Source organism: Notothenia rossii, assembly GCF_949606895.1.
Source record: "Notothenia rossii genome assembly, chromosome: 6".
Lineage (NCBI taxonomy): Eukaryota > Metazoa > Chordata > Actinopteri > Perciformes > Nototheniidae > Notothenia > Notothenia rossii.
In genome coordinates, this window is record NC_136909.1 from 55,205,504 (window position 1) to 55,276,558 (window position 71,055).

The 71,055-nt window shown below is 40.0% G+C and overlaps 5 protein-coding genes across 15 annotated transcripts; 2 read left to right on the forward strand and 3 right to left on the reverse strand.

The window, feature by feature from the left end:
• Positions 1-11,403: 11,403 nt before the first annotated feature.
• On the reverse strand, positions 11,404-33,992 carry LOC307042864 (N-lysine methyltransferase KMT5A-like; the record flags this gene model as incomplete). Its single annotated transcript, XM_079687029.1, has 6 exons — positions 33,892-33,992; positions 28,707-28,863; positions 14,911-15,103; positions 13,393-13,500; positions 12,314-12,421; positions 11,404-11,436 (listed from the first exon to the last, which is right to left on the reverse strand). The coding sequence occupies exons 1-6, from the start codon at positions 33,986-33,988 to the stop codon at positions 11,404-11,406; spliced, it is 696 nt and encodes a 231-aa protein (XP_079543155.1). The 5' UTR covers positions 33,989-33,992.
• Positions 16,130-21,117, forward strand: LOC307043051 (G2/M phase-specific E3 ubiquitin-protein ligase-like). 5 transcript variants are annotated; one of them, XM_079687262.1, is made up of 10 exons: positions 16,130-17,347; positions 17,462-17,574; positions 17,965-18,157; positions 18,264-18,461; positions 18,554-18,640; positions 18,928-19,178; positions 19,525-19,653; positions 19,864-20,004; positions 20,297-20,408; positions 20,604-21,117. In XM_079687262.1, the coding sequence occupies exons 3-10, from the start codon at positions 18,100-18,102 to the stop codon at positions 20,822-20,824; spliced, it is 1,197 nt and encodes a 398-aa protein (XP_079543388.1). In that variant the 5' UTR covers positions 16,130-17,347; positions 17,462-17,574; positions 17,965-18,099; the 3' UTR covers positions 20,825-21,117. The 5 variants fall into 5 exon arrangements, with proteins under 5 accessions (XP_079543388.1, XP_079543387.1, XP_079543386.1 ...); XM_079687261.1 differs by having other exon boundaries at positions 16,130-16,947; positions 17,109-17,574; XM_079687260.1 differs by having other exon boundaries at positions 16,130-17,574.
• On the reverse strand, positions 21,251-27,334 carry LOC307043053 (uncharacterized protein). Of its 2 annotated transcripts, none has more exons than XM_079687270.1 (5): positions 26,742-27,334; positions 23,692-23,845; positions 22,978-23,226; positions 21,987-22,254; positions 21,251-21,524 (listed from the first exon to the last, which is right to left on the reverse strand). In XM_079687270.1, the coding sequence occupies exons 2-5, from the start codon at positions 23,823-23,825 to the stop codon at positions 21,327-21,329; spliced, it is 849 nt and encodes a 282-aa protein (XP_079543396.1). In that variant the 5' UTR covers positions 23,826-23,845; positions 26,742-27,334; the 3' UTR covers positions 21,251-21,326. The 2 variants fall into 2 exon arrangements, with proteins under 2 accessions (XP_079543396.1, XP_079543395.1); XM_079687269.1 differs by lacking the exon at positions 26,742-27,334 and adding an exon at positions 23,996-24,124.
• Positions 33,993-36,046: 2,054 nt separating the features above from the next.
• Positions 36,047-48,846, forward strand: LOC307043054 (uncharacterized protein). 3 transcript variants are annotated; one of them, XR_013809269.1, is made up of 6 exons: positions 36,047-36,649; positions 37,152-37,285; positions 37,436-37,582; positions 38,048-38,296; positions 39,020-39,287; positions 39,750-40,023. XR_013809269.1 is itself a non-coding variant. In XM_079687271.1 (6 exons), the coding sequence occupies exons 1-4, from the start codon at positions 38,022-38,024 to the stop codon at positions 46,167-46,169; spliced, it is 705 nt and encodes a 234-aa protein (XP_079543397.1). In that variant the 5' UTR covers positions 37,944-38,021; the 3' UTR covers positions 46,170-46,344; positions 47,451-47,558; positions 48,715-48,846. The 3 variants fall into 3 exon arrangements, 1 of the variants encoding a protein (XP_079543397.1); XM_079687271.1 differs by lacking the exons at positions 36,047-36,649; positions 37,152-37,285; positions 37,436-37,582 and adding exons at positions 46,152-46,344; positions 47,451-47,558; positions 48,715-48,846 and having other exon boundaries at positions 37,944-38,296; positions 39,750-39,893; XR_013809270.1 differs by lacking the exon at positions 36,047-36,649 and having other exon boundaries at positions 36,815-37,285.
• LOC307043052 (G2/M phase-specific E3 ubiquitin-protein ligase-like) lies at positions 40,157-45,128 on the reverse strand. Of its 4 annotated transcripts, XM_079687266.1 has the most exons (10): positions 43,913-45,128; positions 43,686-43,798; positions 43,104-43,296; positions 42,800-42,997; positions 42,620-42,706; positions 42,082-42,332; positions 41,621-41,749; positions 41,270-41,410; positions 40,866-40,977; positions 40,157-40,670 (listed from the first exon to the last, which is right to left on the reverse strand). In XM_079687266.1, the coding sequence occupies exons 3-10, from the start codon at positions 43,159-43,161 to the stop codon at positions 40,450-40,452; spliced, it is 1,197 nt and encodes a 398-aa protein (XP_079543392.1). In that variant the 5' UTR covers positions 43,162-43,296; positions 43,686-43,798; positions 43,913-45,128; the 3' UTR covers positions 40,157-40,449. The 4 variants fall into 4 exon arrangements, with proteins under 4 accessions (XP_079543392.1, XP_079543391.1, XP_079543393.1 ...); XM_079687265.1 differs by having other exon boundaries at positions 43,686-45,128; XM_079687267.1 differs by lacking the exons at positions 43,686-43,798; positions 43,913-45,128 and having other exon boundaries at positions 43,104-43,353.
• Positions 48,847-71,055: the final 22,209 nt, after the last annotated feature.

The following is a 71,055-nucleotide window of genomic DNA, read 5'->3' on the forward strand; positions in this document are numbered from 1 at the left end:
TTAGAAAGAGGTAAGATAAAGGATCTGCAGTATTTTATGAAGTATTAATCATACAAAGATCAGTTTTATACAAGTAGAAGTGTGTATTTACCTGGTAGCAGTGGCGGTTCTACGGGTTGGCACGGGGTGGCAGCTGCCACCTCAGAAAAATGCCTTGCCACCCCAGTTGCCACCCTAAATGTAGGCAATGAATTTATTAATATTTTTTTAAATGTCGATTATAAATGTTTGTGACATTTTTCCAAAGTTTGTGTAAACGTTTTACTAAATAGTTTAGAATGAACTCTCCCTCCCCCCCCCCCCCCCCCCCCCCTAAATAAAGAAAACAAATGGTTGCACCCGCCGCGGGAAATTCGTGTCACGTTCATCGTCTCGCTGCTGCGCTGTTGTTGCACCCTACTGGAAAAAGTCCACGGAGTCGGTCGGAGTGAAAGTTGGGTAAGCTATAATTTGCCTATATGGGACTTGCTCTATCGAAATCCCTGGTATACACTGTTGAAAAGAGGATATTCCTAGCTTTCTAATGATATCAGGATTGTTGTTGTAATATTAAGCAAAATATGTCACGTTATATAATGAATGTCACAGAGTCATCGTTTTGAGAAAAAGGCCTTCAAAGTTTCCTCTTCTCTGGAATCCATCAATCTGAATAATATTTTCGTTTGTATGACTGGTGTGGGGGAAGCTCGCGAGTGTATGTATGTGTGTGTGTGTGTGTGTATTTTTGCGTTTGTGTGCATTGTGTTTGTTTCCCGGGGAAAACACTCACGAGAAACACCGGCTGTTCTTATGCCTGCTGCTGTGACGTCAAGTTACTCCGTTCTCCGCTTGTAATTATGCCGTTACAAGCTTCAAAGCTGTATTTATCATCTGAATTTTCCGAAACAAGTTTAATTTTCTGAAAGCCAAGACTTATTTTGAAATCAGATGAAAACAAACTGTCCCGGACCCTGCCGTGTTATCTATGATTACTATACGCCTTTACTTCATAATTTCAACGGGAGGGAGGGGGAGCGGCGCTTTGGAAGAGCAGAGTGGGAGTGAGAGGTGCCTGTCTTCTTCTCTTTACAAGCCTCAAAAATGTATTTATCGTGAGATTTAACCCCCCCCTCCCCCTCCTCTTCTTGAATATTGTAGGTCCAAGTAGCAGATGCAAAAATGAAAAGGAAGGAGAAAAGTGGTGGCATAGCCAGCTTTTTTCAACCAAAAAAAACAAAGACAGGAGGGGAGTCAGACAGAGGTGAAGAGCAGAGCCAGGCAAAGGCAGGAGGAGAGTCAGACAAAGGTGAAGAAGAGCAGAGCCAGGCAAAGGCAGGAGGAGAGCCAGACAAATGTGAAGAAGAGCAGAGCAAGGGGCAGGAGAACAGTCAAGGAAGAGAAGAGAAAAGCAAGAGTAAGGGAGGAATGAGCAATGAAGAAAAACTTAGTGATGAGTGTGAAGAACAAAACACCAGAGACAGAGCCACTGAGAGAGAAGACAGAGACCCAGAAAGAGGGGGAGAGCAGAACAGGGCTTGACAGACAGACAGGAGCAGTGGCAGTCAGATCAGTACTAAAAGTCCAGCTGGACCACATGGTACAGTATGTTAGTTCACTGTTAACTTATTTCAATATAACAACATGGCTTTCATGTTCTCAGATATTGGCTAGTGTATAGCCTGTGGTAGCCTATTGAGTTCATACTTTGTATCCTACATGTTCAGAATTGTTCATGGTCTAGGCACACTATAATATGTTGAAGTTAATGCAAGGTCCCTCACACTAGGCTGTGAGTGGGCGAATGGATTTGAGTATAGGACAGTTGAATTGTTTAGTAAGTACTGATACAGTAGTAAATGAATGGCCCTATTTGCTTATTTTCTCTCATTTTAGATGTATCAAAATATAAAACCGATGGACCAATGCAGCCACATCTTTCAGCCTTTCCGAAAACCCTACAAGGACAGGCAAGAAGATCGTTCCACAGTGAGTGGTGTAAAGAGCATACCTGGCTGGAATATTCCCAATCTAAGGATGCAGCATATTGCTTTGCATGCAGACATTTTGCCCCTACAAATGCCCCTAAGACTGTTTATGCATCTGACAGTGGATATTCCAATTGGAAAAAGGCCACTTTTAGGGATAGTGGGTTTAATGTACATGCTAAGTCAGAGACACATATTAATGCAATGATCTCATGGGGTGAACACAAAAGAATGGCTGAAACAAACACATCTGTCCTGGGAATGATGGGAGCTGAAAATCAAAAACAAGTACTGGAAAATCAAAAATACATAAAAACCTTGGCTGAAGTTTTGTTGCTCACAGCTACTCAGAATATTGCACAACGTGGACATGATGAAACTGAAACATCAGAAAACAGAGGAAATGTCCTTGAGATATTGAATCTTGTCAGTGACCATGATCCATTTATTAAAAAAAGATTGTCACAGGGGCCCAGAAATGCAAAGTACACAAGTAAAATAATTCAAAATGAGATATTAGAATGTTTGGCAGGAATGGTGCAGGAGGGAATTATAAATGAAGTTAAAGCCAGTGAGCATTTTTCCGTTATGGCTGATGAGACAAAAGATGCCAGCAAAAAGGAGCAGATGTCCCTTGTGGTAAGGTACTATTATGATGGTGTGGTACAGGAGAGCTTCCTTGAGTACCTGGAAGCAGAACACTTAGATGCAGGTAGTTTAACGGATAAAATAATTTCCTGCTTGGAGAAATATGGGCTGGAATACAGAGAGAATCTAGTGGGTCAAGGATACGATGGCGCTGCAGTGATGAGTGGAAAATGTTCTGGAGTCCAAGCTAGAGTGAAGCAAGTAGCCAAGTATGCATTCTATGTCCACTGCAATGCACACTGTTTAAATCTCGTTCTTGTAGACTGTGTGAAAAAGGTACCTGAAGCTGGATGTTTTTTCTCGTTGTTGGAAAAGCTGTATGTGTTCATGTCAACCTCATATGTCCACCAAAGATGGCTTGAAGTGCAGAAAGAAATGTTCAGTGGCCCACCACGCGAACTACAGAGACTTAGCGACACCAGATGGGCCTGCCGCTACATTGCTTGTCGAAACCTCATGGATAGGTTGACTGCAGTAATAAGAGTATTGGAAGAAATCTCAGATGAGCCCAATCCTACCAGGGCTGTAGAGGCACGTGGGCTACTTTGTCAAATTGACATTAAGTTCATTGCTCTACTTACAGTGTTCAGAAAGGTCCTAGGTGACACAAAGCTCTTATCAGATATGCTCCAGTCATCGAAAATAGACCTTTGCAAAGCTATTGATCTGATCGAGACCCTCAGGCAGACTTTGGAGGAATATCACAATGAAGGGGAAACCTTCAATGAGCTGTGGAATACAGTAATTGAAACATGTGATAATTGCAATATTTCTAAAGTGATCAAACAGAAAAGAGCCACACAGACCGCAAGCAGACTAGATGATGGTGTAGTCACATCCACACTTGGACAGAGAACCCAAGTTGACAGTAAAGAGGCCTTTAGGGTAAACATATTCCTTCCCATCATAAACTCCATGATTGGTGAGATGGAGAAACGTTTCTCAAAGTCCAACTGTAGCATAATGGAGGGAATACAGGCTCTAAATCCGTCAAGCAGCAACTTCTTGAAGGAAGAAATGGTGTTGTTATTTGCAGAAGCTTATGGCTCAGATTTGCCAGATCTGAAGAACGAAATAAATCAGGCAAGAAGACTTTTTGAAAGAAACAGGGCAAAGGGAAAAGAGACTCCCACCACTTTGATAGACTTAGTCAAGTTCCTGGATCCTTTTAAGGACGTCCTGTTTGAACTGTTTTGTTTATGCAAGATTGCCGCTGTTTTGCCAGTGAGTAGTGCTGGGTGTGAGCGCAGCTTCTCAACCTTGAAGCTTGTTAAAACTCACCTGCGGTCAACAATGGCAAGTAAGCGGTTGACACATTTAGCAGTGCTCAGCATTGAGAGTGAGCGTGCAAAGGCACTGGACCTAGATATTTTAGTTAAACGCTTTGCTGGACAGCATGATAACCGCCGCCTTAAATTGGCTTAATCTTTGTATACTATACTGTGTGCAAATGTATGTATGTATATGTGTGAGGAGATAGGAGATGCTGGTGGTGAAGTCTGGAAGTAGAGCAGGCTGGCCTCTGCTGGGCTGCACACTATCATAACACTGGATATTACTATTAGTTTACACCTGCACATTGGGGACTTGCACAACCAGTAGAAAGGAACTAATTGCATTACTAAAGTAGGCTAAATGTAGACTTACTTAAGTACATTTCTGAGATTCATACATTACATCCACTCTTTTATAGGCTCCTTAACAAACACAAACCCCACCTGGAAAAACTGGACATTCCCAATGCATGTACACCCACACACACAAAAACAACACACAGACTCACACAGACACACACAGTGTATGTGCTGGGGTTTCTTCTACAAATTAAGATTTTACCAAAAACAAAATATGATACTGTGCTTCAGGGGAGGAAGGTAAATTAGTAAATGTAATTTCAAGTACTGTAGGCTATTTTAAAAAGAAATTCAATGTGCTTGTATTAAATAAATTTATTATACATAACTTTAGTAACGACTCATTTGGCATATTAATATTAGTGTGTGTGTGTGTGTGTGTGTGTTGTGTGTGTGTGTGTGTGTGTGTGTGTGTGTGTGTGTGTGTGTGTGTGTGTGTGTGTGTGTGTGTGTGTGTGTGTGTGTGTGTGTGTGTGTGTGTGTGTGAGAAAGTTTAATATTAATATTAAAAACCGTAAAACTAATTGTTGTACGTTTTTATTGCATGCAAGGACTGGGTTAAGTGTTCAAGATAAGTTGATTTTACATTGTCTTATTATGTGATTCACATGCACAAAAATCACCAGAGATTGCAGAAAATTAAGTCTCTGAAGTTGAAATGTGTTTGGGGGGAGATAACATTTACCCCCCCAGCTGGAACATCATGCCACCCTTTCGCCACCCCAGGTATAACTTGCTAGAACCGCCCCTGCCTGGTAGTAGGCTGTCAGTAATGGCTACGCCTCTCTATTTGGACTGGTAGATCTCGGCAGACTGGCAACTTTAAAAGTAGCTCTCAGTTCAAAAAAGGTTGGGCACCCCTGATCTAAAGGCTCCAGGCAGAGTCCCAGCTGTTCAGCTAGCTCACGGACCAAAAAACTATCCTCAGCTCCAGAATCAATGAGGGCTTGGAGAGGCAAAGTCATAGTGTTAACACAGATCGTGGCGGGTATTAGAAAACGACTCAAGGAAGGGGGTAAAGATGATGGCTGTGGACTCGTCAGGACCCCCAATCTCACTGACGAGCTCCCACGTTTGGGCGTGCCGGACAGTTGGCAATGACATGCCCGGCGTTGCCACAATACATGCATTGGGCCGCACACATCCGGCGCTGACGCTCCTCCGGAGATAATCTAGCACGCCCCAGTTGCATAGCCTCCTCGTGAGAAGAGGTGCGCACGCTGGGCGGCGAGAAAACGGAGGGAGACTTAAACACTGAAGGGACAGGGTAGATGGAAAAACTAGGCTTACTGTGTGAGACTGGTGGATTCCGCTGTGTCCGCTCAGCTTGGTGCTCCCGCAAACGACAGTCTAGACGGAACACCAAGGAAATCAGATCAAAAACACCGCCTTGAGAGCCGCCTCGTCCCATCGAGCCTCTGCAGCGAGTGTGTGAAACTCGATGGAATACTCAGCTACAGTGCGGTTTCCTTGTTGTAAACTGAGCAGCTGACTCTCGGCGGAGCCAGAATAATTGGGATGATCAAAAACAGCAGAAAAACGATCTGAGAAGCATTCAAAATGCAGAGAGTCATAATCCACTGAAGAGCTCAAAGCCTCTGCCCAGGTTAAAGCCTTGCCACGGAGCAAACTCAGAACGTAATTAATCCTGGTAACATCAGCGGCAAACGAAGCAGGACGCTGGCGAAAAACCTTGTTGCACTGAAAAAGAAATCCTCTGCATTTCTCCACCTCTCCGTGGAATGGCTCAGGGTCGGTGATGGGGAAATCCTGGCGTGGAGTAGGAAAAATAGCTGGATTGGGAGTGGCATTAAAAGCTGCAGCCGAGGTAGTTAGAGCTGAGATCTGGCATGCTAACTCAGAGATATGATGAGCCATGGATTGATTGCTCTCTACTAACGCCCGAATGAGCTGGTCGTGTTGACCCAGGAGGGAACCCTGACTAGACAGGGCATGATGGACTGTGGCGGGATCCGCTCCAGTGCCTGCGGGGTTCATTGTTGGCCAGTTCTTCTGTTAGGATTCCCGAGAAGTGACCGGAGATGAGAACCCGCTGTGCAAGCACTAAACTGAGACTGTGGTGAAGTGTCAAAAAAGGCTTTATTTTGTCCACGATACTAAAAAGGAGTTGACAAAGAGCTCCTAGAGGTTTGGGTTTGCTATCCTGGCTCCAAAATGGTGGAATGAGCTCCCCATCGACATCAGGACAGACTGAAAACTCATCTCTTTCGACTCCACTTCGAGCGAAATAACTATTAACAAAGCATTGATATACTAATAAAGGACTGGCTTATCTAAAGCCAGTTGAGTTGTACTTGAAATGTTTTAGCTCTATGAAACCTGATGTACTTATATGATTCTGTTTTCTTCAAGTTTGTATTTTGTTGGTCAAACGCACTTATTGTAAGTCGCTTTGGATAAGAGCATCAGCTAAATGCAATTTAATGTAATGTAATGTAGAGGGAAGACGTGGAGCTGGGCTGACCAGGAGGGGAGGCTGGACGTGGCAGGCAGAGCGGCTGGAGTATGTGGATCTGGAACAGGAAAAACAAGCAGGATTAGGAAAATAATTTCCTTTCACAAGGAGCATCAAAAGGTCGCTAGGAAAAACACTTGTAGGCCTGGACGATAGTTTACCACTGAAGAATAAACGAAGAACTTGCAAAGTCTGAGGATGGGAACCAGGGTTTTAAGCAGGTGCAGGTGAGTAGTGGCAATCAGTGAGATGAGCAGCAGCTGAGGAGGTGAGTTGGCGGGAATCGGAATGTAGGTAGCCACACCCAGCCAGGGAGACAGACACATAGGCAAACAGACAAAACAAACACAGACAGGGGAAAAAGAAGGAGGAAGTACTGCAGATCCTCACATATACAACTGCAATGAAAGTAACAAACACAATGCGATATCCTTTTCAATTTCAAAGAACAGAAATTGGGTTACATTTATTAATGACTATAAAACAACAATACTGTAGAATAACAAATGAAATGCCTTGAATACACCGAAATACACGTGTTGAAGCGATTCGCTGCTGATTACTACGCCCCCCCCCCCGCGCGGGCCGAATATTCGAATATTCGCTGCTGATTACTACCGAATATCCGGAGCCCGAAAAATTGTATTCGGGACAGCCCTAATAACTTGATCATTCTGCTTCAGTTTGTGGGCTACAGACAGTTTATGGTAGCAGCACGTTAACAGCTTCATCCTTTGATCAGACCCCCGGTATACCCTAGTCAGCCCCCCTAGTTACACCAATCAGCGTGCGATTACCGTACAGCCAATCACAATGCGTGACGTCATTGGTAAGCGACGGACCCCGAACACATATGGTAGGGCGAACACATATGGTAGTGACACCGGACTCTGAGGAAAATATTCGTTGTGGCCAAACGGCGGTACTACATTTCCGTATAGGTTGCTGGGCCCGGAAACACTTTTTCCCATTGACTTACATTGGGAAAGAGTAGTCTGTAAAATCGTTGGATATTTTTTACTACCCAGTATGAAAATGTGTATAGCCCTTATTAAAAACATTTGTTCTTCAAGTTGTAAAATGTGCTAATAAAGTTATTGTGAGAGTTATTTCCCTCTGCATTATGAACGCGCATCTGAGTGCATCCATGGAACCAACCCATGGGACCGCGCCGCCCGGCATGTTCATGTGAGGTGTTCAGTACTACATGAGTTTTACCTTTACCCATGGATGCACAATAAGAACGGACCCATATCGCCTTACTGCCAGCCCCGCGGAGCTGTAATAATGGATATAGGGGTCCCTCTGGGCTCTGTTCTTGGTCCCCTACTCTTCTCCTTGTAAACAAATTCGGATCTGTCATTAGCCCGCATGGTTTTTCATACCACTGCTACACTGACGACACCCAACTAATTCTGTCCTTTCCCCGCTCAGAGACCCAAGTCGTTGCACGCATCTCTGCTTGCCTAGCAGACATCTCTCAGTGGATGTCTGCTCATCACCTCAAGCTCAACCTTGACAAGACTGAACTGCTTTTCCTTCCTGGAAAAGATTGTTCCACTCTTGACCTAACAATCAACATCGGCACCTCTGTTGTTTCCCCGACTCTGCAAGGAATCTGGGTGTGATCCTAGATAACAAACTGTCCTTCACTGCAAACATTGCTGCTACAACCCGCTGCTGCAGATACACGCTTTCCAACATCAGGAGGATACGTCCCCAGCTGACCCAGAAATCAGCGCAGGTTCTGGTCCAGGCTCTCGTCATCTCACGCCTAGACTACTCCAACTCCCTCCTGGCTGGTCTACCTGCATGTGCCATCCGACCTCTGCAGCTCATCCAGAATGCAGCGGCTCGTCTGGTCTTCAACCTTCTGGCGGTCAGCACTTATGAGGTCCATTATACACACACACACACACATTTCTAGTTTTCATATCTTGGAAGGGATCAGAAACACACATATTTCTAGTTTACATATCTTGGAAGGGATCAGAGTTACTAGACACATTATTGAGTTGGATGGACTTTCCTTGTTACCAGGTTAGAAATTTCACGGAGACCACAATGGCCATGGCCGTTGTTGCCCCTCGGTCTGGCCGTGATTCCCCGAATATAATTGTACGTGCTACAGCCACCATGGCCTTTGTGCCCCGCGCACTGTTAACATCTCAAAGTTGCTTTAAAGGCGTCAGAACAGTGGTCTGGTATCTGAACTGCATTATGCTGCGTTCACACCGGACGCGATGCAAATATTTGCATCGCTCTAATATCACCGTGGCTGTCAGCTGTGTTTACTTCTGTCATTCATACAGGATGTGCTGGAGAGAGGGTGGGGCTTATACCCATGAACTTACCGTGATTTAATTGTAATACACGTTTTAAAATGATGCCGAAGAAACAAAATACTGATGCCGGTTAGTAAAAACCATGAATTAATGCAAGTCTGCAGACAAGACGGCAGGCGAAAAACCTTTTAAAATGCGTATTTTCTGAATGGAGATCGGACCGACCAGGCTAAACAAACGTTGTATATGCTCCATCCGGACTCACAACAACATGATACAGGCACAGATACAACAGCGACTGTATTCGCCATGACACAGACAGTCTGTGTTTTGTTCATGTTTAAGTTTTGTCCAGTTTCTGAACAGATATGAGGAGCTGTGAGCTCTGAATGCTAACAGCTAACGGCTGAGGTTTTCTGATCCAACGTCAGGCTGAGATCCTCACCGCTGATTAGCTACCGCGAGAACGCGTCACACGAATTTGACGCTAGAATTGAAAACATTTATTAAAGAGACTCTCGTACACAACCACACACACTTTTGCATTTCAAAGTATTGCTTGTTCATACAGTTGAATGTTTGAGCTTCACTGTGCCCTGCTGAATGATGTATGTGCAGAGTTGGACCCTTGAAGGCTATTTCTTCTGCTCTGAAATGGAATATATTTGTTACATATTAATAGATTTTTTTATTTGGTTTCGGATTTTTGAATGGGAGAAGTAGTAGCTAGGAAACATACCCAACACTAATTATTAATAATAATAATAATAATAATTAATATAAACTCTCTACAACATTCTTTTAATGCAATAAACATTTATTTCAAAAATTATTATGTTTTTCTGTATTGTTTGCGCAAAATGTACAACTTCAGAACATATCCAAAGACAACAAAAAAAGGCCTAACATCAGCCTAACATTGAAAGTATTTTGCAATGGTTTTATACCAATTTCCTTATGTTTTTCTGTATTGTTTAAACAAAAAAATGTACAACTTCAGAACATATCCGAAGACAAAAAAAAGGCCTAACATCAGCCTAACATTGAAAGTATTTTCCAATGGTTTTATACCAATTTCCTTATGTTTTTCTGTATTGTTTTAACAAAATGTACAAGTTCAGAAAATATCCGAAGACTCAAAACAAAAAAATACCTAACATCAGCCTAACATTGAAAGTATTTTCCAATGGTTTTATACCAATTTCCTTATGTTTTTCTATATTGTTTAAACAAAATGTACAACTTCAGAACATATCCGAAGACACACAAAAAAGGCCTAACATCAGCCTAGCATTGAAAGTATTTTCAAATGGTTTTATACCAACTTCCTTCGGAGAGAAGATATTCTATTTTTGATGTAATACTTAACAGCTCTCCAGTCCCTATTTGATAGGGCTTGTGGTTCGGCAGAGATGCAATCCTCACAGGCCTCTTTTCCTGGAACCTGATTCATAAATATCCATCTTCTCAAGTGTCGTTCCACAGCAGCAATTTCCTCAGATGTCCAGATGCGCTTCACAACCATTTCTTTCCCGAGGTGGACATTAAAGAACATGTTATAGGTTTAAGAAGCCTAAGAGTCAGTATCATACAGTTATGAATCTCTCTCAGGTTTACCACAAGGTGAGTTTCTTTTTATTTCCTGCTTCTTTACACATACTCTCTCCAGTACAGGTTAGCTCTGAGTGTTAGCGATGCTAATGTAAACACAGACTATATTACTTCCAGAACACGTCTCACATTCATTTATCCATAGCAAGAATTGATGAGGCACTGTCAGAGAATAAATTAAATGAACTGCTAGCATGAATATATGTCATATGGTTTAAACTTTACAGTATTGTTATCAGAATTAGAAAATAAAAGGTATTTCTCATGAAATGTTTGATTTGTCAAACTGTATAAAAAAGGGATTTATTTAAACGGTCATTGCTGATTCATCACTCTGCGTTATCCTCTTTTCAACCTATTAAACAGGGAAACAATCTAACCCTCATTGTAGTCACTTTTCATCTCACCTCTCTTTTTAGCCGACTTCTGGTGTTTCGTCAGGACCTTTCTTGTACTATCTTGAAGGGATGACATGCTGGCCTCACCTTCAGACTCTTCAGTGTCTTGTATTACGGCATCTGGATAAAGAAAACATTTGATTAGAAATATATTAAAGAGAGACACGGAGACTTTAAATATGAAGTAGTTTTTTGGAAAAGTCTTTGGATCAAGATCATTGTTGGTGCTAGTTATTTGTTAACCCCATGGCAGAATTATTGTTTTCTAATAATAAGTATAGCTTGATTGATAATGTCAGATGGTCCTTTACTTATAATCAAAATATAGTAGTATCTTTATTTGGTTTGAGTTTTGATTCATTTGGTTATGGTTTCAGGTAATTCTTTCTAGAAAGTGAACATCATGGTGATGTTCACTTTCTAGAAACGGGAGGGCCCCATGAGGACAAGACTAGAAACAAGTGTGTGTGACAGGTTTATGCAACAAGTCCCATCAAGGCTAAGGTAAACGATCACCGTTTGAAACATGCTTATGCTCAAATAGTATAAACATATGCCCACAACAACTTGAGTTTAGAAACTTAAAGGTATTGCCAAAATATTTTTAAATGACTTCAAGTTAAAACCAAACGGGAGGGCCCCATGAGGACATGACTAGACACAAGTGTGTGTGACAGGTTTCTGTAACAAGTCCCATCAAGGCTAAGGTAAACGATCACCGTTTGAAACATGCTTATGCTCAAATAGTATAAACATATGCCCACAACAACTTGAGTTTAGAAACTTAAAGGTATTGCCAAAATATTTTTAAATGACTTCAAGTTCAAACCAAACGGGAGGGCCCCATGAGGACATGACTAGAAACAAGTGTGTGTGACAGGTTTCTGTAACAAGTCCCATCAAGGCTAAGGTAAACGATCACCATTTGAAACATGCTTATGCTCAAATAGTATAAACATATACCCACAACAACTTGAGTTTAGAAACTTAAAGGTATTGCCAAAATATTTTTAAATGACTTCAAGTTAAAACCAAACGGGAGGGCCCCATGAGGACAAGACTAGAAACAAGTGTGTGTGACAGGTTTCTGTAACAAGTCCCACCAAGGCTAGTCTAAAAATATGAAACCAATTCAGTTTCCTCTGTCAGATTGTTCCAAATCACCCAATTAGAAACGGGATTAAAGCTGTATCAGTAAAAGAGATCGAAAAGAAAGTTCCTGTCTTGGTATTGGGACTACATAGTGAAAGGCACAACATAATGAGATTGTGGAGACAGCTCTATATTACTGAATTACCTCGGTAGAAGAACGGTCTGTTGTGGATGTTTTGAAGGAAGTCAACTCTAAGGGGAGGCTCTCCTCCTCAACTGCCTCTGGATAATACTGCTCATTCGTCACCTGGAACTTAGATAAAACAAGAATGCACTAAGAAGATAGTAAACATTTATGTTGAGATATTCATGAGTTACCACAGTTAGCTAAATCAAAAACTGTTTCTGAAACTAGATTTGGATCAAAGCAAAGTCCTGGCATTATTCATTACTGTGGTCTTAACATATCATAAAGGGGTTGCAATGGATTGCATTAAAATTACCCCTTCAAACATGCACAGGCTCAGAGGGTGTAGAATGATGCCGACAACAACTTGAGTTTAGAGACTAAAAGGTGTTGCACAAATATTTAGAAATCACTTCAAGCTATAACCAAACGGGAGGGCCCCATGAGGACAAGACTGGAAACAAGTGTGTGCGACAGGTTTCTGTAACAAGTCCCATCAAGGCTAAGGTAAACGATCACCGTTTGAAACATGCTTATGCTCAAATAGTATAAACATATGCCCACAACAACTTGAGTTTAGAAACTTAAAGGTATTGCCAAAATATTTTTAAATGAATTCAAGTTAAAACCAAACGGGAGGGCCCCATGAGGACATGACTAGAAACAAGTGTGTGTGACAGGTTTCTGTAACAAGTCCCATCAAGGCTAAGGTAAACGATCACCGTTTGAAACATGCTTATGCTCAAATAGTATAAACATATGCCCACAACAACTTGAGTTTAGAAACTTAAAGGTATTGCCAAAATATTTTTGAATGACTTCAAGTTAAAACCAAACGGGAGGGCCCCATGAGGACAAGACTAGAAACAAGTGTGTGTGACAGGTTTCTGTAACAAGTCCCACCAAGGCTAGTCTAAAAATATGAAACCAATTCAGTTTCCTCTATCAGATCGTTCCAAATCACCCAATTAGAAATGGGATTAAAGCTGTATCAGAAAAAGAGATCGAAAAGAAAGTTCCTATCATGGTATGGGGACTACATAGTGAAAGGCACAACATAATGAGATTGTGGAGATAGCTCTATATTACTGAATTACCTCAGTAGAAGAATGGTCTGTTGTGGATGTTTTGAGGGAAGTCAACTCTAAGGGGAGGCTCTCCTCCTCAACTGCCTCTGGATAATACTGCTCATTCGTCACCTGGAACTTAGATAAAACAAGAATGCACTAAGAAGATAGTAAACATTTATGTTGAGATATTCATGAGTTACCACAGTTAGCTAAATCAAAAACTGTTTCTGAAACTAGATTTGGATCAAAGCAAAGTCCTGGCATTATTCATTACTGTGGTCTTAACATATCATAAAGGGGTTGCAATGGATTGCATTAAAATTACCCCTTCAAACATGCACAGGCTCAGAGGGTGTAGAATGATGCCGACAACAACTTGAGTTTAGAGACTAAAAGGTGTTGCACAAATATTTAGAAATCACTTCAAGCTATAACCAAACGGGAGGGCCCCATGAGGACAAGACTGGAACAAGTGTGTGCGACAGGTTTCTGTAACAAGTCCCATCAAGGCTAAGGTAAACGATCACCGTTTGAAACATGCTTATGCTCAACTAGTATAAACATATGCCCACAACAACTTGAGTTTAGAAACTTAAAGGTATTGCCAAAATATTTTTAAATGACTTCAAGTTCAAACCAAACGGGAGGGCCCCATGAGGACATGACTAGAAACAAGTGTGTGTGACAGGTTTCTGTAACAAGTCCCATCAAGGCTAAGGTAAACGATCACCGTTTGAAACATGCTTATGCTCAAATAGTATAAACATATGCCCACAACAACTTGAGTTTAGAAACTTAAAGGTATTGCCAAAATATTTTTAAATGACTTCAAGTTAAAACCAAACGGGAGGGCCCCATGAGGGCAAGACTAGAAACAAGTGTGTGTGACAGGTTTCTGTAACAAGTCCCACCAAGGCTAGTCTAAAAATATGAAACCAATTCAGTTTCCTCTATCAGATCGTTCCAAATCACCCAATTAGAAATGGGATTAAAGCTGTATCAGAAAAAGAGATCGAAAAGAAAGTTCCTGTCATGAATTACTAACAAAGCACTTATATACTAATAAAGGACTGGCTTATCTAAAGCCAGTTGAGTAGCACTTGAAATGTTTGGCTCTATGAAACCTGATGTACTTATATGATTCTGTTTTCTTCAAGTTTGTATCTTCCTGGTCGAACACACTTATTGTAAGTTGCTTTGGATAAAAGCCTCAGCTAAATGCAATGTAATATTCATGAGCTGCAAACATTAGCTAACTGAAAAGCAAGCAAGGGCATGCAAGTTGTCCGTTGAAATCTGTCAAGTTCTGCTTTTAATGAAATACATCATCAATTAAATTAAATCACTCCCCCACTTGCTCATAGAGGTAGCAGACCAAACTTATAGCAAATCTGATGAATTCTCCAATACCAGTATAGTTTGCCACATCTGAACCATCTAAAATGACTTGTTAATCGAACAACAAATTAATTAGGTACTATAATTATTTGGAGGGAAACAAAAACATGTGTTAAATCACGTGTTACTTTTGAGTTATATGTTTACCTGTTTGCGCCAAGGCCAGTCTGCATCCCCATAATTGTAGGATATTTCTTCCTCTGGGGCGATGTCTCTAAGGGCAAACAGGCAGAGATGTGGCATCCCATCAAGGACAATGGTTCTCATCTTGCAGTTGGGCGTTTTGTGGTCATCGTTTACAAGCCTACCCAGTGACTTGTCTTCAACCGATGCATCGAGACTTAAATAAATAGAGATTGAATGTTAGTAGTAGAACTTGCATACTTGGTTTGGATATAGTGTGGAGCATTGTCAGTTACATTTAAAAGAAAATCATGAAGAAAAAAAGATTAGACAGACAAGGTCAGGTTATATTAGGGCTGCACAATATTGGAAAAAACTGACATTGCGATATTTCTTTCCCCTGCGATATGAAAAAAGTACAGGAATTGAAGAAGAATATTTTATTATTATTATTTTAACAATATTTAACCGGATGAAGGATTTTAGTCACGGACTTCTGGATCGTAAGTTATCAGAGCAACAAGCTGAGCTAGCTCGGTTATCCTGCTGTGATCAGAGGCCTGAACTACGAAGCCGGTTCATCATAACCTGGATATGTTTGAGTTACCCGGCTTACCTAATCCAAAACAAACACGCTCTCGCTAAGCGGTCCTACGACGCTGGTTATCAACTCATTAAGCCAGGGTTTCTCTGTCCGGCTGAGTGCGCGTTCACATGAAAGGGGCGGGGTTAGCAACATTTGACCAATGATAAAAATGGACAAGCGTACAGACAGCGCAGCGTCATACTTCCTGAATGAAAAGTCAACTATAATATTAGACAAATATGAAGACGTTAAACTTTAAACATCCATGACTTAAACACTTTATCCAGGATAATATGGAGGACGGAACATGACTTAAGTATAAATAAATAAATAAATGTGTAAATAAATGTATGAAGAAATACAGGAATAAATAAATAAATACGTAAATAAATAAATAAATACAGGAATAAATAAATACAGGAATAAATAAATGACGAAATAAATACAGAAATAAATAAATGTTGAAATGAATACACAATTAAATAAATAAAAGAATAAATAAATAAATAAATGCATAAATAAATATGGAAATAAATACACCAATGTATAAATAAATAAATAAAAGTCGAAAATAAAACAGAACACACGTTTTTATATATCTTTCATTTATTTCTACATTTACGTGACATACATTTATTTATTTATGTGTCCGTATGCTAATGAGGTGGGCGGTCCTAACCTCAGTCTGAAGCAGGATTCGCCAATTGTTGGAGCCAGGCAGAAGCAATAGATTCGTGGCAAGTCACATCTGTACATTGTACACCCACGGCAACTCGCTAATAATGGCTTCGGCTGGAAGGGCGCTGGCAGACCTTCTGCGGGATGCGGCTAACCAGCTTGATAACTGTAAGTGACTCATGTTTAGGTCTAGTGTAAGACTGATATGACAATGTAAAAAAACTGATCTGTGTGTTAAAATGCCAATGTACAGTTTTGTACCCAATGTGGCGCTATGTTATGTTTTGTGCAGCACCAAGGACCGCTAACGCGCCAGTTTCGTCTGCTCCTCATCCGTTACATAACGGGACTCCCAGACACCCAGTGGACGGTAGGTCTTTGCATCAAACTATTTGTAATGCAAATCCGATCAGTGTACTAAGTTTATATCGCCAATGACAAGTTATTTGATTCAGTTTCTGTCCACCAGCTTGAAGGGATCATTATATGTATAGTGTGTGATGCTAATGCTAACCAACATTTCCCCCCTGGATTCTCGTTGAATCATTATTTCCTTGCACTCAATATTGCTTATCTTCTTAACTTGATCCTAGCAGAAGTTTCAAGACTGTTTGGCCCCTACATGGGAGGGAGGAGGACGGCAGGGCGGCAAACCCTTTCTGGTCCTGCACACCTGCATTCTTATACCCATTTATTCTGTTGCCTTGACGACAAGAATGCAGCCTTAGTCCCCAACCGATACGCCAAAGAAAGACTCGCTGCTGCTGGTTTAGGGGAAAAACGGCTCACATTTAAAGGTCTGTCAGTCATTAGAATGACGATTATCAAACTGCTTTTTCCTTTTCTGTGTATATTTTATGGTAAATGTACATTTGTGATATATAAATATATTGAGTTACCCTTACAATCATAACATTATCTTTATGTTAGATCTCTTATGTGTATCATCTATTTCTAGGCAGCCATACAGATTCAAATGAATTCCTCGAGTTCTTGATGGATGCCTATCCAAAACTGCGGAACGGTGGCGGTTTCGAGTTGCAAAAAATATCTGGCACTACGAGAAGTCGCCACTTGATTGTGATCCCCTGTCCCAATGAGGGTTACTATGTCAGATATTTGAAGGACCCTCAGACCCAGATTGGCCATGCTACAGTTTTCATTAGACCAATGCAAAGAACCCTGAATTTGGACCCTGTAAGTTCCTCAATTCTATAGTGGTGTAACAATTAAACATTAAAAGTAGAATCTGTGACTTACAGTAACATAATTGTTCGCTTGTGATGTAGTTTAAAACTATTTTCTTTACAGGCATGTCGATCAGAAGGCGACAACGTGTTAATTGGACCAAATCAGAAATGTGTCGTCTGTGGAGAGGAGTTCCCCTTTTCAAGAATCAAGGATCACAGCAATAACTGCATGAGGTATTACTCTCTACAGAACTAAACATCACATTCGTCAGGCACACTGCAACTGCATGTGTAGACACAAAATAACCAATAAGCATAAGGCTGTGGGATGCTGCAAATGGATGTAAAATATTTTTGACATATCAGCATATCTGAGGTTTTATAATTATGGGGCCAGATATTAGTACTTTTTGTTCCAACAATCCCTCTGTAACGCCATATTCTGCTGTCCTCTAATACATTTAAATATGAAAGATATACATTCTGGATGTTGGTTTTGAGGAAAAGTAACATTTGGTTTACTTGTCATTCTATTTATATGCCCATGTTTTTCTAGAGTGCGATATGTAATGTAAAGTAGACCGAGTAACAGAAATGACCTCTTTTTACACTTGACCATCACAGAGCAGCGGTGAGGTGCAGATTGAGTCTGAAAGGGCCTCCGGAAGTCAATTTAGATTTGAAAACACATTCACAAGAGCACAGGGAAATGAGACAACAAGGGCCAGGAACACAAGACACTCGGTGCCACCTCAGGAAATGTTGCCTTCTCCTGAGGTAGTTGACATCGATCCCACTGAGGAAAGTGGCTTCTCTGGTGTGTAACTTCCTTTATTAAGTACATCATGTATTGCAATAAGTTGTTGCTCTCTACATTTCACTTGATCCAATATTAATTTGGAAACCTTTTAAACTATTTTTAGATTGGAAAATAGCGCCAGATCCCACAGAGGCAGCAAAGATGTTTAAAGAAGACATTTTAAGCCAGCATGCAACTGGAAAATCCTTGTGTCTTACTATGGATATTGGAGACAGTGCAGAGGAAAGGGAAAGAGCAGTCCTTACTTTTTATAAGAAGGCAAATGTTGAGTGGGCGTGCCCCTTGACATGCACACTTAAGGGTAATTCGGTTACATCAAAACCTAAGATAAAAAAATGAACAAACCATATTCTCGTTAAACTGATGTCTGTAGTGTGTGTTTACATTTTTCAGGAGATCCAGCCATTGGTGATGGTGTGACTCGGCATTTCTTTGTAACCATCATGTCAAAACTTCAGGCTGGTTTTGAGATGAAGTTTGGTAAGTAAATATTTACTATGGCTGATCGCTGGGTCTCAGCCACTAAGTTATGTGTGTTTTTGTACCAGTTCCAGGCTGAAAACAGATCTGTCCCTTAACCCCAGTAAACAAAACGTATTCCTAAAACCTGATGTGATTGTAGCTGCTGTGAACATGTAGGTTTCTACAGGATCGACCAGTATCCAGTGGTGGTTTGATAATTCCTTTACTAATGCTTTGTGATAGTTGAATATCTATGTCCTTTACTTTACTGTCAATTTACTTTGACTGTTTTCCTATATTTGAAGTGCCTGGAGGAACTCTTCTTTTTGAAGGAGAACAAGATCATCTGATTCCCTCCACTTCTCATCTCCTTTTGGAGAGTGACTTCTTTGTTGTTGCTGGCCGAATGATTGGACATTCATTCCTCCATGATGGGCCATGCCTAGGAGGACTGAGCCCAGTTATCCTGCATGTGCTCTTTGGTGGATCCCCGGAAGAAGCCACAATAGATATTAAGGACTGTGTTGACCTTGATATCCGTGAGACAATCAAGTTGGTATGTTCAATTTTTTTCTAACCTATTTTATTATTCAACCGTTGGATATTATTTATTTAGCTGATCTACTTTCAGATACTGTTAACATCATGTGGGTACACTTTGCACCAGCAGGGGGTACTGAAGCATTATTAAACACCATACACTGATATATTAATTATCATTAGAACACTTACAGATGTCCTCCTTTACGATGTTTTTGGACAAAACATAGCTTTTATAGGTTACCAACTACTAACATGCTGATTATAAGTTAAACTTCTTATGATGTATCAAAGTTGAATGTTTATACAAGTATTGAGAAATGAACGAATCTTATCAAATTCATTCTACTTGCCATTATTAGCTGGAGGGAACAGCAGAATCATCATCAGAAGAAAAAAACCTCATCAATGAGTTGGCACTGTCCTGGGATTTGTCTCCAGTCACATGTGACAACAGGAGATGGCTATTTGATAAACTGATCCTCCATGCTGTGAGTATTCTGTACTTAACAGGTCATATGAATCAGACTGACTAATCACAGTTGAAGTTTTGAAGTAGGACCTAATTTTGGCATATCACATTTTAGCTTTTTTGTTAAATACATATTTCGGATGTTAATACGTGTATTAAAACAAGCTTATTGGGCTATTAGATACATCAGGCTGCTTTGCATTTCTACTGTGATGCAAATATTGTGCAGGTCCTTGGAAGAACCTCCAGACAAGTCAAGCAGTTACAAAGGGGTTTAAAAGAGACACTGATCTGGCCTCTGCTAACGGAGAGGAAAGACACGATTCCCCTTCTCTTTCCAAGGGCATCTGATTTGCAGTGCACACCACGGGTAAGTGATCTCATGCTGCTCAGTCAAATCCTTCCTCCTAACACACAGGAGTTAGAAATTGGGTTTATTTACTACTCTCAGACCTCCATTGCTTTAAGTTTATTATAACAAACATCCACCTACGCAAACATATTTTTAAATGAAATTATGCTACTTGCTCCTTAAAAGGAGCTAAACCAATATAAAACTGTATCTTTAGACTACTCTGCTACACAGCAAAACCTGCAGTTTCTTGTATGTTCTGTTTATTATTGTGCTTTCACTGGGCTCCTTTCAAAACTAAATCTGTCAGATGGTCTTGGAGAAGATAAACTGGCCCACACAGGATGAGGATGAAGACAGTGAAGTCTCTTTGGAGGATCCCTTTAGGATCACAGGATTCCTGCGCACATTTATTGAGATGGGTAAAACAACGTCTTCAAGCTTTGTTTACTGAAAGTTTGTAATTATTATAACGAAGGCTGCGCTTCCTCTGTTTTTATGTTTAACCGTGGATTTTCAGCTAACAATCCAAGGCGTAATTTAAGTAACATTATTGTTATTTAACTATTAACTGAAAGCAATTATAATAAAATGAATTTATTCTCTGTTTTATAAAGCATCTCCCCATATACTTGGGAAACTTGTGCAGTTCTGGATAGGATGGAATGTGCTTCCTAGATATGACCTGGATGTGACCGTGGTGGAGAGCAACTTCCCCAGCTCTTCCACATGCTTTCACCAGCTGAAACTTCCAGGACATTACAAAGAGTACTGTACGTTTGAAAGGGACATTCTTGCTGCTATTTGGAGCACTGAAACTGGGTTCGGAATGGTCTGAAGAGACAGACACACCTTAGTACTTGTGTAAGATTTGTTGTCTTTTGTTTGGCCGGCCAAAAGTTTATGTTTTCAGAGAGTAAAAAAAACTCAGTTAACGCCTACTCCGGCCAGTTTGTGTAACACTGAAAATATATAAAGATAAACATGCTTTCCTTGTTATTGCACATAACAAGGAAAGCATGGTTATCTTTATATATTTTCAAAGTTTTAAATTGATATTGGTTACAAAATGTTCATTAACTGTAACAAATGTATATTGCTTGATGCATTACAGTAAGTGTTGATTCACAAGCATATGGTTCAGTGCAACACATGTTTAAAATGACGACTGAACGTAATTTCATTACAATTAAAAATGTTATTGTATTAAAATCCAAATATACTGAATCTTGGTACCAGCTTCTTCATGTAACTCAGTCAAATATTGTCACCTAATCGTCCTAGTCGAAACTTTAAAAGACTACATTTCCCACAGCAACAGCCTTTTGATACACACACATTTACTGTAGTATTTCAGTCAATAAGCTAACAGTTTGTACATAGACATTCCACACATTGGACAGAGGGCCATCAGGGTCTGGAAGTCTTTCCACTTCCTGGTCAGTCAGTGAACGTTGCAGCTGAACTTCAGGGACCACAACATGAGGCTGGCGATGAGCACATGGTCCAGTCCAGTCAACTCCAAACTCAATGTCCACCTGCAATTGCAAGAGCTAAAGTTAGAGTCAACCAAAATCAAAGTTTTAGTATATATGTCAGTTAATTCATTTTATATAACCTAAAGTTTTGTATCATCCCCTAGAATTCCTGATTAATGTCCCATGAACAGCTATGAAATAATTAGAGAGAGCAGAAAGCCCTGATTTATCATTATCTTCCTTAATCGCTTGTTCTGGTTGATCACAGCATTTTAAACACTTCTATGAGGTATTCCTAAAGTGCCGATGATATGCAGAATAAAATAATTCCATCACATTCAGTTTCCTCGACAACAGGCCACTATTTGTTACATTGTGCTACTATATGCGCTTTGGAATGGACCTCCCTTGTATTATTTGTTTTAAACAGTTTGTGTAATTGCAGAAAAAGTGGGTATTAGTGTTAACATGGTTCCATGTAGGAAAGTAAAATCAAAATCAAACTATTGAATACAATCAAACCTGTATAGGCTCCTGCTGGGCCTCACGCTCATGGCGAGTCCACAGTTGCAGTGGGGACCGGTTTCCCTCGGTGCTTAGTCGGTGGCAGTTCCAGCCTTGCTGGAAAAACGGCAGGTGCTTCTGTATGTGGGGCACAAAGCACCAGTGCAGAGCATAGAGATGCACTTCACAGTCAGGATTGAGAAGGCCTTCTCTCTCTAGATTAAAAAACATTGTGTAGAACAGATCCAGCACTCCCACATAAACGTCTCTCCAGAGCCTTTCTATCCTTTTGAGGAAAAAGGAAGGAAAATATTTAGTCTGGTAAGTGAACAAGAAAAAGGAAGGAAAATATTTAGTCTGCTAAGTGAACAAAAAAAAATAACATACATGCAAAATATCACCTTTCACCTACCATAAATGGTAAGTAAATTAGAATTGAATTACATTAATTAGAAGCTAAATATTAACATTTTTGCAGATTTCAATAGGAAAATGTTCCTGATTAAGTGGCAAGTGCACAATAATGCCTCTGGAAAAAAGCTGGAAGTTGGATTTAGCAAACAACATTTTGCTTGAGCAAAGTTCATCAAACTTGGGGTGAGGTTTTTCTACTGTAAGCTTTGTTGAAACTGGATCAGGAAATATATCAGCATATTTATGCCACATTAACTGTTGTGGTTCAATATTAATGTAAGGTTCTCTTAACTGGAAAATACATTCAAAATCCAAGTTCCAACAGTAATTTGCCCAGTCATGCAACGTGCTGGGACTTCCACTAAATAGATCTTTGAAAAATATTGTTATCCTTTTTGTCAAATTATACAGTTGGTGTCATAATTATAGTGTTTTTATTATAGAAATATAACTTTTTTATTTCTATGGTTTTATCTAAAGGAAGACGAACAAAAATAAGACAACAAAATTAATAATGGCTAAAGACATATAGTTGACATTGCAATCTTTACCAAAGACTTCATTTGATAAAAGTTTGACTTGAAGTTTAAGGTACCTTTGATTATGGACACTCCTGCCAGCAATGTGTGAATTCCTGTTCTCTCCTCGGTTTGCCACCATGTAGCGTGCAACGTCAACATTTTCTCCACCTTTATCTGACCTCACACGTGATGGCACACCGTAGACATTGGCGGCTTCCAAAAAGCTTCTTAAAACTGTTGCTGCCCGATTGTTGGTGGCAGCACTCAAGTACACGATGAGAAGACTAAAGCCGTCAATACCACCATGCACAACAAAACGCCACCTAAAGGGATATGTATAGGCACACATTAAGGTCAATCCACTAACGTATGTACAGACATTTACACATTTAAAAGGCCTTATCTTACTAAAAGTTCTGATTACAAAACATAAATCATCTTACATTTTGATAGTAAAACTAATTTGCATGCAGAGGAATTTGGTGCAATTAATAATTTGATACATTTCATTCATATTTTATTTATATTTCTTCTTGCAGTGTTTTAACTTGTTTTTATGTCTACAGAATATTGTATGTTGAATTGTTAGAGGAGACTGAGACTTCAGATTTTCATTACCAACCAATAAAAAAAAGCTATCATGCATATGACAATAAAGCCTTTGAATCTTGAAGTCTGGTTTGCATTGAAGCTGATTGATTATAACACTTTAGATGGGCCCATCTTTTGTAACTGTAGTGAAGTGGATGTTTGAGCAATGCTTGAGAGTGTTAATGATTATACTATACCTAATCAGTTTGTGATTGCCGTCGATGTGCCATAAACTGTTCGGTGTTCGGTGCTGGTACAAAGTACTTCTGCGCCTTCTTGGGTTCAGCTGCAGAGTGCGAATCAAAACTCCACCTTGATCAACGCGCCGCATGGATTCCTGGACACGCTGTCCTATTATATTCGGGAAAATGCAGAGATATGGTGTACTGCAACATGAAAAGTAAAGCATTCCTAAATATGCCAGAATAATGTGATTAATTATCAAGTAGTAAAAAAAAAAACACTGCATGGAGGATTATTATAATAATAACAATCCCTTACTTTGTATGCGTATCCCTCGTGCATTCAGGTGCCCCACCATCATTTTGTATCCAGAGTTGGGATGATGCTGCAGAATTTGGGTAACAGTTTCATCCAAACTGTTGTCATCTAACATAGTTAATAGATCTTGGACCCTGATCATCAAAAATAACGAAACAATAGTAAGTCACAATAAACTATAGTCACCTTTCGCAATGTACAATCAAAGCACATCAGAATGAGTGTGTTGCTCTGTACCAGGGGTCACCAACCTTTTTTAGGGTGAGGGCTACTTAAAAAAAATAAAACAAGTCGGGGGCTACTTTTACTCCTCTTTTTTTGTTTTTTGCAGTGTATATATTTAGCACATTTTAACGTTAATATGCTTACCTTTAACCTTTGTGTGCTGTTTGGGTCTGTGGGACCCGTTTTCAGTGTTTACTAAAAGAACATGTTTGCAATCTAATTATTTTAACCTGCTTTATTTGGGGTGGACGGACCTCAGCTCCTCTAGGGGGGTCCGGGGGCGTGCTCCCCCAGGAAGATGTTTTTTAAAATGTTGAAGTGAAATGCTGGTGCACTCTGGTGTATACATAAATTCTGGTGAATTTGTGGATACAGCTTTCAACACTCATACTAAAGGGAGCTTTATACTTTTCAATAATCCAATCATCTTTAAAATATGATCACAACCAATAACAAATCATTTAAATTGGTTTATTCTTATCTTATGTTACCTAGTTAGCATTCTTTCTTTCTATTTATGCATATTTTACTAATCACTCCCTTTTTAAACAGTTTTTTGTTTTTTTTACTGTCCTATAGTACACATTGGAATGATTTCTTAATTTATCTATATTAAATAGATAAAGGTGTGCTCTCCCAGCTCTCTCGCTCGCTCTCTCTCATCCCCCTCCCTCCCTCCCTCCCTAGCTCGCTCTCTCTCTCCCTCTGTCTCGCTCGTTCACAGAGACTGTGTGCTCCTCCGTGGCGATGACGGCTTGCGTTAAAAAATAATAATACACATATTTGTAAAGTGGGGGGACACAAACGGGATTTCGAAAAGAGCGGGGGACATGTCCCCCCTGTACCCAGTGGAAATTACGCCATGCGTGTGTGTGCGTCAAGTGCAATAAATATATATGCAAGTTGCAACACACAGAGTAAATCTCTGCCCCTCATGTGCTGTGTAGGCTGGCACGACTAGGCTGTTCAATGGGGCTGATGTGTTATGTAGATTCTGCCAGAAGGAAAATCAGCAGGGAGGTGCCACATTGCTTTTCTTCCCGACTGCAACTCTGGACCCGCAAATCAAGCAAGAACGTGATTGGTCGATATTCATTGTGGGGGTGGCGGGAGGAGGGGTGTTAGATAGATATAGAGTTATATTAAGTAGATAGAGTTCGCTATGATTTAGGTTTCGTTTATGCATAGGGTAGATTCTTTTAATTACATTTCCTTTTTTGTTTTGTGTATTTTATACATGGACTTGCTTGGCGAGCTATTTTTAGTAGTGATGGGATTTATGGCTCTTTGAAGGGAGCCGGATCTGATGGCTCCGTTCCTTTCAAAGAGCCGTTCAAAAGAGCCGTTTTTTTTGGCGGGGTTACTTGGTTTGTCTGTGAAATAATCACCAGGATAATGATTGACTGTATTGCCAGACCTAATGTCAATAATCTGCTTTGTAAACACGACACAAGGTGGCGCCATATCCATGTCATTCATGTCCGTGAATGTACTACTTTGAATTTACCCTCCGTATGTGTTAAGTAAATAAAGTTGCCTTGCCTTGAATGAAATTCACGCAACTCTTAATATATATACTGTGTTTTTAAGTGGCGATGGAGATCATTTGTTGGCCCTGCTTTAAAGGATATTTTGCCTTTACAAATGGTGCGCTTTTTTGGTTGAAGTGCATCAAAATGCTGCTGCGTTTTCGCGTTTGGCTCATTTTCCATCCGAAAAACACGTCGTCTACCTGTCCTGTAGCCTACCACTTGTTATGACTTCTCTCTCTCGCGTATTCCGTTAAGACCCACCCCATCTCACTCCTCCTGCTGAAACCTACTAATCAGAGTAGGGGCGGGTCTTCACAGAATACGTTTGGGGAACAAAATCAAGCTTTTTAACAGGCGAGTGGATTTTGGCAGGCAGTGAGTGCGGACTAACAATTGAACGATAACAAGAACGGCTCTCACCAAGTACGACTCGGTTCCCCTCGTTCATACCAAAGAGCCGTTCAAAAGAATCGGCTCGTTCGCGACCGACACATCACTAATTTTTAGAACATGCCCCGCGGGCGACTCACGTTGCCCCTGCGGGGGACTAAGTGCCCGCGGGCACCGTGTTGGCTACCCCTGCTCTGTACTAACCTGCATTGAAAGATGTAGGTGTCATCTGAAACAAATTAGCTGCTCTCTTAAACCTCATTACTATTATTAGGCCTAAATCATGTCTGAGGTAATGGTACCTTTGCTTTGTATACAAAGCATGTTTGTATCTTTGCCACGACACATGTCTATCTGATGTATTGGTTTCAACATGGTTTCAACATATAAATTGCCTATTAACATTTTAATAAATCTGTGAACAGTCTATAAACAAGTAGGCTGATTTGGATGGAGAAAATGTAGGCTAATGAAATGTTATCATTACTAAACACAAGTTAATGCGTCTAACAAATGTGCACATTGATATAGCCTACACCAAAACAATAAAAGTAAGGAAAACCAGACAAAAATCGTGAAAGAATGCGGATTAAACCTACCGTATCCCGTTCTGTGTCATCCTCCGACTAATTGTTCTTTCGCACACCCCGAACACCTGCGCGATGTCCCCAGCGGTGTGCCCCCAACGAAGATGTGCTTCAATAACGTTTCGGGGCAACATGTAAGATGGACGCCCAAGGGTCGCCTCCTCTGTTTCCGAGAGGATTTCAAGTTGGCGGGCAACCTCTTGAAGACTCTCAAACACAGCTGGGTTAACATCCACATCCATGTCGAGCTGAGCCAAGTCCTCTATACATCGTTCCACACGAAACTGGACATAATCTTTTGGTTCTCCGTTCTCTAAATGGTCCGCTAATGATCGTAAATGATCTCCAATGGCTCTTAAACCAATATCCATAAATAAACCTTACAACTGTGGATAAACCATGGATGTATAAAGATAAGGGCTAAACAGTAAAGCTCCTGCATTCGAATCAGCGCGGTTAGCCAGGCGTTAGTAGTAGAGCCCTCTGCCAGAAATGATCACACACTCCTGTAACCAATCCTGCTTCAGACTGAGGTTAGGACCGCCCACCTCATTAGCATACGGACACATGAATAAATAAATAAATAAATGTATGTCGCGTAAATGTAGAAATATATGAAAGATATATAATAATGTGTGTTCTGTTTTATTTTTCGACTTTTATTTATTTATTTATACATTGGTGTATTTATTTCCATATTTATTTATGCATTTATTTATTTATTTATTCTTTTATTTATTTATTTGTGTATTCATTTCAACATTTATTTATTTCTGTATTTATTTCGTCATTTATTTATTCCTGTATTTATTTATTCCTGTATTTATTTATTTATTTATTCCTGTATTTCTTCATACATTTATTTACACATTTATTTATTTATTTATTTATTTATACTTAAGTCATGTTCCGTCCTCCATAGGATAAAAGCCACATAGCTGCACCTGCAAGGTGAATACAGCTGGTAACAGAACAAGTGTTTGAATGCGTACATTAACAGGTTTATGATATCACTGCCTGTCTAAGACACGAGTGGATCTGACTTTAATTACAATTGTCTCGAGTGTTTCGTCAACTTAATGTGTTGCTTAAAATAATACTTCTGCATACAGTATGTGACACTGTGAGTGTTGCACGGCCAGATACGGCTCAGCTGACTCAGATAAGGAAATATATGATACATTATGATGATGTGATATGCCGCGGACTGTAGTACTGTACTTAATGTTACTCTGATCCGGTTACTTATGTTGTGGCAGATATTTAAGTAAGCTTTCTTAACACTAATGTTATAATAGTCAGATTGCTCTGAAGATGGGAGGTGATATTCTATTAATGTTCACGTTCACACAGTCGGGGATTTTTGCCGGCCGTCTTTCCTGCAAAGGCAGCTTTTCTGTATTTCCTTTCTCCTGTAATATGACTTGATCGCTTTAACCTCCGCACAACGAGCTCTGATTGGTCAGCAGGCAGTGCTTTCACCGAGTTGATCTCCTAGCCTGGAACCTAACCTGGTCCGCAGCTGTCAGCATAAGTTACCATGGAGATCTAGCCCGATAAGAAGAGAACCAGCGTCGTAGGACCGGAAACCCCGAGTTTCCCCTGAAGTTAGCTCGCTAAGCAAAAATCCGGCTTCGTAGTACAGGCCTCTGATCAAGAATGACTGTGATTGGTGGTTTGCTGTGCATGCAGAGCCTGCATGTCACTCACTCAAGTACCCCTGAAATGAGAGCACCGCGAGGTTTCCTTTTGTAGCAAGCAGCAAAAATAATTGTAACATGACGTGTTTGAGTTAATTTGCCTACTTAATATTGCACGTCCTGCGATGTGAATATCGCGCATGCGCATAACGCGATTATCGTCACGACACGATATATCGTGCAGCCCTAGATTCTATTATTGATTATTCTTATGTGAGATTCTAACAAGAGCAGTGCATTTTTACAACAGCAAACAATAGCATTTATTATAACTTACCACAAACATTTCCCATCCCATTTCAGATCAAACAGGAACGTTGCTTCTGTGTCACTGTAGTTTTTGGTGTTGACATCATCCTGGTTGTAAAGTTTGCCCCGGTACTCAAGCACAAACTCTCCTTTTGTGAAAACTTTAGCAGCAAACACACCTCGACCTTTAAAGTAAGAAGAACTCTTTATTACATGATTCACTTAAACATATTTTTAGTTTGAAGCCATTATATTGCAAGTTAAAAAAAGGGAGATCTCAATGTGAATTGAGGTCAAATCTCAAGAGTTAACTTTAATGGTATTGAAGACAACTTTGGAGAAAAGGGCAAGAACCCCTCAGTCTTCTTTCCCCTTTCTATCAATAAGCCAATTCAAGTAATTCACAGCACTACAAAACTAAGATTTGCTCTTCTCCAACATGGTTTTCCATGCAAAATTATCCAAAAGACTAAGAGCAGCAATAGACAACGCAGGAGACAACAGTGTGACATGCCAATGTACAAGTAGCACCTTCTTATGTTTGTAAAATAAAGAATATGTCTGTGTTAATCCATATCTAACCCAGCTAGAGCAGAATGAAATCAGATTAAACATTTATTTGAATACTAATAATTATTAATAAACTACAGCCATGTGGGAAGTTCGGATGCAAGGTTTACATATTCACCTGTTTCTGAGACACACGACATTAAAAATGATTACCAAAAAAAGTTGTATTTAAATATACAGGACTGTCTCAGAAAATTAGAATATTGTGATAAAGTTCTTTATTTTCTGTAATGCAATTAAAAAAACAAAAATGTCATACATTCTGGATTCATTACAAATCAACTGAAATATTGCAAGCCTTTTATTATTTTAATATTGCTGATTATGGCATACAGCTTAAGAAAACTCAAATATCCTATCTCTAAATATTAGAATATCATGAAAAAGTATACTAGTAGGGTGTTCAACGAATCACTTGAATCGTCTAATTAACTCGAAACACCTGCAAGGGTTTCCTGAGCCTTGAAAAACACTCAGCTTGGTTCAGTAAACTAAATCACAAGTATGGGGAAGACTGCTGATCTGACTGCTGTCCAGAGGACCGTCATTGACACCCTCCATCAGGAGGGTAAGACACAAAAAGAAATTTCTCAAAGAGCAAGCTGTTCACAGAGTGCAGTTTCAAAGCACATCCACAAAAAGTCTGTTGGAAGGGGGAAATGTGGCAGGAAACGCTGCACAACCAAGAGAGATGACCGCAGCCTTAACAGCATTGTGAAGAAGAGTCGCTTCCAGAATTTGGGGGAGCTTCAAAGACAGTGGACTGAAGCTGGAGTCCAGGTATCAAAAGTCACTGTTCACAGACGTGTCCGGGAAATGGGCTACAATTGCTGTATTCCCATGGTCAAGCCACTTCTGAACTCAAGACAACGGAAGAGGCGTCTGACTTGGGCTAAGGAAAAGAAGCACTGGACAGTTGCACAGTGGTCCAAAGTCCTCTTTTCAGACGAAAGCAAGTTTTGTATTTCATTTGGAAGTCAAGGCGCCAGAGTCTGGAGAAAGGCTGGAGAGGAGCAAAATCCAAGTTGCTTGAAATCCAGTGTGAAGTTCCCACAGTCAGCGATGGTTTGGGAAGCCATGTCAGCTGCTGGTGTTGGTCCACTGTGTTTCATCAAGCCCAGAGTAAATGCAGCTGTGTACCAAGAGATTTTAGAGCACTACATGCTTCCGTCTGCTGAAAAGCTCTATGGAGATGAGGAATTCATTTTCCAGCATGATCTGGCACCTGCCCACAGTGCCAAAACCACCAGTAACTGGTGTACTGACCATGGCATTACTGTCCTCGATTGGCCTGCAAATTCCCCTGACCTGAACCCCATAGAGAATATGTGGGGTATTGTGAAGAAGAAGCTGAAAGACACCAGACCAAACAATGCTAATGAGCTAAAGGCCGCTATTGAAGCATCCTGGGCATCCATAACACCTCAGCAATGCCACAGGCTGATTGCCTCCATGCCACGCCGCATTGATGCAGTAATCCGTGCAAAAGGATTCCCAACCAAGTACTGAGTGCATTAATGGACATTTTCAAATTGTGTTTTGCTGTTATAAATCTTTTTTTTTTACTTGGTCTGAGGAACTATTCTAATTTTTTGAGATAGGATTTTTGAGTTTTCTTAAGCTGTATGCCATAATCAGCAATATTAAAATAATAAAAGGCTTGCAATATTTCAGTTGATTTGTAATGAATCCAGAATGTATGACATTTTTGTTTTTTTAATTGCATTACAGAAAATAAAGAACTTTATCACAATATTCTAATTTTCTGAGACAGTCCTGTAGAGGGATATGTTTAAATCACAACAACTGTTGTAAAAAAATGAAGACTACAAAATAATAAATAATAACCCAATTGTCCCTATAGATGCTTATATATTATGTATTCAGACTAATAACTTTTTGACTAAAACAGTTATTGGGGTAACTATTTGTATTATTATACATGAACATGCTCAACTTCCATGTGGCCCATTGATATGATGCCCAGCCTGACCTTTGTGGAGATGTCTAACAGGCATATGGTGTTTCTTTTGTTTTAAAAACGTGCGTTATACTTTTGTAAGTGGCTTATTACAAAACCTTGAAGTATTGGATTTATCGATGAAGGAATGTTTAGAAAATGTTACCAAATATAACAACATTTGCTTTTTAATAATTGCATAGATTTTTGATTTAAATTATAATACTGCCAGTAAGAAGTAACTTTTTGGAGTTAAAATGAACAAAGGAAGCAATGTTGGGATTATGAATTAAGATATTGTGATTTAATTTGCACTATTTGCTTGTGTTCATTTAAAAACATACAACATTGTAAGCACTTACCTTTAAACTGGTCGATAAAATTATTAATCACACCCTGATCTGCACAGCAGTGTCAGTAAGTTCATTTATTCTGAGGTTTAATACTAACCATTGTCACATAACTTATTGAAGCCAATAATATTCCAACTTAATTTATTAAGAAAAGTAATAGCTAGCTAACGTCCTCTTGCTAAAAAAGGTAAAATATCCATTTATTTACACCACTTTTACAGAGAGAAGTGCCACATGACAGCCATAAGTGCACTAAAAGTTTTCGCTTGTACTGCATGATGTCCTGAGAAACTCCCTCTTGAGCTTCTCAACAGGGCATTCAAGCAGTTATTTTTCTGCAGCATCATTTGAATTGCATTGGTGCAAGTTTTATTTTGAGATTTTAAACATGCATTTATTTATATATATATATTTAAAAAAAAAAACATATACAGTATAAAAATATATATACATTATATTTATGGGGCTCTGAGACCAACTAGAGCAGATGCTCACATAATGCTCACATAAAGCACAGTTGAAGCCTTAAATCTCCTCCCCTTCTCCCTCCGATGCCATAACGAGTTCTTCCCTCAACTCACTTTCGCGGGTGTGCGCTGTGCCCCTCCCCCTCCCTCCTTCACGAAGATGCCCGAACCAATAACTAGTGATGGCAAAATGAAGCTTTGAATGAAGCGTCGAACCACTTGGACAATTGTGTCGGAAATAGGTTCATTTCTCGAAGCTTCAGTTACAGCGACCTCTCCTGGCGAAGTGCAAGGCTGCAGTGGGTTTAACGCATCTTTCCCTTGAAAAATATTCAATACACACACACACACTAAGACTGAATATCATGTTCTATTTGCAATTAAAGATTGATAATAGTGTGTATTGGGTTATTGAGAAGAGACTCGAGAGTGCTTGACATTTATTTGGGCGGAGAGGGCCTTTTATCAGTTATTAAAGTATTACAATTAAAAGTTTAACTATTCCGAGCTTTGAACCAGCTGCGCGGAGGATATCACCGCATCCTAGCCACCGGCTCTATCCACTGGGCTATCAATTCCTTAGACCATCGAATTGTTTTTATATTACTCATTGTCTTTTTGTTCACAACTTCTCCACATTTCGAAGTGTTTCACGAGCCAGAACGACCTATTTATCTTCCTGGCTTGCTCTATAATGATCCAATTAAAATACAATGCCAACAACAACAACTCAACAGCAACAATGCAAACTACGACAACAACCCACACATTGCGCATTGTTTAGAGTGGTTATAAAGTGTTGAAGCGCTCAAATGTGAAACTGTTTCAACCTGTCACCTGTCAGAATCGAGACGAGGCAGTGCATTGAATCACCTGATTGGACGGCGAACCAGTGAGTTGATTCATTCAGGAAATGAAGCAGTTGCTGGTTCGGACGTCACATGTCACGTGATTTGAAGCAGTTGCTGCTTCGGACGTCACATGTCACGTGATTTGAAGCAAGCTTCGAAGCACTGCTTCTATGGAATAGGAAGTCCAGGGTTGAAGCTCCGTTCGAAGCTTCAGTGTTAAACTGCCATCACTACCAATAACACAAGCTTAGCTTACTTCACCGTCAGGTCACTTACTCCGAATACAAGTGATTAAAAACCACGCCGTATTTAACAGTGAATAACGCATAGAATATACAGATAATGTCATGCAAAATTAAGTTTCGTTTTCGAGGCGAGACAAATCCTTTCATTCACAGGAGTTGCCGGAAATAAAACCTCTCCTGCCCACCGCAGCCTAACGTCAAAGCCTCACCGACCAAATATAAACTTACCGTTTTCACTCACGGTAAAACGAGGCACCACAATATTTTCGTTTCCCCCTTAGTTAACTCCGTGAAAACTGATGCTATCTAACTAAAACGTGTTTTAAACCTGGTTTAAACACAGATTGAGGCGGCAGCATTACAGACACTGATTGGACGAAAAAAACAAGAGGATCTTTACTTCAGTTCTTCAATTTACGTAAAAACAAGACTTTACACCACGTGTCTACATGCACACCTCTCATCCCCCGAGCTGCAAACGCTTTAACTGACAGGACTCAGGATCAACGGTGTACTGTAAGGTAGCTTCTAGCTTCATGTTGAACAGTCAACATTTTCCAGAGAGCTTTCTTTGAAATCACCAGCTAACGCTAAAAAACATTACATTTAGATTGTATGACAAAGTGTTTATTTAATATCTCTGGCTAGCTATAGCTACTTGCTAACGGTTTAGCTTACCCCGCGATTCAAAGTAATGTCAACGTAGCTGTAATTTATGCTTTGCTTACATGTTCGCATAACTTGGAAGTTTACTGACATTTACATACCTTGTTTACCTGGCTCAAGTGGTGGATCTGGGGTTGTTGTGTGAGCCACCACTTGAGAATTGTCGTATTTTTTAAGAAAAAATGTTCTTATGTCCATCTTCAAAAACTCTGAGTCCGACTGACAGTCTAAACATTGTCACAGGATAGGTACCTGTCAGCCAATAAGACACGTTTATTTCCATGCAACTCTCTGGTTGGTCTGGTGTCTTGCCTCTGTTGCATTCACTGAACACGGGAAATTACATTTCTGCCCTCCTCTCATGATGAGGTTCAGGTAAAGCACGGTTAATATATTATATTATTGAGGGAGAATTGTCCGGGGCTACAGAAATAACATTCGGGGCTTTGGTCCTGTATAATAACGTCATATTAAATGCAGTCATTTGGTCTTTAGCAAGAGCTTGTGAGAGCAGTGCATTCATCGGTGTTCGTTTTAATGCTGCCAGTTTGTTGACGGCCTGTGTGTTGATGGGACTTCTCATGCTCCCTAAATGTTTCCCCTGCCTTTTGCCAGTTCTTAAATCCTCCTTTCACAAAATTCCCATCCCTGATCTTGTCTGCAATGAAACAGAAGAAGTACACCGCATTATCACTTTCTCTTATTATTTAGTGAAGCTTTTTATTAACTGCTTACACTAAAATGCTGACTCAAAAATAGTAACTCAAAATAAAACTTTTGTATTGATTTGTTTAGTGAATTTGTTGGCGTTGCAGTTACAACTCTCCGCCAACAGATGGGGGTGCTGCAGCCCCCTCAGCACCCCCCCTTCCCGCGTCCCTGAGTCACCCCTTGTTGTTAAATACCAACCATGTGCAATATATTTTTAATTACATTTTCGTAGAGCTTTGACTTTTTCAGTTGAATAAATATTACAACTCTAGATGGTTTTGTTCAGCATTGCCAGCTTGACTGTTGAGCTTTATGTTGTGCCCAGCATTCTCCTGTCCTGTGCTCTGAAATAAAAATGTGGATAAGCATAAAACAATACTAAAATAAAGACTACAATACAACTTGTCATTTGTTTTTTGACAACAAAGGTTGTTCATTTGTGTGTATAAATATACAACACACAGGCTATATACATATATATATATATATATATATATATATATATATATATATATATATTAGGGCTGTCAGTCGATTAAAATATTTAATCGCGATTAATCGCATGATTGTCCATAGTTAATCGCGATTAATCGCAAATTAATCGCACATGTTTTATCTGTTCTAAATGTTCCTTAGAGGAATATTTTTCAAGTTTGTAATACTCTTATCAACATATGAGTGGACAAATATGCTTTATGCAAATAACACTGCTTGCTGACCAATCATAGCTCGTTGTGCGGAGTTTAAAGCGATCAAGTCATATTACAGGAGAAAGGAAATACAGAAAAGCTGCCTTTGCAGGAAAGACGGCCGGCAAAAATCCCCGACTGTGTAAACGTGAACATTAATAGAATATCACCTCCCATCTTCAGAGCAATCTGACTATTATAACATTAGTGTTAAGAAAGCTTACTTAAATATCTGCCACAACATAAGTAACCGGATCAGAGTAACATTAAGTACAGTACTACAGTCCGCGGCATATCACATCATCATAATGTATCATATATTTCCTTATCTGAGTCAGCTGAGCCGTATCTGGCCGTGCAACACTTACAGTGTCACATACTGTATGCAGAAGTATTATTTTAAGCAACACATTAAGTTGACAAAACACTCGAGACAATTGTAATTAAAGTCAGATCCTCTCGTGTCTTAGACAGGCAGTGATATCATAAACCTGTTAATGTACGCATTCAAACACTTGTTCTGTTACCAGCTGTATTCACCTTGCAGGTGCAGCTATGTGGCTTTTATCCTATGGAGGACGGAACATGACTTAAGTATAAATAAATAAATAAATAAATGTATGAAGAAATACAGGAATAAATAAATAAATACGTAAATAAATAAATACAGGAATAAATAAATGACGAAATAAATACAGAAATAAATAAATGTTGAAATGAATACACAAATAAATAAATAAAAGAATAAATAAATAAATAAATGCATAAATAAATATGGAAATAAATACACCAATGTATAAATAAATAAATAAAAGTCGAAAAATAAAACAGAACACACATTATTATATATCTTTCATATATTTCTACATTTACGCGACATACATTTATTTATTTATTTATTCATGTGTCCGTATGCTAATGAGGTGGGCGGTCCTAACCTCAGTCTGAAGCAGGATTGGTTACAGGAGTGTGTGATCATTTCTGGCAGAGGGCTCTACTACTAACGCCTGGCTAACCGCGCTGATTCGAATGCAGGAGCTTTACTGTTTAGCCCTTATCTTTATACATCCATGGTTTATCCACAGTTGTAAGGTTTATTTATGGATATTGGTTTAAGAGCCATTGGAGATCATTTACGATCATTAGCGGACCATTTAGAGAACGGAGAACCAAAAGACTATGTCCAGTTTCGTGTGGAACGATGTATAGAGGACTTGGCTCAGCTCGACATGGATGTGGATGTTAACCCAGCTGTGTTTGAGAGTCTTCAAGAGATTGCCCGCCAACTTGAAATCCTCTCGGAAACAGAGGAGGCGACCCTTGGGCGTCCATCTTACATGTTGCCCCGAAACGTTATTGAAGCACATCTTCGTTGGGGGCACACCGCTGGGGACATCGCGCAGGTTTTCGGGGTGTGCGAAAGAACAATTAGTCGGAGGATGACACAGAACGGGATACGGTAGGTTTAATCCGCATTCTTTCACGATTTTTGTCTGGTTTTCCTTACTTTTATTGTTTTGGTGTAGGCTATATCAATGTGCACATTTGTTAGACGCATTAACTTGTGTTTAGCAATGATAACGTTTCATTAGCCTACATTTTCTCCATCCAAATCAGCCTACTTGTTTATAGACTGTTCACAGATTTATTAAAATGTTAATAGGCAATTTATATGTTGAAACCATGTTGAAACCAATACATCAGATAGACATGTGTCGTGGCAAAGATACAAACATGCTTTGTATACAAAGCAAAGGTACCATTACCTCAGACATGATGTAGGCCTAATAATAGTAATGAGGTTTAAGAGAGCAGCTAATTTGTTTCAGATGACACCTACATCTTTCAATGCAGGTTAGTACAGAGCAACACACTCATTCTGATGTGCTTTGATTGTACATTGCAAAAGGTGACTATAGTTTATTGTGACTTACTATTGTTTCGTTATTTTTGATGATCAGGGTCCAAGATCTATTAACTATGTTAGATGACAACAGTTTGGATGAAACTGTTACCCAAATTCTGCAGCATCATCCCAACTCTGGATACAAAATGATGGTGGGGCACCTGAATGCACGAGGGATACGCATACAAAGTAAGGGATTGTTATTATTATAATAATCCTCCATGCAGTGTTTGTTTTTTTACTACTTGATAATTAATCACATTATTCTGGCATATTTAGGAATGCTTTACTTTTCATGTTGCAGTACACCATATCTCTGCATTTTCCCGAATATAATAGGACAGCGTGTCCAGGAATCCATGCGGCGCGTTGATCAAGGTGGAGTTTTGATTCGCACTCTGCAGCTGAACCCAAGAAGGCGCAGAAGTACTTTGTACCAGCACCGAAAAGTTTATGGCACATCGACGGCAATCACAAACTGATTAGGTATAGTATAATCATTAACACTCTCAAGCATTGCTCAAACATCCACTTCACTACAGTTACAAAAGATGGGCCCATCTAAAGTGTTATAATCAATCAGCTTCAATGCAAACCAGACTTCAAGATTCAAAGGCTTTATTGTCATATGCATGATAGCTTTTTTTTATTGGTTGGTAATGAAAATCTGAAGTCTCAGTCTCCTCTAACAATTCAACATACAATATTCTGTAGACATAAAAACAAGTTAAAACACTGCAAGAAGAAATATAAATAAAATATGAATGAAATGTATCAAATTATTAATTGCACCAAATTCCTCTGCATGCAAATTAGTTTTACTATCAAAATGTAAGATGATTTATGTTTTGTAATCAGAACTTTTAGTAAGATAAGGCCTTTTAAATGTGTAAATGTCTGTACATACGTTAGTGGATTGACCTTAATGTGTGCCTATACATATCCCTTTAGGTGGCGTTTTGTTGTGCATGGTGGTATTGACGGCTTTAGTCTTCTCATCGTGTACTTGAGTGCTGCCACCAACAATCGGGCAGCAACAGTTTTAAGAAGCTTTTTGGAAGCCGCCAATGTCTACGGTGTGCCATCACGTGTGAGGTCAGATAAAGGTGGAGAAAATGTTGACGTTGCACGCTACATGGTGGCAAACCGAGGAGAGAACAGGAATTCACACATTGCTGGCAGGAGTGTCCATAATCAAAGGTACCTTAAACTTCAAGTCAAACTTTTATCAAATGAAGTCTTTGGTAAAGATTGCAATGTCAACTATATGTCTTTAGCCATTATTAATTTTGTTGTCTTATTTTTGTTCGTCTTCCTTTAGATAAAACCATAGAAATAAAAAAGTTATATTTCTATAATAAAAACACTATAATTATGACACCAACTGTATAATTTGACAAAAAGGATAACAATATTTTTCAAAGATCTATTTAGTGGAAGTCCCAGCACGTTGCATGACTGGGCAAATTACTGTTGGAACTTGGATTTTGAATGTATTTTCCAGTTAAGAGAACCTTACATTAATATTGAACCACAACAGTTAATGTGGCATAAATATGCTGATATATTTCCTGATCCAGTTTCAACAAAGCTTACAGTAGAAAAACCTCACCCCAAGTTTGATGAACTTTGCTCAAGCAAAATGTTGTTTGCTAAATCCAACTTCCAGCTTTTTTCCAGAGGCATTATTGTGCACTTGCCACTTAATCAGGAACATTTTCCTATTGAAATCTGCAAAAATGTTAATATTTAGCTTCTAATTAATGTAATTCAATTCTAATTTACTTACCATTTATGGTAGGTGAAAGGTGATATTTTGCATGTATGTTATTTTTTTTTGTTCACTTAGCAGACTAAATATTTTCCTTCCTTTTTCTTGTTCACTTACCAGACTAAATATTTTCCTTCCTTTTTCCTCAAAAGGATAGAAAGGCTCTGGAGAGACGTTTATGTGGGAGTGCTGGATCTGTTCTACACAATGTTTTTTAATCTAGAGAGAGAAGGCCTTCTCAATCCTGACTGTGAAGTGCATCTCTATGCTCTGCACTGGTGCTTTGTGCCCCACATACAGAAGCACCTGCCGTTTTTCCAGCAAGGCTGGAACTGCCACCGACTAAGCACCGAGGGAAACCGGTCCCCACTGCAACTGTGGACTCGCCATGAGCGTGAGGCCCAGCAGGAGCCTATACAGGTTTGATTGTATTCAATAGTTTGATTTTGATTTTACTTTCCTACATGGAACCATGTTAACACTAATACCCACTTTTTCTGCAATTACACAAACTGTTTAAAACAAATAATACAAGGGAGGTCCATTCCAAAGCGCATATAGTAGCACAATGTAACAAATAGTGGCCTGTTGTCGAGGAAACTGAATGTGATGGAATTATTTTATTCTGCATATCATCGGCACTTTAGGAATACCTCATAGAAGTGTTTAAAATGCTGTGATCAACCAGAACAAGCGATTAAGGAAGATAATGATAAATCAGGGCTTTCTGCTCTCTCTAATTATTTCATAGCTGTTCATGGGACATTAATCAGGAATTCTAGGGGATGATACAAAACTTTAGGTTATATAAAATGAATTAACTGACATATATACTAAAACTTTGATTTTGGTTGACTCTAACTTTAGCTCTTGCAATTGCAGGTGGACATTGAGTTTGGAGTTGACTGGACTGGACCATGTGCTCATCGCCAGCCTCATGTTGTGGTCCCTGAAGTTCAGCTGCAACGTTCACTGACTGACCAGGAAGTGGAAAGACTTCCAGACCCTGATGGCCCTCTGTCCAATGTGTGGAATGTCTATGTACAAACTGTTAGCTTATTGACTGAAATACTACAGTAAATGTGTGTGTATCAAAAGGCTGTTGCTGTGGGAAATGTAGTCTTTTAAAGTTTCGACTAGGACGATTAGGTGACAATATTTGACTGAGTTACATGAAGAAGCTGGTACCAAGATTCAGTATATTTGGATTTTAATACAATAACATTTTTAATTGTAATGAAATTACGTTCAGTCGTCATTTTAAACATGTGTTGCACTGAACCATATGCTTGTGAATCAACACTTACTGTAATGCATCAAGCAATATACATTTGTTACAGTTAATGAACATTTTGTAACCAATATCAATTTAAAACTTTGAAAATATATAAAGATAACCATGCTTTCCTTGTTATGTGCAATAACAAGGAAAGCATGTTTATCTTTATATATTTTCAGTGTTACACAAACTGGCCGGAGTAGGCGTTAACTGAGTTTTTTTTACTCTCTGAAAACATAAACTTTTGGCCGGCCAAACAAAAGACAACAAATCTTACACAAGTACTAAGGTGTGTCTGTCTCTTCAGACCATTCCGAACCCAGTTTCAGTGCTCCAAATAGCAGCAAGAATGTCCCTTTCAAACGTACAGTACTCTTTGTAATGTCCTGGAAGTTTCAGCTGGTGAAAGCATGTGGAAGAGCTGGGGAAGTTGCTCTCCACCACGGTCACATCCAGGTCATATCTAGGAAGCACATTCCATCCTATCCAGAACTGCACAAGTTTCCCAAGTATATGGGGAGATGCTTTATAAAACAGAGAATAAATTCATTTTATTATAATTGCTTTCAGTTAATAGTTAAATAACAATAATGTTACTTAAATTACGCCTTGGATTGTTAGCTGAAAATCCACGGTTAAACATAAAAACAGAGGAAGCGCAGCCTTCGTTATAATAATTACAAACTTTCAGTAAACAAAGCTTGAAGACGTTGTTTTACCCATCTCAATAAATGTGCGCAGGAATCCTGTGATCCTAAAGGGATCCTCCAAAGAGACTTCACTGTCTTCATCCTCATCCTGTGTGGGCCAGTTTATCTTCTCCAAGACCATCTGACAGATTTAGTTTTGAAAGGAGCCCAGTGAAAGCACAATAATAAACAGAACATACAAGAAACTGCAGGTTTTGCTGTGTAGCAGAGTAGTCTAAAGATACAGTTTTATATTGGTTTAGCTCCTTTTAAGGAGCAAGTAGCATAATTTCATTTAAAAATATGTTTGCGTAGGTGGATGTTTGTTATAATAAACTTAAAGCAATGGAGGTCTGAGAGTAGTAAATAAACCCAATTTCTAACTCCTGTGTGTTAGGAGGAAGGATTTGACTGAGCAGCATGAGATCACTTACCCGTGGTGTGCACTGCAAATCAGATGCCCTTGGAAAGAGAAGGGGAATCGTGTCTTTCCTCTCCGTTAGCAGAGGCCAGATCAGTGTCTCTTTTAAACCCCTTTGTAACTGCTTGACTTGTCTGGAGGTTCTTCCAAGGACCTGCACAATATTTGCATCACAGTAGAAATGCAAAGCAGCCTGATGTATCTAATAGCCCAATAAGCTTGTTTTAATACACGTATTAACATCCGAAATATGTATTTAACAAAAAAGCTAAAATGTGATATGCCAAAATTAGGTCCTACTTCAAAACTTCAACTGTGATTAGTCAGTCTGATTCATATGACCTGTTAAGTACAGAATACTCACAGCATGGAGGATCAGTTTATCAAATAGCCATCTCCTGTTGTCACATGTGACTGGAGACAAATCCCAGGACAGTGCCAACTCATTGATGAGGTTTTTTTCTTCTGATGATGATTCTGCTGTTCCCTCCAGCTAATAATGGCAAGTAAGATTCGTTCATTTCTCAATACTTGTATAAACATTCAACTTTGATACATCATAAGAAGTTTAACTTATAATCAGCATGTTAGTAGTTGGTAACCTATAAAAGCTATGTTTTGTCCAAAAACATCGTAAAGGAGGACATCTGTAAGTGTTCTAATGATAATTAATATATCAGTGTATGGTGTTTAATAATGCTTCAGTACCCCCTGCTGGTGCAAAGTGTACCCACATGATGTTAACAGTATCTGAAAGTAGATCAGCTAAATAAATAATATCCAACGGTTGAATAATAAAATAGGTTAGAAAAAAATTGAACATACCAACTTGATTGTCTCACGGATATCAAGGTCAACACAGTCCTTAATATCTATTGTGGCTTCTTCCGGGGATCCACCAAAGAGCACATGCAGGATAACTGGGCTCAGTCCTCCTAGGCATGGCCCATCATGGAGGAATGAATGTCCAATCATTCGGCCAGCAACAACAAAGAAGTCACTCTCCAAAAGGAGATGAGAAGTGGAGGGAATCAGATGATCTTGTTCTCCTTCAAAAAGAAGAGTTCCTCCAGGCACTTCAAATATAGGAAAACAGTCAAAGTAAATTGACAGTAAAGTAAAGGACATAGATATTCAACTATCACAAAGCATTAGTAAAGGAATTATCAAACCACCACTGGATACTGGTCGATCCTGTAGAAACCTACATGTTCACAGCAGCTACAATCACATCAGGTTTTAGGAATACGTTTTGTTTACTGGGGTTAAGGGACAGATCTGTTTTCAGCCTGGAACTGGTACAAAAACACACATAACTTAGTGGCTGAGACCCAGCGATCAGCCATAGTAAATATTTACTTACCAAACTTCATCTCAAAACCAGCCTGAAGTTTTGACATGATGGTTACAAAGAAATGCCGAGTCACACCATCACCAATGGCTGGATCTCCTGAAAAATGTAAACACACACTACAGACATCAGTTTAACGAGAATATGGTTTGTTCATTTTTTTATCTTAGGTTTTGTTTGTAACCGAATTACCCTTAAGTGTGCATGTCAAGGGGCACGCCCACTCAACATTTGCCTTCTTATAAAAAGTAAGGACTGCTCTTTCCCTTTCCTCTGCACTGTCTCCAATATCCATAGTAAGACACAAGGATTTTCCAGTTGCATGCTGGCTTAAAATGTCTTCTTTAAACATCTTTGCTGCCTCTGTGGGATCTGGCGCTATTTTCCAATCTAAAAATAGTTTAAAAGGTTTCCAAATTAATATTGGATCAAGTGAAATGTAGAGAGCAACAACTTATTGCAATACATGATGTACTTAATAAAGGAAGTTACACACCAGAGAAGCCACTTTCCTCAGTGGGATCGATGTCAACTACCTCAGGAGAAGGCAACATTTCCTGAGGTGGCACCGAGTGTCTTGTGTTCCTGGCCCTTGTTGTCTCATTTCCCTGTGCTCTTGTGAATGTGTTTTCAAATCTAAATTGACTTCCGGAGGCCCTTTCAGACTCAATCTGCACCTCACCGCTGCTCTGTGATGGTCAAGTGTAAAAAGAGGTCATTTCTGTTACTCGGTCTACTTTACATTACATATCGCACTCTAGAAAAACATGGGCATATAAATAGAATGACAAGTAAACCAAATGTTACTTTTCCTCAAAACCAACATCCAGAATGTATATCTTTCATATTTAAATGTATTAGAGGACAGCAGAATATGGCGTTACAGAGGGATTGTTGGAACAAAAAGTACTAATATCTGGCCCCATAATTATAAAACCTCAGATATGCTGATATGTCAAAATATTTTACATCCATTTGCAGCATCCCACAGCCTTATGCTTATTGGTTATTTTGTGTCTACACATGCAGTTGCAGTGTGCCTGACGAATGTGATGTTTAGTTCTGTAGAGAGTAATACCTCATGCAGTTATTGCTGTGATCCTTGATTCTTGAAAAGGGGAACTCCTCTCCACAGACGACACATTTCTGATTTGGTCCAATTAACACGTTGTCGCCTTCTGATCGACATGCCTGTAAAGAAAATAGTTTTAAACTACATCACAAGCGAACAATTATGTTACTGTAAGTCACAGATTCTACTTTTAATGTTTAATTGTTACACCACTATAGAATTGAGGAACTTACAGGGTCCAAATTCAGGGTTCTTTGCATTGGTCTAATGAAAACTGTAGCATGGCCAATCTGGGTCTGAGGGTCCTTCAAATATCTGACATAGTAACCCTCATTGGGACAGGGGATCACAATCAAGTGGCGACTTCTCCTAGTGCCAGATATTTTTTGCAACTCGAAACCGCCACCGTTCCGCAGTTTTGGATAGGCATCCATCAAGAACTCGAGGAATTCATTTGAATCTGTATGGCTGCCTAGAAATAGATGATACACATAAGAGATCTAACATAAAGATAATGTTATGATTGTAAGGGTAACTCAATATATTTATATATCACAAATGTACATTTACCATAAAATATACACAGAAAAGGAAAAAGCAGTTTGATAATCGTCATTCTAATGACTGACAGACCTTTAAATGTGAGCCGTTTTTCCCCTAACCCAGCAGCAGCGAGTCTTTCTTTGGCGTATCGGTTGGGGACTAAGGCTGCATTCTTGTCGTCAAGGCAACAGAATAAATGGGTATAAGAATGCAGGTGTGCAGGACCAGAAAGGGTTTGCCGCCCTGCCGTCCTCCTCCCTCCCATGTAGGGGCCAAACAGTCTTGAAACTTCGGCTAGGATCAAGTTAAGAAGATAAGCAATATTGAGTGCAAGGAAATAATGATTCAATGAGAATCCAGGGGGGAAATGTTGGTTAGCATTAGCATCACACACTATACATATAAGGATCCCTTCAAGCTGGTGGACAGAAACTGAATCAAATAACTTGTCATTGGCGATATAAACTTAGTACACTGATCGGATTTGCATTACAAATAGTTTGATGCAAAGACCTACCGTCCACTGGGTGTCTGGGAGTCCCGTTATGTAACGGATGAGGAGCAGACGAAACTGGCGCGTTAGCGGTCCTTGGTGCTGCACAAAACATAACATAGCGCCACATTGGGTACAAAACTGTACATTGGCATTTTAACACACAGATCAGTTTTTTTACATTGTCATATCAGTCTTACACTAGACCTAAACATGAGTCACTTACAGTTTTCAAGCTGGTTAGCCGCATCCCGCAGAAGCCAGCGCCCTTCCAGCCGAAGCCATTATTAGCGAGTTGCCGTGGGTGTACAATGTACAGATGTGACTTGCCACGAATCTACTGCTTCTGCCTGGCTCCAACAATTAGCGAATTCTGCTTCAGACTGAGGTTAGGACCGCCCACTTCATTAGCATACGGACACATAAATAAATAAATGTATGTCACGTAAATGTAGAAATAAATGAAAGACATATAAAAACGTGTGTTCTGTTTTATTTTCGACTTTTATTTATTTATTTATACATTGGTGTATTTATTTCCATATTTATTTATGCATTTATTTATTTATTTATTCTTTTATTTATTTATTTGTGTATTCATTTCAACATTTATTTATTTCGTCATTTATTTCGTCATTTATTTATTCCTGTATTTATTTATTCCTGTATTTATTTATTTATTTGCGTATTTATTTATTTATTCCTGTATTTCTTCATACATTTATTTACACATGTATTTATTTATTTATATTTAAGTCATGTTCCGTTCTCCATATTATCCTGGATAAAGTGTTTAAGTCATGGATGTTTAAAGTTTAACGTCTTCATATTTGTCTAATATTATAGTTGACTTTTCATTCAGGAAGTATGACGCTGCGCTGTCAGTACGCTTGTCCATGTTTGTGATTGGTCAAATGTTGCTAACCCCGCCCCTTTCATGTGAACGCGCACTCAGCCGGACAGAGAAACCCTGGCTTAACGAGTTGATAACCAGCGTCGTAGGACCGCTTAGCGAGAGCGTGTTTGTTTTGGATTAGGTAAGCCGGGTAACTCAAACATATCCAGGTTATGATGAACCGGCTTCGTAGTTCAGGCCTCTGATCACAGCAGGATAACCGAGCTAGCTCAGCTTGTTGCTCTGATAACTTACGATCCAGAAGTCCGTGACTAAAATCCTTCATCCGGTTAAATATTGTTAAAATAATAATAATAAAATATTCTTCTTCAATTCCTGTACTTTTTTCATATCGCAGGGGAAAGAAATATCGCAATGTCAGTTTTTTCCAATATTGTGCAGCCCTAATATAACCTGACCTTGTCTGTCTAATCTTTTTTTCTTCATGATTTTCTTTTAAATGTAACTGACAATGCTCCACACTATATCCAAACCAAGTATGCAAGTTCTACTACTAACATTCAATCTCTATTTATTTAAGTCTCGATGCATCGGTTGAAGACAAGTCACTGGGTAGGCTTGTAAACGATGACCACAAAACGCCCAACTGCAAGATGAGAACCATTGTCCTTGATGGGATGCCACATCTCTGCCTGTTTGCCCTTAGAGACATCGCCCCAGAGGAAGAAATATCCTACAATTATGGGGATGCAGACTGGCCTTGGCGCAAACAGGTAAACATATAACTCAAAAGTAACACGTGATTTAACACATGTTTTTGTTTCCCTCCAAATAATTATAGTACCTAATTAATTTGTTGTTCGATTAACAAGTCATTTTAGATGGTTCAGATGTGGCAAACTATACTGGTATTGGAGAATTCATCAGATTTGCTATAAGTTTGGTCTGCTACCTCTATGAGCAACTGGGGGAGTGATACTTTAATTGATGATGTATTTAATTAAAAGCAGAACTTGACAGATTTCAACGGACAACTTGCATGCCCTTGCTTGCTTTTCAGTTAGCTAATGTTTGCAGCTCATGAATATTACATTGCATTTAGCTGAGGCTTTCATCCAAAGCAACTTACAATAAGTGTGTTCGACCAGGAAGATACAAACTTGAAGAAAACAGAATCATATAAGTACATCAGGTTTCATAGAGCCAAACATTTCAAGTGCTACTCAACTGGCTTTAGATAAGACAGTCCTTTATTAGTATATAAGTGCTTTGTTAGTAATTCTATCTCTCGAAGTGGAGTCTAAAGAGATGAGTTTTCAGTCTGAAGAAGATGTGTAAGCTTTCTGCTGTCCTGATTTCAATGGGGGGCTCATTCCCCAATTTTGGAGCCAGGATAGCAAACCCACGTGTTTTTGCTGATGGGAACTTGGGTCCCCCTCGCAGTGCGGGTGCAGCGAGTTGTTTGGCTGATGCAGAGCGGAGTGCACGTGCTGGGGTGTACGGTTTAACCATGTCCTGGATGTAGGAAGAGCCAGATCCATTCGCAGCATGGTACGCAAGTACCAGTGTCTTGAAGTGGATTCTAGCAGTTACTGGAAGCCAGTGAAGGGAGCGGAGGAGCGGCGTGGTGTGGGAACATTTAGGAAGGTTGCATTCTGGATGAGCTGCAGAGGTCGGATGGCACATGCAGGTAGACCAGCCAGGAGGGAGTTGCAGTAGTCTAGGCGTGAGATGACGAGAGCGTGGACCAGAACCTGCGTCGCTTTCTGGGTCAGGAGGGGACGTATCCTCCTGATGTTGTAAAGCGTGTATCTGCAGCAGCGGGTTATCTCAACATAAATGTTTACTATCTTCTTAGTGCATTCTTGTTTTATCTAAGTTCCAGGTGATGAATGAGCAGTATTATCCAGAGGCAGTTGAGGAGGAGAGCCTCCCCGTAGAGTTGACTTCCCTCAAAACATCCACAACAGACCGTTCTTCTACCGAGGTAATTCAGTAATATAGAGCTGTCTCCACAATCTCATTATGTTGTGCCTTTCACTATGTAGTCCCCATACCAAGACAGGAACTTTCTTTTCGATCTCTTTTACTGATACAGCTTTAATCCCGTTTCTAATTGGGTGATTTGGAACAATCTGACAGAGGAAACTGAATTGGTTTCATATTTTTAGACTTGCCTTGGTGGGACTTGTTACAGAAACCTGTCACACACACTTGTTTCTAGTCTTGTCCTCATGGGGCCCTCCCGTTTGGTTTTAACTTGAAGTCATTTAAAAATATTTTGGCAATACCTTTAAGTTTCTAAACTCAAGTTGTTGTGGGCATATGTTTATACTATTTGAGCATAAGCACGTTTCAAACGGTGATCGTTTACCTTAGCCTTGATGGGACTTGTTACAGAAACCTGTCACACACACTTGTTTCTAGTCATGTCCTCATGGGGCCCTCCCGTTTGGTTTTAACTTGAAGTGAGACTAATGTAAGTAGAAGACATGGCACTGTACATTTTCGAACATTTAAAATATTATACCACTTAAAAATAAGAAATATGACTTTTGTTACTAAGAGTTCATACTTATTATACCTGTGTCACCTTTCAGACTATAGCTGTGATCATGAGCTATGGGCTTTGTAGATACAGGTCCCGGGGTGAATCGTGGTGCAGGGGCCCTTCTCTTTTTGACCACAGGGCGATGCACGAAGATGGTGGGTATAGCCTCTGCTCTCAGCCTAGTCTTGCCCTTTTTTGTCTTGACAAACTGGTCTGCATTAAAATGTGCCTGCGGAGTGACTTGAGGTTACTTCACACACAGAACAACTCAGTTTTGTCTGCCCACATACATATTCCATAGTGGTTGAATACACGGTATTAGGAAACACTTTATACTTACTGGACATGTTATACTCATTACATACTGTATATAAAATATGACCAAGAATGTGAGACAACTTTATAGAAATTAATATCACATCTGTTACTGATGCCATTTGTCATACTTTGTTAAACTCACAAATAATAAAGTTCCATAACTTCAGTTGGGAACAAAGACCACACCTTATCTCCCCAAGGCAATTTCCCATCCAATAGGTGTGCTATATAGGTGTGTATAACCCTTTCTCCTGTCTGTTACTCCCTCTTTCAGCACAAGAACCAGAGGGGGATTCAATGGAGCCTGAATACCTGCACTGAGACCCTCACCCTGCACCCTGAGTCTCAACTCTGTGTTTTTCAAGCCTTTCCCTGTTTTTTTGTATTAAACAAAACATTAAGCTTTCCCAATGGTGTGGTTTTCGTTTTGTGAAAAAGTGCAAATGCAGTGTTTGTATATAATTACCTCACATATTATTTTGCTGTTGGTCGTGAAATTGCTCCTGCTGACTTGAGCCAGCCATTTTTTCCTCCGCTCTGTGTCAGTGGGGAAGCCGTACATTCGTACTCCTTTCTCTGAGCGATTTGAGCATCCCCAGGCAGCACAGCAAACCATGGTGGCGACTAGGAGGCAGCACAGCAAACCAGGACAACACGGAGGAAAAGGCACAGACAAACTGCATGATATGCTATTCAATTTGTATTGAATTCCATGTCTTTGCAATGGATGTTCCTAAAACAACACATTTAACATCATCATCATGCTGCTGCTAGTCCTTTGATAGTCACCTGTCGATCTCCTGTCCTTTCTGAAAGCCATAAAGATGACATTAGTCATTTCGATAACTTGTGTCCTCAATTACCATGGGATTACTGAAACTACCATGAATTTAAGAAAATGGTAGAAATGAATCTAATCTGAATTTTGAAGCCTTCCTTTAGATCCCCTCCCTCTAAATATATCAATAAACATTAGAAAGTGATGCTCCTGACTACTATACAAGTTTAAGAAGATAATATTGGTTTGAAAGAATTCAAAGCTATAAATAAACAGCAACAGTCTCTTTAACCAAGGCACTGTTAGCCTAACATGTAAACTAGTTGTTCACACTAATCCTAATATTATCACTTAATATTAGCAAATTCTATTTTATTTTTTAAAACATATTGATGTAAATACATACTCATATCGATTTGTTGTATAAATATTGCAAATCAAAACCTTTATTCACTAATAATTACCAAAAGTCGAAGTTCTATCTCCTGTTATCAATGCATTCACATTGCCCGCCATGAACTTCCGGGGAACGATTCTCGTCTGCATGAACCACGTGACGATAACCGTTTTTGGACTTCCGCTGTCGTAACTCTATCTATACGGCGCTGGTTTATACTATTTGAGCATAAGCATTTTTCAAACAGTGATCGTTTACCTTAGCCTTGATGGGACTTGTTACAGAAACCTGTCACACACACTTGTGTCTAGTCATGTCCTCATGGGGCCCTCCCGTTTGGTTTTAACTTGAAGTCATTTAAAAATATTTTGGCAATACCTTTAAGTTTCTAAACTCAAGTTGTTGTGGGCATATGTTTATACTATTTGAGCATAAGCATGTTTCAAACGGTGATCGTTTACCTTAGCCTTGATGGGACTTGTTGCATAAACCTGTCACACACACTTGTTTCTAGTCTTGTCCTCATGGGGCCCTCCCGTTTCTAGAAAGTGAACATCACCATGGTGTTCACTTTCTAGAAAGAATTACCTGAAACCATAACCAAATGAATCAAAACTCAAACCAAATAAAGATACTACTATATTTTGATTATAAGTAAAGGACCATCTGACATTATCAATCAAGCTATACTTATTATTAGAAAACAATAATTCTGCCATGGGGTTAACAAATAACTAGCACCAACAATGATCTTGATCCAAAGACTTTTCCAAAAAACTACTTCATATTTAAAGTCTCCGTGTCTCTCTTTAATATATTTCTAATCAAATGTTTTCTTTATCCAGATGCCGTAATACAAGACACTGAAGAGTCTGAAGGTGAGGCCAGCATGTCATCCCTTCAAGATAGTACAAGAAAGGTCCTGACGAAACACCAGAAGTCGGCTAAAAAGAGAGGTGAGATGAAAAGTGACTACAATGAGGGTTAGATTGTTTCCCTGTTTAATAGGTTGAAAAGAGGATAACGCAGAGTGATGAATCAGCAATGACCGTTTAAATAAATCCCTTTTTTATACAGTTTGACAAATCAAACATTTCATGAGAAATACCTTTTATTTTCTAATTCTGATAACAATACTGTAAAGTTTAAACCATATGACATATATTCATGCTAGCAGTTCATTTAATTTATTCTCTGACAGTGCCTCATCAATTCTTGCTATGGATAAATGAATGTGAGACGTGTTCTGGAAGTAATATAGTCTGTGTTTACATTAGCATCGCTAACACTCAGAGCTAACCTGTACTGGAGAGAGTATGTGTAAAGAAGCAGGAAATAAAAAGAAACTCACCTTGTGGTAAACCTGAGAGAGATTCATAACTGTATGATACTGACTCTTAGGCTTCTTAAACCTATAACATGTTCTTTAATGTCCACCTCGGGAAAGAAATGGTTGTGAAGCGCATCTGGACATCTGAGGAAATTGCTGCTGTGCAACGACACTTGAGAAGATGGATATTTATGAATCAGGTTCCAGGAAAAGAGGCCTGTGAGGATTGCATCTCTGCCAAACCACAAGCCCTATCAAATAGGGACTGGAGAGCTGTTAAGTATTACATCAAAAATAGAATATCTTCTCTCCGAAGGAAGTTGGTATAAAACCATTTGAAAATACTTTCAATGCTAGGCTGATGTTAGGCCTTTTTTGTGTGTCTTCGGATATGTTCTGAAGTTGTACATTTTGTTTAAACAATATAGAAAAACATAAGGTAATTGGTATAAAACCATTGGAAAATACTTTCAATGTTAGGCTGATGTTAGGTATTTTTTTGTTTTGAGTCTTCGGATATTTTCTGAACTTGTACATTTTGTTAAAACAATACAGAAAAACATAAGGAAATTGGTATAAAACCATTGGAAAATACTTTCAATGTTAGGCTGATGTTAGGACTTTTTTTTGTCTTCGGATATGTTCTGAAGTTGTACATTTTTTTGTTTAAACAATACAGAAAAACATAAGGAAATTGGTATAAAACCATTGCAAAATACTTTCAATGTTAGGCTGATGTTAGGCCTGAATGTATGTTTCTGAAGTTGTACATTTTGCGCAAACAATACAGAAAAACATAATAATTTTTGAAATAAATGTTTATTGCATTAAAAGAATGTTGTAGAGAGTTTATATTAATTATTATTATTATTATTATTAATAATTAGTGTTGGGTATGTTTCCTAGCTACTACTTCTCCCATTCAAAAATCCGAAACCAAATAAAAAAATCTATTAATATGTAACAAATATATTCCATTTCAGAGCAGAAGAAATAGCCTTCAAGGGTCCAACTCTGCACATACATCATTCAGCAGGGCACAGTGAAGCTCAAACATTCAACTGTATGAACAAGCAATACTTTGAAATGCAAAAGTGTGTGTGGTTGTGTACGAGAGTCTCTTTAATAAATGTTTTCAATTCTAGCGTCAAATTCGTGTGCCGCGTTCTCGCGGTAGCTAATCAGCGGTGAGGATCTCAGCCTGACGTTGGATCAGAAAACCTCAGCCGTTAGCTGTTAGCATTCAGAGCTCACAGCTCCTCATATCTGTTCAGAAACTGGACAAAACTTAAACATGAACAAAACACAGACTGTCTGTGTCATGGCGAATACAGTCGCTGTTGTATCTGTGCCTGTATCATGTTGTTGTGAGTCCGGATGGAGCATATACAACGTTTGTTTAGCCTGGTCGGTCCGATCTCCATTCAGAAAATACGCATTTTAAAAGGTTTTTCGCCTGCCGTCTTGTCTGCAGACTTGCATTAATTCATGGTTTTTACTAACCGGTATCAGTATTTTGTTTCTTCGGCATCATTTTAAAACGTGTATTACAATTAAATCACGGTAAGTTCATGGGTATAAGCCCCACCCTCTCTCCAGCACATCCTGTATGAATGACAGAAGTAAACACAGCTGACAGCCACGGTGATATTAGAGCGATGCAAATATTTGCATCGCGTCCGGTGTGAACGCAGCATAATGCAGTTCAGATACCAGACCACTGTTCTGACGCCTTTAAAGCAACTTTGAGATGTTAACAGTGCGCGGGGCACAAAGGCCATGGTGGCTGTAGCACGTACAATTATATTCGGGGCATCACGGCCAGACCGAGGGGCAACAACGGCCATGGCCATTGTGGTCTCCGTGAAATTTCTAACCTGGTAACAAGGAAAGTCCATCCAACTCAATAATGTGTCTAGTAACTCTGATCCCTTCCAAGATATGTAAACTAGAAATATGTGTGTTTCTGATCCCTTCCAAGATATGAAAACTAGAAATGTGTGTGTGTGTGTGTATAATGGACCTCATAAGTGCTGACCGCCAGAAGGTTGAAGACCAGACGAGCCGCTGCATTCTGGATGAGCTGCAGAGGTCGGATGGCACATGCAGGTAGACCAGCCAGGAGGGAGTTGGAGTAGTCTAGGCGTGAGATGACGAGAGCCTGGACCAGAACCTGCGCTGATTTCTGGGTCAGCTGGGGACGTATCCTCCTGATGTTGGAAAGCGTGTATCTGCAGCAGCGGGTTGTAGCAGCAATGTTTGCAGTGAAGGACAGTTTGTTATCTAGGATCACACCCAGATTCCTTGCAGAGTCGGGGAAACAACAGAGGTGCCGATGTTGATTGTTAGGTCAAGAGTGGGACAATCTTTTCCAGGAAGGAAAAGCAGTTCAGTCTTGTCAAGGTTGAGCTTGAGGTGATGAGCAGACATCCACTGAGAGATGTCTGCTAGGCAAGCAGAGATGCGTGCAACGACTTGGGTCTCTGAGCGGGGAAAGGACAGAATTAGTTGGGTGTCGTCAGTGTAGCAGTGGTATGAAAAACCATGCGGGCTAATGACAGATCCGAATTTGTTTACAAGGAGAAGAGTAGGGGACCAAGAACAGAGCCCAGAGGGACCCCTATATCCATTATTACAGCTCCGCGGGGCTGGCAGTAAGGCGATATGGGTCCGTTCTTATTGTGCATCCATGGGTAAAGGTAAAACTCATGTAGTACTGAACATCTCACATGAACATGCCGGGCGGCGCGGTCCCATGGGTTGGATCCATGGATGCACTCAGATGCGCGTTCATAATGCAGAGGGAAATAACTCTCACAATAACTTTATTAGCACATTTTACAACTTGAAGAACAAATGTTTTTAATAAGGGCTATACACATTTTCATACTGGGTAGTAAAAAATATCCAACGATTTTACAGACTACTCTTTCCCAATGTAAGTCAATGGGAAAAAGTGTTTCCGGGCCCAGCAACCTATACGGAAATGTAGTACCGCCGTTTGGCCACAACGAATATTTTCCTCAGAGTCCGGTGTCACTACCATATGTGTTCGCCCTACCATATGTGTTCGGGGTCCGTCGCTTACCAATGACGTCACGCATTGTGATTGGCTGTACGGTAATCGCACGCTGATTGGTGTAACTAGGGGGGCTGACTAGGGTATACCGGGGGTCTGATCAAAGGATGAAGCTGTTAACGTGCTGCTACCATAAACTGTCCGTAGCCCACAAACTGAAGCAGAATGATCAAGTTATTAGGGCTGTCCCGAATACAATTTTTCGGGCTCCGGATATTCGGTAGTAATCAGCAGCGAATATTCGAATATTCGGCCCGCGCGGGGGGGGGGGCGTAGTAATCAGCAGCGAATCGCTTCAACACGTGTATTTCGGTGTATTCAAGGCATTTCATTTGTTATTCTACAGTATTGTTGTTTTATAGTCATTAATAAATGTAACCCAATTTCTGTTCTTTGAAATTGAAAAGGATATCGCATTGTGTTTGTTACTTTCATTGCAGTTGTATATGTGAGGATCTGCAGTACTTCCTCCTTCTTTTTCCCCTGTCTGTGTTTGTTTTGTCTGTTTGCCTATGTGTCTGTCTCCCTGGCTGGGTGTGGCTACCTACATTCCGATTCCCGCCAACTCACCTCCTCAGCTGCTGCTCATCTCACTGATTGCCACTACTCACCTGCACCTGCTTAAAACCCTGGTTCCCATCCTCAGACTTTGCAAGTTCTTCGTTTATTCTTCAGTGGTAAACTATCGTCCAGGCCTACAAGTGTTTTTCCTAGCGACCTTTTGATGCTCCTTGTGAAAGGAAATTATTTTCCTAATCCTGCTTGTTTTTCCTGTTCCAGATCCACATACTCCAGCCGCTCTGCCTGCCACGACCAGCCTCCCCTCCTGGTCAGCCCAGCTCCACGTCTTCCCTCTACATTACATTACATTAAATTGCATTTAGCTGATGCTCTTATCCAAAGCGACTTACAATAAGTGCGTTTGACCAACAAAATACAAACTTGAAGAAAACAGAATCATATAAGTACATCAGGTTTCATAGAGCTAAAACATTTCAAGTACAACTCAACTGGCTTTAGATAAGCCAGTCCTTTATTAGTATATCAATGCTTTGTTAATAGTTATTTCGCTCGAAGTGGAGTCGAAAGAGATGAGTTTTCAGTCTGTCCTGATGTCGATGGGGAGCTCATTCCACCATTTTGGAGCCAGGATAGCAAACCCAAACCTCTAGGAGCTCTTTGTCAACTCCTTTTTAGTATCGTGGACAAAATAAAGCCTTTTTTGACACTTCACCACAGTCTCAGTTTAGTGCTTGCACAGCGGGTTCTCATCTCCGGTCACTTCTCGGGAATCCTAACAGAAGAACTGGCCAACAATGAACCCCGCAGGCACTGGAGCGGATCCCGCCACAGTCCATCATGCCCTGTCTAGTCAGGGTTCCCTCCTGGGTCAACACGACCAGCTCATTCGGGCGTTAGTAGAGAGCAATCAATCCATGGCTCATCATATCTCTGAGTTAGCATGCCAGATCTCAGCTCTAACTACCTCGGCTGCAGCTTTTAATGCCACTCCCAATCCAGCTATTTTTCCTACTCTACGCCAGGATTTCCCCATCACCGACCCTGAGCCATTCCACGGAGAGGTGGAGAAATGCAGAGGATTTCTTTTTCAGTGCAACAAGGTTTTTCGCCAGCGTCCTGCTTCGTTTGCCGCTGATGTTACCAGGATTAATTACGTTCTGAGTTTGCTCCGTGGCAAGGCTTTAACCTGGGCAGAGGCTTTGAGCTCTTCAGTGGATTATGACTCTCTGCATTTTGAATGCTTCTCAGATCGTTTTTCTGCTGTTTTTGATCATCCCAATTATTCTGGCTCCGCCGAGAGTCAGCTGCTCAGTTTACAACAAGGAAACCGCACTGTAGCTGAGTATTCCATCGAGTTTCACACACTCGCTGCAGAGGCTCGATGGGACGAGGCGGCTCTCAAGGCGGTGTTTTTGATCTGATTTCCTTGGTGTTCCGTCTAGACTGTCGTTTGCGGGAGCACCAAGCTGAGCGGACACAGCGGAATCCACCAGTCTCACACAGTAAGCCTAGTTTTTCCATCTACCCTGTCCCTTCAGTGTTTAAGTCTCCCTCCGTTTTCTCGCCGCCCAGCGTGCGCACCTCTTCTCACGAGGAGGCTATGCAACTGGGGCGTGCTAGATTATCTCCGGAGGAGCGTCAGCGCCGGATGTGTGCGGCCCAATGCATGTATTGTGGCAACGCCGGGCATGTCATTGCCAACTGTCCGGCACGCCCAAACGTGGGAGCTCGTCAGTGAGATTGGGGGTCCTGACGAGTCCACAGCCATCATCTTTACCCCCTTCCTTGAGTCGTTTTCTAATACCCGCCACGATCTGTGTTAACACTATGACTTTGCCTCTCCAAGCCCTCATTGATTCTGGAGCTGAGGATAGTTTTTTGGTCCGTGAGCTAGCTGAACAGCTGGGACTCTGCCTGGAGCCTTTAGATCAGGGGTGCCCAACCTTTTTTGAACTGAGAGCTACTTTTAAAGTTGCCAGTCTGCCGAGATCTACCAGTCCAAATAGAGAGGCGTAGCCATTACTGACAGCCTACTACCAGGCAGGGGCGGTTCTAGCAAGTTATACCTGGGGTGGCGAAAGGGTGGCATGATGTTCCAGCTGGGGGGGTAAATGTTATCTCCCCCCAAACACATTTCAACTTCAGAGACTTAATTTTCTGCAATCTCTGGTGATTTTTGTGCATGTGAATCACATAATAAGACAATGTAAAATCAACTTATCTTGAACACTTAACCCAGTCCTTGCATGCAATAAAAACGTACAACAATTAGTTTTACGGTTTTTAATATTAATATTAAACTTTCTCACACACACACACACACACACACACACACACACACACACACACACACACACACACACACACACACACACACACACACACTAATATTAATATGCCAAATGAGTCGTTACTAAAGTTATGTATAATAAATTGATTTAATACAAGCACATTGAATTTCTTTTTAAAATAGCCTACAGTACTTGAAATTACATTTACTAATTTACCTTCCTCCCCTGAAGCACAGTATCATATTTTGTTTTTGGTAAAATCTTAATTTGTAGAAGAAACCCCAGCACATACACTGTGTGTGTCTGTGTGAGTCTGTGTGTTGTTTTTGTGTGTGTGGGTGTACATGCATTGGGAATGTCCAGTTTTTCCAGGTGGGGTTTGTGTTTGTTAAGGAGCCTATAAAAGAGTGGATGTAATGTATGAATCTCAGAAATGTACTTAAGTAAGTCTACATTTAGCCTACTTTAGTAATGCAATTAGTTCCTTTCTACTGGTTGTGCAAGTCCCCAATGTGCAGGTGTAAACTAATAGTAATATCCAGTGTTATGATAGTGTGCAGCCCAGCAGAGGCCAGCCTGCTCTACTTCCAGACTTCACCACCAGCATCTCCTATCTCCTCACACATATACATACATACATTTGCACACAGTATAGTATACAAAGATTAAGCCAATTTAAGGCGGCGGTTATCATGCTGTCCAGCAAAGCATTTAACTAAAATATCTAGGTCCAGTGCCTTTGCACGCTCACTCTCAATGCTGAGCACTGCTAAATGTGTCAACCGCTTACTTGCCATTGTTGACCGCAGGTGAGTTTTAACAAGCTTCAAGGTTGAGAAGCTGCGCTCACACCCAGCACTACTCACTGGCAAAACAGCGGCAATCTTGCATAAACAAAACAGTTCAAACAGGACGTCCTTAAAAGGATCCAGGAACTTGACTAAGTCTATCAAAGTGGTGGGAGTCTCTTTTCCCTTTGCCCTGTTTCTTTCAAAAAGTCTTCTTGCCTGATTTATTTCGTTCTTCAGATCTGGCAAATCTGAGCCATAAGCTTCTGCAAATAACAACACCATTTCTTCCTTCAAGAAGTTGCTGCTTGACGGATTTAGAGCCTGTATTCCCTCCATTATGCTACAGTTGGACTTTGAGAAACGTTTCTCCATCTCACCAATCATGGAGTTTATGATGGGAAGGAATATGTTTACCCTAAAGGCCTCTTTACTGTCAACTTGGGTTCTCTGTCCAAGTGTGGATGTGACTACACCATCATCTAGTCTGCTTGCGGTCTGTGTGGCTCTTTTCTGTTTGATCACTTTAGAAATATTGCAATTATCACATGTTTCAATTACTGTATTCCACAGCTCATTGAAGGTTTCCCCTTCATTGTGATATTCCTCCAAAGTCTGCCTGAGGATCCAAGATATGAAAACTAGAAATGTGTGTGTGTGTGTGTGTATAATGGACCTCATAAGTGCTGACCGCTAGAAACTGAGCCCCACTAAGTGGTTGAAAAATTAGCGTGATGACAAAAGCTTGGAATTATGTTTATTTCAAGTTATTTTTGTGATTCTAATTTTTTTTCTATATTGCCAGATTTTTTACGGAGGTCTAGTATAGTTGGAAAGGGAGGACCCCACAATTGGGTAAAATCAGTTCGGGCCCCACAATTGAGTTGCACAAGGGTGTGTGTGTGTGTGTGTGTGTATGTGTGTGTGTGTGTGTGTGTGTGTGTGTGTGTGTGTGTGTGTGTGTGTGTGTGTGTGTGTGTGTGTGTGTGTGTGTGTGTGGCAATCGCACATTTAGTGTGATAGAGAGAGAGGGCGAGAGGGAGATAGAGGGATCGGTGCTAGCGGGGACCGTGATGTTAGCATCTGGTTAGCTAGCTGCACTAATGGACATAAGGAGCTGTTTCCGCAACAAGCTGGAGGAGAGTCTTCCCCTGTCAGACTGAGGGGCTCAGGTGAGCTAAAGGACTCTGAGTGTTTAGATTAGAACGGTTTTGTCACAAATTATTCAAAAGATTATTTCCGCAGTACACCTTCATATGATCATTATAGTTATACAAACAATAAGAGAATAAATGAAAAACAGGTATGAAATACTATATGGCAGTAAAACAAGAATACAGTTTAAAAGGGGAGTGATTTGTAAAATATCCATAAAGAAAAAGAACATCTGTTTACAGTTCTGTTTCATATGGGTGCTGAGAGATGAAGCCATAGATCTCTTCATGTTGCTCTCAAAGTGCACCAGATTGATGCTTTCCTCTTCAATATTTAAAAAAAATCTTCCCAGGGGAGCTTCCCCCCGGATCCCCCTAGAGGAGGTGAGGACCTAGAGGAGGTGAGGACCCCCCTAGAGGAGGAGAGGTCCGCCCCCCACTCGCAAATAGCACTTTACCCCTGCACCCCTGCCTATATGCTGTGCGCTGATTATGGAGCCTTCATTGGAACAGTAATTCAGATGCAATTAGCCTATATAAAAGGCCTCAAATTGGAAGCACTGTCTGGACCGTCTTTTTCACTCAATTCTGCAATAGGTAGATCTCGCCTTTCACCTAGGCCGAGGTCGGTGATCTTGGGCTTAAAAAAGTTGGTGACCACTGATCTGAATGTATGTCTACATACAATATACATTTACAATTATAAATAGATTATATAATTCTTACTACTATATATATATTTATAAAACGGACAAGTCAAATCAAGCAATCTGATTGGTTCTTAGCCGTGATATACTGAGCGTATACCACGGGTAGAATTGTAAGTTACTTTTCACAACAAGTCAGTATCCCTCCGCGTCTGAGAAAAACAGTATACCGTTGTGCTGCTTTTCATACTGGAACAAGAAAGCAGCGGAGAAGTAACGGGGCAGAAGCCCTCCTTTTTGACGCAGCGGTCCAGACATAGACATCAAACGCCAAAACATATTCAGTGTGCAGTTCCTTTGGCATTAGGGCAGGGATATCTAGATACTTTTGAAGGTGTAACATAATGAATTGTGCTACTTTTAAAGCAAGCAACGATGTTTTCAAATCTGTAATCAAAGAGGTCCGCAAAAACGCAATCGACCAATCAGATTGCTTGATTTGACTTGTCAGTTTTATAAATATATTTAAATTTCTTCCGTTACGAAACAAACTTACAAAGCTTAAAATGGAAACATTTAAGATTAACTTCGACCTCCGGGGGGGGTCTTACTATAGTATTGAGGAGTGGATTGAGCAGTGCCTATCTCCAGAAAAAAAAGCACCTAAACTACGACATGCAGAGCTACGTGAAGAGCAGGTAGACCAACTGGAAAAGTACCACCATTCAAAAGCTTTCTGATGCGGGTCTTGAAACAAAGCAGAGAAATTATGACCGTTAGTGGCCACAGGTGCGAAAGCTCTCTTCAGAGCTACTGGAAGCCCAATCTCGGGGACCGGAGAAAGTGGAGAAATATTCTCGCCACGCCAAGCATCAGCCTCGAACAACCTCAACCTATACAAGTGACCACGTAAGCCATGCTACTGATGCTGGACAGTTTTTCAGTGGATGCACAATAAACAGCAACATACACATTAATGTAAATAAACAGCCAAATAATGGATCAACGCTCTCTGTCTAATATGTTCGCTTGCTGTTAGTGTTTTTGCATAGCAACCACCTTGCACTATGTTTTGTGCAGAAGGCAACGGAGGGACTATTTTATTTTGAACATCATTATTTACTAATAAAAACTATTTAAATTAGAGTATGTATTTTTCTTTCATATTACCACACTTGGTAACCGTTTTATTTATTTTCGCGTCGGGCCGAACCACGCCCCTTAGCTGTGATATAATGAGCATATACCACGGCCTGTCGTGAGCTATTGCTTAAATATATGTTATATATATACTCAATACTAATATTCCAAGTTCCAGGGGCGTGGGTTTGGAATGAAAAATAAGGATGGAAGTAGGCGGTCCTTGAAATTGATTTTATGTGGGCGTTAAAGGATAAATCCTGATCAAATATAACACCAAGATTCCTTACAGTCTCACTGGAGGCCAAATTAATGCCATCCATAGTTAGTATATCTTTAGATAATTTCTTTCGTAGATTCTTTGGGCCAAGTACAATAACTTCAGTTTTGGTCGTGTTTAACATCAAAAAATGTAAGGTCATCCACGTTTTTAAGTCCTTGAGGCAGTCTTGAATTTTATTTAGATGATTAATTTCATCAGGCTTGATTGATAAATATAGTTGAGTATCATCCGCATAACAATGAAAGTTTACAGAATGATTCCTTATAATATTGCCTAACGGAAGCATATATAATGTGAACAAAATAGGTCCGAGCACTGAGCCCTGTGGCATTCCATGGCTAACTTTGGTTTGCGTGGAAGATTCATCGTTGACACGTACAAACTGAGAGCGTTCAGATAGATAGGACCTAAACCAGCCTAAAGCAGTTCCCTGTATGCCAACTAAGTGCTCTCGTCTTTGCAATAGGATATCATGGTCGATAGTATCAAATGCAGCACTGAGATCGAGCAAAACAAGAAGTAGGATTCAAAACAAGTATGTACCTCAGGAATAATTATCACAACTACCTCAAAATATACACAGATGGTTCTAAGAACAAGGAAGAGTGTGTCGGAATTTGTATATATACCCCAGAATTAAAAATATCGATCGATCGAAGAGCGTCAGATCAATTATCAGTGTACAAAGCAGAAATGCTGGCAGTATTAATAGGATTACAGTGGGTGGAAGAGGTCAGACCAGATATGGTGGTTATATGCACGGATTCATTATCCATTTTAAAAAGCATACAGTCAACATCAACTTTCAGAGAAGACATACTCATATAAATTAATCATAGCCTGTTAAGACTTCACAGAGGCGGTATAGATCTTCAGTTCTGCTGGGTGCCTGCATGGGAACGAGTGTGCATGAGGGGGTGAAAGGGAACGAGTGCGCATGAGGGGGTGAAAGGGAACAAGTGTGCTGATAAATTAGCAAAAAGTGCATTACAAAAGGAAATAACATTACCAGTTCAACTAAAGAGAAGGAAAAGCAGTAATTAAGAAGAAAGGGATGGACATCTGGCAGAAAAGGTGGGAGAAAGACCAGAAAGGCAAATAGTATCATAAAGTTCAAAAGACAATCACAATCAATATTTATAAAGAAAGAAACAGAAGGGAGGAAATCACGATAGCTAGACTCAGACTAAATCAAACAGCATTGAATGGTACTCTGTATGTCATGGGGGAAAGTAACAGTGACAAGTGTGGGAACTGTGGAGGTAAGGGAAATGTGGAACATGTTTTATAAATTGTGTCACCTATAAAGCTGAAAGAGAAAAACTAGAGGATAAAGTGATAGAGGCAGAGAGGGAGTGTGGTCGGTATTCTGGGAACAGAAGGAGAAGGAGTGAGAGCTACCAGAAAGGCACTGTTTACCTTTCTGAGAGAAACTGGGATATGTACAATAATCTAAACGTAGGTTAGAATAAATTATGGATGATTGTTTTGTTTTATTTATTTTATGGTTTCTTATTTTAGTTTTCGTTATTTTGTTTATTAGAGATGGAATGACATGGTGATACACACTCATGTACAGTAGGTGGCGGTATGCAACTAAAAGCTGTTTGCGATCCGCCTTTTAATAAAGAGAAGAAGAGCCCAGAAACTGCGGGCCAGAGACTGCAGTCTGCGAGGCCGTAGCTTCATACTATTGCCCACTTTAGTTGCTGAGAGCCAAAGGTGTGGTGCTGGTGTCTCCCGGTGGTGGATTCCCCCTTTTTGTGTGTCGTGCTGTGCTCCCCCTGATTTTGGTGTTCCTTCGCGTGAGTGAGTGTTAAGTGATCACGGGTGCATTCATTTACTTTGTTGGGTAACAAACACTCCCACATGCCGCCACACAAGCTGAATAAAGTATGATTTTATCTTTTACGAAACGTTTTTTTCATATGGAATAAAGTCGGAGGTCAACCAATCACAGAGCTTAAGGACTAATCACGGGGTTTGTCGAGTAAAGCGGACTGGCGTCGTCCCAAAACGATAGCTGAGGATTATGGGTAGTTCGACCAGCCTAAACTCCGATACAACTATTTGTTTCTTAGAATCGAAAGGGAAAAACACAAAAGCATTGTAGACAATTTAAACCAATCAATGTTGTGTAATTAACAAGGATAATCTGGTGTTTTTGAGTTGATGAGTAGTGCAGATATCACTGTAAAATCAATCGACAGTAAGGAGAATACTTCCGGGTGTAATACTCTCCGTTATCCAATGGGAATGGACGCTCACATTGCCTTTAACTGCCGCCGACGGATGCAGTGCTTCCCTGAGCGTCAAATACCGCAGCCGATGGCAATACATTGCAATCAGTTGAAAGCTCTCTGCGTCCGTTTATGAAGCTGAAGGAGACTCGGTGCGTCACAACTGCACGCCAAAGGACCCTGATCAAGTGTCGCTCTTTGACGATCAGGGAGTGAGACTGTGTTGTAATATTAGACAAATATGAAGATGTTAAACTGTATACATCCATGACTTAAACAGGTTTATAATATCACTGCCCCAGCTAAGACACAAGTGACTTTAATTAGATTTGAGTGTAGCGTGAACTTAATGTGTTGTTTTATTTATTTATTTTTATTAGTCAATTTATTGAACATGTCAGAAACAAAAAACATACAACAATAATATATATATATATTAGTATATATATATATATATATATATATATTTATTTATATATATATATATACAGTATATATATTCTCTTTTTGTCGTTTTTTTTTCTCACTCAAATGAATAATTATAACAATTTAATAACTTTTTTTTTTTTTTAAATAAGTAAGTGCACGACTCCGGTGTATTGCACGGCCAGATGGGGCTGAAGATGCTGACAAAGTCGAGTGAATATGATATGCATGCCCGCCTTAACCTCCCATCAGGCTGATGACCCCCCTATTTAAAAAACAAATCAAAGTAATCTATAGCCTCGGCAGGCTCTATGAATAGACACACACACACACACACACACACACACACACACACACACACACACACACACAACTAATTCAGCACCATGAACAGCATCATATGGCCTCAATGCCAGGTATCAGTAGAGGACAATGATCATTATCTCCGGTAGATTAACACAAACCTAGTTATTATAAAACGATGCACAACGACAACACATTTAAACCTGCACAGGCTACTGGGAATCAATGAATAGTGCAGCATTGCCTTACCTCTTTAGAAGTGCTTTTGTCGGGTCTTCTTTGAAGAAAAATCCTTTATAATCACGTACACGTACCTGAGGGTGGAAACACACACAAGTGTAAAGTTGTTCTACACGGACCACTATTGCGGTAAGCATGTTGTAACTTCCGGTTGTTGTTGTCATCTCCGGGTATCCCGTGTGCCTGTTCTGTTGCTGATAGCTTATTATCTTAACTTAATCGATCGTTTTAAAACTCTTGATCACGGCAACTGCCTGACGTTGTAATCACACGTTACTACAGCTTAAGCACTCACAAACTCTCCTTCTCTTAGCGACTGTAACTCCACAGTTGCCTACACTCTTTTCGGGTTTGCTAACGGTAGCTACTTTAGCTTGATAGCTAGCCATGGCTCTTTCCCCACCCTCGGGTGCTATTTCCTGCTCTAACTGTCTCATGTTTGGTTACTCCCCTACCTCCTTTACTGGTACCGATACATGTGTTAAATGTAGTATAGTTGTTAGGTTGGAGGCGGGAATCATAGCCATAGAAGCCCGGCTCCGCATCTTAGAAAATAACTCAGCTACAGTAAAGCCCATGTTAGCCGGTGCGGACCGGCAAAAGGTAGCTCCTCTTAGCCGTCCCCCGGCAACTCCCGAGCAGCAGGGAGAATGGGTGACTGTTCAGAAGGGGCATAACGCGAAACCCGCAGGTCCCCACCAACCCGTTCACGTATCTAACAGATATTCCCCACTCAGCGAGACACCCGCTGAGAAGCCAACTCTGGTTATTGGTAGCTCTATTATGAGACACGTGAATTTAGAGACCGAAGCGTCCACAGTCACATCCATTCCGGGGGCCAGAGCGGGCGACGTTGAGGCGCATCTTAGACTGCTGGCTAAAAATAAACGTAAATACAGTAGGATTGTTATTCACGTCGGTGGTAATGATGTTCGTTTACGCCAATCAGAATGCACCAAACTTAATGTGGCGTCGGTGTGTAGTTATGCTAAAACAATGTCGGACACCGTAATCTTCTCTGGTCCCCTCCCCAATCTGATCAATGATGACATGTATAGCCGCATGTCATCATTTCAGCGCTGGTTGTCTTGGTGGTGACCAGCAAACAATGTGGGCTTCGTGAATAATTGGACAGCCTTCTGGGGAAAACCTGGTCTGATTAAGAGAGACGGCATTCATCCTACTTTGGAAGGTGCAAATCTCATTTCGGCAAACATTTCAGGGCTCTGTGGACTTAATCCATGACAAACTGGAGTTGAAACCAGGAGGCAGAGTCGCAGTCTTACACGCTTCTCTGCGCTCTCTCCTAGGCAGTCATCCATAGGAATCCCGAACCCAATAAAATACCCTATATTAACGGTGTGTGTGTCTGCCCAAGGACAATTTAAGGTAAAACCTAATAGAGGTGTCATACATAATAACCTAATAAAAGTAAATGTAACAACTACTACAGTGCAACAAAACAGGAAGATTAAATGTGGTCTCTTAAACATAAGATCTCTAGCATCTAAAGCAATACTGGTAAATGATTTAATATCACATTATAATATTGATATATGCTGTCTCAATGAAACTTGGTTGAGACATGAAGAATATGTCAGCATAAATGAGGCCACTCCACCCAGCCATATCAATACTCATATTGCCCAAGGCACGGGCCGAGGAGGTGGAGTTGCAGCAATCTTTAACTCAAGTTTACTTATCAATACTAAACAAAAATTAAATTATACCTCCTTTGAAAGCCTCATTTTCAGTCTTACGCATCCGACCTGGAAAACTTTGCAGCCAATCTTATTTGTTACAGTGTACCGTGCACCAGGTCCTTATTCAGAATTCTTATCAGAATTCTCTGAGTTTTTATCAGCTTTGGTTCTTAAAACAGATAAAGTAATTATCGTAGGTGACTTTAATATTCATGTTGACGATGATAAAAATAGCCTTACTGTTGCATTTAACTCTATATTAGATTATGTTGGTTTCTGTCAGAGTGTAAATAAACAAACCCACTGCTATAATCACACTCTTGACCTTGTTCTGACTTATGGTATTGAAATTGAGCAACTATTAGTCAAACCGCATAATCCTGCTTTATCCGACCATTTCTTAGTAACTTTTGAAGTACTGTTACTAGACTACAAAGCATTAGCCAAAAGCTCCTGCAGCAGAAACCTATCTGTTAGTGCTATAGCCAAATTTAAGGAAGAGATTCCACCAATACTTAACTCGATAGCATGTCTGCATGTAGGGGAGGAAACTTATACAAAATGTACACCACCCCAAATTGATAATGTTGTTGATAGTGCTACAGATGCGTTGCGAATAAAATTAGACTCTGTTGCTCCTTTGAAAAAGAAGAAAATAAAACAACATAGATTAGCTCCATGGCATAATGCCGAAACCCGCAAAATAAAGCAAAAGTCGAGACAACTTGAAAGGATATGGCGTTCCACTAAACTTGAAGAATCTCGTTTAATTTGGCATATTACACTCAATGAATATAAGAAAGCACTGCGTAAAGCGAGAGCAGCATACTACTCTTCATTAATAGATGAGAATAAGAATAATGCAAGATTTCTTTTGAGCACTGTAGCCAGGCTGACAGAGAGCCACAGCTCGACTGAGCCTTCTATTCCCATAGCACTCAGTAGCAATGATTTTATGTGCTTTTTTAACGATAAAATTGTTACTCTTAGAAACAAAATCAAAGACCTCTTGCCTTTGACCAGTATAGTGTTATCAACAGCTCCCGGAAACGTAAGTTCTAATATTATACTAGATAGTAAACTAGAATGCTTTTCAGCCATAAACCTTGAACAATTAAATTCAATGATTCTCTCTTCTAAACCATCAACGTGTATCTTAGACCCGATTCCAACTAAGCTGTTAAAATAAGTTTTTCCATTAATTAGCACTTCTTAATTAAATATTATGAATATGTCTTTATTATCAGGCTATGTTCCACAATCATTCAAAGTAGCAGTGATAAAACCGCTTCTTAAAAAGCAGAACCTCGATCCAGAGGTTTTAGCCAACTATAGACCTATTTCTAATCTTCCGTTCCTCTCAAAAATTCTTGAGAAAGCAGTCACAAAACAGCTGTGTGATTACTTAAAAAACTATGATTTATTTGAAGATTTTCAGTCTGGCTTTAGAACACAACATAGCACAGAGACAGCTCTGGTTAAAGTCACAAATGACATTCTAATAGCCTCTGACAAGGGACTTGTCTCTATTCTTGTCTTGCTCAATCTTAGTGCTGCATTTGATACTATCGACCATGATATCCTATTGCAAAGACTAGAGCACTTAGTTGGCATACAGGGAACTGCTTTAGGCTGGTTTAGGTCCTATCTATCTGAACGCTCTCAGTTTGTACGTGTCAACGATGAATCTTCCATGCAAACCAAAGTTAGCCATGGAGTGCCACAGGGCTCAGTGCTTGGACCTATTTTGTTCACCCTATATATGCTTCCGTTAGGCAATATTATAAGGAATCATTCTGTAAACTTTCATTGTTATGCGGATGATACTCAACTATATTTATCAATCAAGCCTGATGAAATTAATCATCTAAATAAAATTCAAGACTGCCTCAAGGGAGGTTTCCGGTTATGACACGCAGCTGAGAGGTCGGGTGGGGCGAGGCTCCGACGAAATTAATATATTTCTACCATATTTAGTATCCAAATCGAGCTACTTGTGACCGAAAACATTTGCCAATATAGGCTTTATTTCGGATAATGTCGAAAAATCGAGGGAGAAGACAGAAAGACGATAAAAAGACAGAAATTGGAACTCTACACGAGGACATCACGGACGAACAGACACCTAGCGATAGCACGATGCTAGCCCAGGTGGACTATAGCCATGATGAGAATCAGATCTTAGCAGCCATACAATCCATGAGAAATGACTTTTCTGGACAACTACATGAAGTGGTTTCTTCCAACCGAGAGATAAAAGAAGCTATCGGGGCATTTTCTGAAAGGCTCACAGAGGCAGAAACCCGCATTAGCACAGCGGAGGACCAGATCGCTTCGCTAGCAACCCAAGCTAATGCTACGCAGAAAACAGTCCAGAAGCTCATCTCACAGATGGAAGAGCTGGAAAACAGACAACGCCGCACCAATCTGAGGTTGGTTGGACTACCCGAAGGATCGGAGAGTGGAGATGCCCGTACATTCCTAATGACATGGCTTCCCAGGGTGCTTGACATTGAAACGGGACAGCCATTGAATATAGAGCAAGCCTACAGACTGGGGAAAACGCCGCAACAGACCCGGGAGCAGGATGGGTCGGATAAAACCCGACCACGGATTCTTCTGGTGAAATTCCTCACATATCGAGACAGAGATCGAGTAATGAAAGCAGCACGTCTGAAAGGAGACATCACAGTTGAGGATAGCCGTGTCATGTTTTTTCCTGATTTTTCCACTGAAGTCCAGAAACAACGGAAACTTTTTGATGGTGTGAAACAAAGTCTGCGCCAAATGCGCAAGGAATATGGATTTATGTTCCCGGCAAAACTGCGAATTCTACACGACAAAAGATGGCACTTCTTCACTTCCCCATCCCAGGCTGAAGAATTCATCCTAAAGATGAAGAAGGTGAATACCAATCCAGACGTGTAGAAAGAGTCGCCAGCTGAAACGCGCCAAGAAGGGCTTTCAGATGACTTTGACTGAAAGAAATCGACATTGATCTGTTCTGGTAAGCTTTAAAATGGACTGATTGATGACGAGCTTGGAAATTGGAGTATAGAGACATTATCTGTCCTCTCGGGCTAATAATCAAAGACTGATACAAGGTCACAAATGAACATTGTATTTACCATTCGTAATATAAATATGCATGTAGTCGGAACGAGCTCCGACCTTTTTCTTTTCTTTTCTTTTCTTTTTAGTGTTATAACAACTACTGGTTGCTTGCTTGCTGCTCCTCAAGAGGATCAGAGTTTAGTCAAATCGGAACCGGTACTTGGGAGGGAGGGGAGATGTGCTTGGTTAGCTGCACAGGGTTTAGACTAGGTCTACTTGTTGTTGCCTCCTTTAGGAGAGGCCCCTGTTATTCCCTGTTGTATTTGTTTGTTCTAAAGGCACACTTTTTATTTTTATTTCATTATAAGGCATGGTTAATAAGGTGGTTACACAAGCTTAGTTTACTGTTTACATCATGAGTGGTCATACTAAAATAAATATGATTTCATGGAACGTTAGAGGTCTTAGGAAGCTAGTGAAATTAAAACAAGTAATGTCTAGGTTGAGGCAGCTCAAAACGCAGATAGCTTTTATTCAAGAAACTCATTTACTTTCCAGTGAATATATTCCATTAAAAAGGAGATGGCAAGGTCAAGTCATATCTGCCTCATTTTCCTCTCAAGCCAGAGGGGTGGCAATACTGATACACTCATCTGTGCCATTAAGGGTTTATAATTTCATACAAGACACTGCAGGCAGATTTGTTATCGTCCAGGGCTCTTTACTAAATCAAGACATTAATCTAGTATGTCTATATGGGCCTAACAACGATGATGCACAGTTTTATAATAACTTGTTTCTGACTTTATCAACATTACATGGCCACATATGTATGGCAGGGGACTTCAATTGTACTCTAAATCCGAAACTGGATAAGTCATCAGGTATGGACACCTCACATATGCAGAGTAGGAAAACAATACAACACTTTATGAGTGAGTTAAATCTTTGTGATATATGGAGAAATAGGAATCCTTCCAGACGGGAATATTCATGTCATTCTACTACACATAACTCTTACTCCCGCATAGACTACTTCCTCATTTCTAAGCCTATGATAGACAATGTTAATGACTCAGTGTATAAAAGCATTGTCATTTCTGATCATGCATTACTACTAGTCAATTACACTGTAAAAGCAGCTACCAGGGGTCTAACAATGTGGCGATTAAGCCCACGATGGTTACATGACAAACAGTTCTTAACCTTTGTCGGGGACAATACTGATATTTACTTTAAAGTGAACACTACTCAAACATCAGCATCTACGAGGTGGGAGGCATTCAAGGCCTATATACGCGGGCAAATGATCAGCTATACAAGCAGTATCTCTAATAAACAGAACCTTAAGCTGTTGGAGCTAGAAAAAGATATTAAAGAACTAGAGATAGAAATTAACCTTAATGATACAACAGAAACTAGACAGAGACTGGCTATTCTAAGAGCACAGTATAATGAGCTGTCCTCAAATAAAGCATTAAATAGCATAATGAAACTGAAACAGACATTCTACGACCAAGGAGAGAAGGCAGGGAAACTACTAGCCTGGCGTTTAAAATCAATGCAGAATGAAAGGTCAATTTTAGAAATAAAGTCAGAGGAAGGGACAACAATTACTAATCCACAAGAAATTAATAGTTCTTTCCAAAAATTCTACTCTAAATTGTATATGTCAGAATGTCCAGCCTCAGCTCATAATCTTCACAGCTTCCTAGATCAGATAGAAATACCAGTCCTGACAGAGGACGCAAAAGAGGAGCTTGACTCCCCAATCGTAGCATCTGAATTGTCTGAGGCCATAGACAGTATGAAAGGAGGGAAAGCCCCAGGACCGGACGGTATTCCTATTGAAATCTACAAAAACTTCAAAGACATGCTGTTGGTTCCGTTATTGAACATGTGCGAAGAATCGCTTGAGAAGGGAGAGCTGCCGCCATCATTACGGAACGCACTTATAACATTAATATTAAAACCAGGGAAACCCCCTACAAAGTGTGAATCCTATCGCCCCATTTCTCTGATTAATAATGATGTGAAAATAATAGCCAAAGTCCTTGCCAGAAGGTTAGAGAAACACTTGCCATATATTATTGCACAAGATCAAAATGGCTTCATTAAAGAAAGACAAGGCTCTCACAATATTCGTAGGTTAATGAATATTATACATGCCAAACAAGAAACATCTGATATGGCTGTGATAGGACTTGATGCGGAGAAAGCCTTTGATAGGGTCGAGCACG

Bases quoted from the DNA above. Each gene is read 5' to 3' on its own strand.
- LOC307043052 (XM_079687266.1), bottom strand. From the start codon at position 43,161: ATGTTGCCTTCTCCTGAGGTAGTTGACATCGATCCCACTGAGGAAAGT. The intron at 42,998-43,103 runs GTGTGTAACTTC...AACTATTTTTAG, and splicing joins TGAGGAAAGTGGCTTCTCTG to ATTGGAAAATAGCGCCAGAT. The intron at 42,333-42,619 runs GTAAGTAAATAT...CTATATTTGAAG, and splicing joins TGGTTTTGAGATGAAGTTTG to TGCCTGGAGGAACTCTTCTT.
- LOC307043053 (XM_079687269.1), bottom strand. From the start codon at position 24,110: ATGTTAGATGACAACAGTTTGGATGAAACTGTTACCCAAATTCTGCAG. The intron at 23,846-23,995 runs GTAAGGGATTGT...CGAATATAATAG, and splicing joins ACGAGGGATACGCATACAAA to GACAGCGTGTCCAGGAATCC. The intron at 21,525-21,986 runs GTTTGATTGTAT...TTGCAATTGCAG, and splicing joins CCCAGCAGGAGCCTATACAG to GTGGACATTGAGTTTGGAGT.
- LOC307043054 (XM_079687271.1), top strand. From the start codon at position 38,022: ATGTGTGCCTATACATATCCCTTTAGGTGGCGTTTTGTTGTGCATGGT. The intron at 38,297-39,019 runs GTACCTTAAACT...TTTCCTCAAAAG, and splicing joins AGGAGTGTCCATAATCAAAG to GATAGAAAGGCTCTGGAGAG. The intron at 39,288-39,749 runs GTTTGATTGTAT...TTGCAATTGCAG, and splicing joins CCCAGCAGGAGCCTATACAG to GTGGACATTGAGTTTGGAGT.
- LOC307043051 (XM_079687260.1), top strand. From the start codon at position 18,100: ATGTTGCCTTCTCCTGAGGTAGTTGACATCGATCCCACTGAGGAAAGT. The intron at 18,462-18,553 runs GTAATTCGGTTA...TACATTTTTCAG, and splicing joins CTTGACATGCACACTTAAGG to GAGATCCAGCCATTGGTGAT. The intron at 20,409-20,603 runs GTAAAACAACGT...TGTTTTATAAAG, and splicing joins GCGCACATTTATTGAGATGG to CATCTCCCCATATACTTGGG.